This window comes from Benincasa hispida, chromosome 8, assembly GCF_027475165.1.
Source record: "Benincasa hispida cultivar pf3 chromosome 8, pf3_genome.v1.1, whole genome shotgun sequence".
Classification (NCBI taxonomy): Eukaryota; Viridiplantae; Streptophyta; class Magnoliopsida; order Cucurbitales; family Cucurbitaceae; genus Benincasa; species Benincasa hispida.
The window spans coordinates 64,071,109-64,140,687 of NC_143485.1; the positions used below are offsets into that span (position 1 = coordinate 64,071,109).

A 69,579-nucleotide genomic window follows, 5' to 3' on the forward strand; every position below is an offset into this window, starting at 1 on the left:
CTTATTTGTTGCTATGAGATGAGAACATATTTGATTATTTTAATGCTTTTGATCTCATAAATTGACATAGAACCATAAATTTTCAAATCATTGACACAGCCAGTAAGCAGAGAACCTGCGGCTTGGATTATACGGGGAAGCAATTATTGAAGGAAATAATCAAATTCTTCTGTGAGAAGATGAGATTTTACATCAAAACTCAAATATTTATCCACCCACCATGGACTGCTCATCTGGCAAAGCTACTGAGTGTTTGAACAAAAATGAAACAAAATGGTGGTTGAAGATAGGCAACCAGAGGGAGTTTGTGGAAATTTATGTTTGAAATAGAAGTTTTTACAGACACATATGGTTGCTTTATTTATTGTAGGTTCTTGGATTTATATATGGTTTTGTTTTGATTCTCTTGAAAATTGTTGGTTGTATTGTAGAAGTTAGGACTGACTATGCAAAATTGTAATAATGGTCGAAGTTCAGAAACAGAAGTTGTGATTAGATTTCTTGTTCTAGCATTACATTCCTTTTTTTGGGTAGAATTTGTTATACTATAAATTCATATTTCAGTAAATTATATTTGAATTTAGAACATGTAGCTTTTGAATTTATGAGGATTCCCCCCCCCCCCCCCCCCTCTTTCTTTGGCAAAGTCTCCAAAGATTTGGACTAATCATCAATGGTGAAAGCTAAGGTAAATCTCTCAAAGATGTGTTTTGAGTATGTGAATTTGTGAATTTAAGATGTGGAAGTGACCATTTTTTCTAATCCGTAGGGTGAAAAGATTTAACCTCAAATTTCAATGTTAATAATACAAGTTTATTCTTGGTGAGCTAATTAATAAGGGGAAATATTACTGTAGTATAATTTTTTTCTTGAACTATGAGAGTTACTCATTTCCTTTATTGTTTGTCGCGTAAAAATGAGTTTGGAACAAGTATTCTCTTTATCCTTAGATTATTTTTGTTTGACTGTATGATTTTTTTTTTTCATATTACATTTATTCATTGTTTATCACAATCCTAACAAAATGAAACAATATGTAACTTTATCGTAAATAGAAATGATGGATCTTATCATAGACTTGTGTATTAGAAATGCTCACACTTTTTGAGTGACTATATATATATATATATATTTCACTTCCATCAGTTGGTCGAGAATAAGAAAAATCTTCATCCATCTTAGGGATAAAGAATTAAAAGTTTTTTTTTTCAAATAATTCTAAATGATGTGGCATTTTAATTAATTTTATAATTGAGGTGATGAAAATAATTATTTTCACAACATAATATATATGTTGAGTTTCTTTCGTTAGCTATTTTGGAGTGAGATCAAATCAAAGAAATACTATGTAATTTTCTCCTCTTAGCATTTTGCCTCTTTGCCCTTTCTCTTCATCATCGGATCGTTGCTCTCTGCAACAAATAATTTGAACATAGTTTAATTGGTTAAAACATTATATTTTTTATTTGAAAGGTTGCAAGTCATTATCCATACATGTAATTGAATTAAAAAAAATATTACAACATATAAATTTAGATATACATTTTTTCATCTTTTTTTTCTTACTCTGGTCAGCTTAAGCTTAAAGTAAAGGAAAGGCCTTGTTCCAATATTGGAGGAACATGACATAGATGAAAGAGTTAACAACGTGCATGTGGAAGCAATTAGGATCTTAAGCATCCTAATTACATTAATTTTGAGGATCAAGCATGCATGTTCAAAGAAAAAAAATTAGGGTTTGAGGTTACAACCTTTGTAGAACTCAAAATTTCAGCAATTCCTTGCCAATTTCTGATCAGGAATTCGTCGTGGACCACTGCTAGAGTCTTCATCGCTATTCTCTGGTTTTAGAATGGATTGTGGAGTCCAAATTGCAGTGAAAATGAAAAGAATCTAGAGGGTTTAAGTGTTTTGGTGCAAAACATGTGAATAACAAATTCTGCTTCAAATAGGCAAGTTGCATGAATCCATTTCAGCCGAATTTTTCTCTATTTAAAAAGGATATTCATGCATGAAAAATTCACACCAAAACACGTTAATAAAATGAGTGGGATTGGAGGTGGATACTAAGTGCAAAAAGTGGGAAAACCCCATCTTCCAAATTTCTTTTCCTTTTAAATTAATTTCCATAAAATCAATTTAAAATGAATTTTGATTTTTAATTTTGAATTTCATAAATTCAGACTTAATTCTAAATAAAATTAAAATTAATTCAAATAATTAATTAAACAATTTAACTAGTTAAATTAATTTAATATCAATTATTAAATTAATAAAATATCTATTCTTAACATGAATCGTCATTCATGTGCATAATATTTAAATATATTTTCAACTCTTCAATTTGTTTAATTTGACAGTTTAACGTCAATTATATCGCATATAATTAACAATATTTCCCTAAACTAAAGTTGAACGTTTCAAATTCTCTCATCACATTGTTCTAAGGTTTAGTCCGTTATGAGTTAGCAATGGGACCTAATGAACCTACGGATCATGAGCTTCAATGATCCAAGATTAAACGGCTAAACTCTTTATCCTAATTAACTAACATCCGTTAACTACCAGAATACTACACTAAAGCCCACTAGTTGCACTCTCCTTACTGAGTCCCTCTCAGGTCAAAGAGGATGGGCTCCTTATTCAAGACCCAGAGAACAACCGATCTATTAACCCTAGAATCGGGTGGGAGTGAATTTCATCTTGCAGAACTATGTCCCCAGCTATCTACCCGGTCTTACCCCTAAAATGGAGGGCTTATTGAGTTGGCGATGTTGAGTCACTCTCACCCATGCAGATTAAAGGATAATCCCAAATAAACAGGAGTTCATAGTTAGCTCAGGATTAAGATCGAGTTACCTATGTCATCAAATCGAAATAGTCAGACTGATTAGTAAACGACGTTATAAAGTAAAAATGACTATTTAGTGGTATGATCTTATGCAAACTCATTGCATAAGATGCCTCCACTTGCATGTCTTCATATGAACAATTCAGGATCACACCGTTTGTATCAAATACAAAGTGGACCGCATCCGATAGTCTCCCCAAGTTAAGGTACCCATCCTTATGAAAGAACTCTTAAACAAGAGAACCGTTGAGTGGAAGCAAGATCGTTCCAAACCCATTGTGAAAGAACAAAGCATTTACAAACAAACAACCACAGTTATGCTGTTGGGATTGGTATCCAACTCTTCCGGAGACTCGTAGTTTGTAAACAGTTTTTACATATTGTTAATAATAAAATAAATATTATTTTATTTGCATTTATTCATATATCCATGGTTATTTCATGTAAACTTAAGCATGTATGTGAGACATACAAGTGGATCATGTCTTAAGTAATAACCTAAATGGTTTTTAGTATAAGGATAAAGAAGGGATACCTTATCCTGATGACACTACGGATACGACCCACTTTGTAGATATTTATAAGTGTTGTAAAGTACTACAAATGGTTTGATCTTGACCATTCATGTAGAGACATGCAAGCAGGGGAGTCCTATACAAAGAGTTTGTATAAGACCGGACCACGAGATGATTAGTCTCTTTATATAACACTGTTGATAATTGAGACTTACATTTCACTTAAATGACTATAGGTGACATGATCTTAATCCTAAGTGTTTTAGGAACTCTCGCCTATAAAGGCGGTCCTTTGATTAGTATGAGTGAGAGTGGCCAGATTGCCAACTCAACAAGCCTACCTTTTTGGGGATTTGTCTGATTGGGGAGCTGGGAACTCAATTATACAAGATGAAATTCACTCCTTCCCTGATGCAGGGCTAAGTAGATAAATTGCTCCCTTAAGGCCTGATTCCAGGTCTTGAACATAGTAGGCACACCCTCTCTTTGGAAGAGAGGACTCAGTCATAGTAGGACTATGACTTATTGTTCATTAGACGAATCAGTGGTACATAAGAAGTTAGATGTAACTACAGGGGTAAAACGGTAAATTGACCCAGCTGTACTTACGAGCGATTGCTACATGATCGAGTAGTAAAGTCTATGCGATAGGCTTCATTTTACTAGACAATCGAGTACATCGTCTATGTGATAGACAGTATTCTTATTTCCCACTTAAACGATCGTCTACTCGATCATAAACCTCCTCTCTTCCTCAAGCCAAGATCATATGAGCCCACAACTTCTAGATTCTCACATCGAGAATACCAAGGTAACACTTGTGATGGTGTCTTTACTCAGTTCGTGAATCGAGTTGGACTCGATTGGGTTCGAGGAGCATTCAGAAGTTTGTTGTGTTCGTGGTCGTGTTGTTCCGGTCGTTGCATTCGTGTGCTAGTTTTGGACGCATTGGACTTCGTTCGAGGGATTCTTGAAGAATGGTTCTTCAAAGGTACATATACTCTATCCCTTGAATCTATTATAGCATGCTGTAATTTCTATTGATGCATAACTTGTTAGTTTCCGGTTAGAATGTAATTGTTTGTATTCATTCGAGTGAAATTTGGAACGATCCACTTTTGCTGCTCACGGAGATCTCTGTTTATGATTTCCTTCATATGCATCATCGAGTAAATTACAGCATGCTTTCAAGTTAAATACAAATGGAATCGAGTGACATACCTTTGAAAAACTCTTCTTCGAGTATTCTTCCGATCAACACTAGTCCAGCGTCCAAGCAAACTCGATCAAGTGCAATGAACAACCAGTGAATCACACAAACTATCTGATACTCAAACACAATCGAGTAAAACTTGATCCTTGACCCTCGAACAGTAACTTGACACTACCAAAAGGCTACCTTGGTATTCTCGGTGTGAGAGTCCAGGACCAGGAGCTGTAGGCTCTATATGTATTTGGTTGGGGGAAGGAGGAATTGAACGATCGGTAAATGATCGAGTAAGTGGGAGAATGGCTAAATCCATTATATAGACTAGGTACTCAATCGTTGGGTAAGTAAGGAGTTGTCGTCTATCAAACTCGATGCTTGATGTTTGATCATACACTCTCTCAAAGGCTATCATATAGTTTTTCTTTTCTTCAACCAATCGATATATGTTGCAATAATGAAAAATGAAAACTATTTTCACTTTTATCCATCAGTAATTAAAACTAATAATAACTTCCCACTCTAAACAGTTAAAGGAGAAATTAACCACCAACAATTATCTTATAATTTTTTTATTATAAATAAATATAATAACTAATTTATCATATTATATTTATAACCTATAGTTTTAATATCACATCATATATAATACTTAAACCATAGTTCTTTTTCTCCTTTATGACATTTAATATAAATCATATTTATATTAATTCCTCCAATTGATGTATCTAATACATCGAATCAATTATATTATATATAATCAAATTCCCTCTCATTAATTTGAACACTTTATACTAACCCAAAAACTGATTCTCAACTTGAATCCATTGAGCTACCAAGGGAACCTTATAGACCTGTAGCTTGAAGCTCCAACAATATGTGAATAACTGACTAAACTCTTTAATCACAATATCCACCATCCGTTAACTGTCGAGCACTCTACTAAAGACCGACAGCTGCACTCTTCGCACTACAAATATATTTCTATGTCCATTGGATATAACCAATCAACAGAACGATGACCCTTCACAAATCACTTGTAAGTACACTTGGGCCAATTTACCGTTTTGCCTCTATAGTTACATCTAACTTCTTAAGTACCACTGATTCCTCTAATGAACAATACATCATAGTCCCACTTGAAGAAAATCAAGCACAAGGATTTCCATGAGCAGTGGAAGGGATCGTTCTAAATTCCATTCAAGTGAACACAATCAATTATAGTCTAAGAATGAAAACTAATAGGTCATGCAAAACTAGAAATTATAGCATGCTTAGATAGAACTCAAGGGATAGAGTATGCGTACCTTTGAAGAAACATTCTTCAAGAATCCCTTGGAACAGTCTCCAAGCGTCCAAGAACAGCAGTGCTCGAACGCAATGACCGGAACAACACGACCAACAACACGAACATAACGAACGACCAATAGCTCCTCAAAACCAATCGAGTCACACTCGATTCACGAATTGAGTGAGGACACTACCACAATAGTTACCTTGGTATTCTCGATGCGAGAATCTAGGAGTTGTGGGCTCTGTATGATCTTGGCTTGAGGAAGAGGCTAGAGGACTACGATTGAGTAGACGATCGAGCAAGTAAGAGATAAGCAACTTGTCTATCGTATAGACGATGTGCTTAATCGCTTAGTTAATGGCAGCCTATCGTATGGACTATGTCACTCGATAGCTTAGCTATAATCAATGGAATGACTATCGTATAATCAAAGCTGCACGATCGTTTAGTTTTTGTCAGCTATCGCTTAGTGAAACTCTCTCACTTGATAGCTTCTCTCTGTGAGTTCTTACCGAATGAGGCAACTTCTTAATTTTTACGAAAACCATTTTCCTTTTTATCTCATGGTTACTATAAAACCACCATTAACCTCCCACTCAATCGGTTATTAGAGAAAAAGAAATTAATTATCATATAATTAATATATTATAAATAAATATGATAACCAACTTACCATATTATATTTATAACTTAAAGTCTTAATATTTCATCTCATGAAACATACAAACCATAGTTCTTTTTCTATTTTATGGTACTTAATGTAAATCATATTTACATTAATTCCTCCACTTGATGTATCTCATACACCACACCAATTATATCATATACAATTGAATTTCCTCTTGTTAATTCGAACACTTTAAACTAACCCCAAAAACTGATTCTCAACTTGAATCCATTGAGCTACCAAGGGGACCTTATGGATCTGTAGCTAGAAGCTCCAACGGTACCTTTATAACTGACTAAATTCTTTAATCATGGGATCCACCATCCGTTAACTGTCGGACACTCCACTAAAGACCGATAGCTGCACTCTTCTCGCTATAGATATATTTCTGTGTTCATACTAATCAAAGGACCACCCTCATAGGCAAGAGTTCCCAAAACACTCAGGATTAAGGTCATGTCACCTATGGTAGTTTTAGTGAGATGTAAGTCTCAAGTGTCAATGACGTTATATAAAGAGACTAACCATCTCGTGGTCCGGTCTTATACAAACTCTTTGTATAAGACACCCCCGCTCGCATGTCTCCACATGAAAGGTCAGGATCAGACCATCTGTAGTAGTTCACAACACTTGAAAATCTCTACAAAGCGGTCCGTATCTGTAGTGTCACCAGGATAAGATATCCCTCCTTAATCCGTATACTACAGACCTTTTAGGTTATTACTTAAGGCATGATCCACTTGTATATCTCATATACATGCTTAAGTTGACATACAATAACCATGTATCTTTGTTTATTGGATTTGAGTAAATGCAAATAAAATAAATTTTATTTTATTAATAACAATATGTACAATGTTTACAAACTACGAGAGGACACCAATCCCAACAATCTCCCACTTGTTCTAATGCCTCGGGAGACTAACGTATAATACATGAAAAACAAGTACAATACACAATAAACTAGGGCATACTCTATACCCCAGTATCATCTCCCCTTTTCCCTAGACAAGATGCCACGTGTCCCGTAGACCCAGACTTTCCAGATGACCCTCGAACACTTTAGTCGTGAGAGTCTTTATAAAGGATCAGCAACGTTGTGCTCCGGCACGATCTTCGTGACTATCATATCATCACGATGCACAATCTCCCTGATCAAATGATATTTCTGTTCGATATGCTTGCCTCGACGATGACTCCAAGGTTCCTTTGAATTTGCCATAACCCCGCTGTTATCACAATAGAGTGTGATCGGCAAAGACATATTTGGAACAACTTCCAAATCTTTAAAGAACTTCCTAAGCCAAACAGCCTTCTTAGCAGCTTTATAAGCGGCTACGTATTTGGCTTCCATAGTGGAGTCTACGATGCATCCTTGCTTGATGTTTCGTTAAACTATAGCCCCTTCATTCAGAGTGAACACTGACCCTGATGTCGATTTCCGAGAATCTCTATCAGTCTGAAAGTTAGAGTCTATGTATCTTGTAAGGGTTAAATCCTTATGTCCATACACAAACATGTAGTCCCTCATTCTCCGAAGATACTTGAGGATCGTTTTGACCGTCGTCCAGTGATCTAATCCTGGATTGAACTGATAACGATTGATAATCCCTACTGCATAGCAAATGTCAGGTCTGGTACATAACATTGTATACATTAAGCTTCCAACAGTCGAAGCATAGGGAATCCGTCTCATCTCCTCAACTTCTTGAGGTGTCTTAGAACATTGCTTCTTAAACAAAACAATTCCATGCCTGAAGGGTAATAAACCCCTCTTGGAATCCTGCATCCTATACCTGATCAATATTTGATCAATGTATGATGCCTGATACAAGGCCAACCTCTTGTTCTTACGATCCCAAATAATTTGGATCCCTAGAACATACTGTGCCTCTCCCAAACCTTTCACTTAGAATTGGGAGGCTAGACAATTTTTAATGTCAGTCAGAAAGCCTATTCATTCCCAATGAGTAATATATCATCCACATATATTACCAGGAAAGCTACTGAGTTGTTAATGATTTTCTTGTAAACAAAAGGCTCATCAATGTTTTGATCAAAGCCAGACGATTTGATCGCATTGTCAAATCTAATGTTCCATGATCTAGACACTTGTTTCATCCTATAAATGGACCTATTAAGCTTGCAAACTCTTTGCTCTTGATCTGGAACTATGAACCCCTCTAGTTGAGCCATGTAGATGATCTTTTCAAGGTTACCATTAAAAAAGGCAATCTTGACGTCCATTTTCCATATCTCATAATCATAAAATGTGGCTATGGACAGGAGTATCCTGATAGACTTCAACATAACAACAAGTGAGAAAGTTTCCTCATGGTCCACTCCCTCGACCTGGGTATAATCCTTTGCCATGAGTCTAGCCTTAAAGGTCTGCACATTTCCATCTACACCTCGTTTTCGTTTGTAGATCCACTTACACCCTAAAGGTTTTACCCCATCAGGCTAATCCATAAGTTCATAGACATTATTGAAGTACATAGACTCCATTTCCTGGTTCATAGCTTTAATCCACTCATCTTTGTCAACATCCTCCATTGCTTACTTATAAGACAATGGATTCTCGACCCCATCATTAGATATGATGTTTTGGGCTTCAGGCAAACCCATGTAGCGATTCGATATGTTCATAACCCTCCCACTACGTCGAGGCAGTCTCAACTCTTGAGATGATTGACTAGATGAACCGATGACAACTACTCTTATCGATCTATCAGTCTGTTTAATAACTCTTGTTGAACCCTCAGTAAACTCACTAGAAATCTCATATAAAACAAGCTTGCTTTGTGGTTTATGATCCTGATGTGGTCTTCTTCCAAGAAGATAGCATTTGTCGACATAAACACCTTCTTCTCACTCGGATCATAGAAGTATCCACCCCTATTTTCCCTGGGATAGCCTACAAAGAGGAAAATTTTCAAACATGGTTCCAACTTCTTCGAGTTAGCCACAAGCACGTGGGCCAGACATCTCTAAATCTTTAAGTGGCGTAAACTACCTTTACGTCCTCTCCACAGCTCAAAAGGTGTTTCAGAAACACTTTTCGAGGGAACGTTGTTCAGAATGTAACATGCAGTCTCCACTGTAAATCCCTTAAACGAGTCTGGAAGATGAGCATAACTCATCATAGACCGAACCATGTCCAATAGAGTTCTGTTTCTCCTTTCTGATACACCATTCTGCTGAAGTGTATCTGGAGCCGAGAGTTGGGACGTGTTTCCATGTTCTATCATAGAGGTCTACAATTTTGAGGTTCACATACTCTCCACCACGATCAGATCGTAGTGTTTTTATCTTCTTACCTAACAAGTTTTCAATTTCAGCCTTATACTCCTTGAACTTGTCAACGGCTTCAGACTTACATTGCATTAGGTATAGATACCCGTATCTTGAATAATCATCTATGAAATAGATGAAATATTCATACCCACCTCGAGCTCTAACATTTATCAGACTACAGGGGTCTAAATGTATAAGCTCCAAGGTTTCTTTGGCTCTATAACCTTTTCCAGTAAAAGGCCGTTTGGTCATCTTGCCTTCAAGGCATGATTCACACACCGGCAAGGAGTTTTCTTCTAAACTTTTAGAAGTCCACATTTCACCTATTGCTCAATCCTATTGAGGTTGATGTGACCTAATCTTAGATGCCAAATATGGGTATTTTCCTTAGGAGAAACCTTTGGTCTTTTTGTTGTTGTCACCGTACTGAACATTTCAGTATTAAGAAAGGCTTTTATGACTAACAACCTTAGTACATATAAGTTATTTTCCATTGAACCAAAATCAATCTCCATACCATTCTTGAAAATAAACACTTTACTCTCAGAAAATGAGCTGGTATAACCTTGTTTAATGAGACAAGAAACTGAGATTAAGTTCCTCTTGATATAAGGAACTACAAAAACATTATCCAATAATAGATAAAGTTTCTTGTCCAAAAATAACTTCAGCCTGCCTATAACAACAGTTGAAACAACCTCACCAATACCGACTCGAAGAGTCAACTCTCCCTGTGGCAACGTTTTCCAGGAACTAAATCCTTGCTAAGAAGAACTAACGTGATTAATAGCATCCGAATCAAGGATCCAGGTGGAATCATCATTCTTTACCAAACACGTCTACAAGACAAATAAATCACATTTATTGTCTTTAGACTTCTTCCTCTTCTGCAGAGTAGTGGATCAGTATCAAAACTTAAATAAGCTCCAAGTTCTATTTCAGAGAACACTTCTCATCGATGAACTTCATCAGAGTCAGCAACACTTGCTTTCTCTAACTGGAGGTTATTTTGGGAACAGACATTACTGGTTTCTTTGTTATCCATTCATTTGTGCTTAAAAAGTGAGAACTGACGTTCAAACAGTTCTTGCAACAAGTCCATGATCTCATGTGCAATGACCATGTTCTTAACTTTTCTAGCCAAAGCATCAGGTATGCTAGCCAATATGTGAAGCCGGGCCAATGAATTAGCCTTTATCCACACCTCATATGCATTACGAACATTTCGTGGTGCATCAAGAGTCGGGACTTGAGGACACTCCTCAACCATGACAAATTCGAGGTCGTTTACCATGAAATATGTTTTAACGAACTCTTTCCACTATAAGTAATCAGTCAAACTAGAGACAACTAATGGAAAATCATTCATGTTGCTAAAAAAAACAAACACATTGACCTACATTAGGTTTTAGTAAATACTCGTTGAAAAAACAACATCCAATACGGTTTAGCAAAACTAAAATGAACCCTGTGTGACATCTAGTTTCGCAATGACACTTCAAAGGTTTAGGACAAAAGCCGCTGAAGGGTGGTCAATTTATCCCTCCTCTGAATTGAGACATTCTCAACCAGTCATTAATACCAGAACAACTCTTGCTCCTATAACGACTAGCCATCATTGATTTGGTCAAGAAATCATTAACTTAACAATTTCCCGTTAGTGTGACCCGTTATTTTAGGTCCTAGAGTTCTGCCCCAAGCAACCAATTCGAAGGGAAAAAATCCGATTGGGGAAAAAACTAAAGTGTCCCTATCCATTTCTGGAGTTCACCTTGATATTGGCCAACTGCACAAAATCCATTCGAAGGGGGACGCTTCTGAGCGCCACGATGCAGTGTAAGAAGATCTCACAGTACAAACCAATGAAGGAGACCGTAGGACGTGTTGACACACACCCTTCACCCACTTACTATAAATACTCTCTCCGTCCACCTTGATATTGACTCATGCAAACACCATTCGAAGGGAGATGCTCCCAAGGCACCACGAGGCCAAGCATGAATCTCACAGCGTGAACATTCAAAAAGAAACGTGAGTGGAATCATTGACATATCATATATATGTCTTCCTCCCACTGAGTATTTTATAACCTAGAGTTTAGTTTACTTAGAAAAAGCACAGTGAGAATTTTAACTAAGTGACTTTTTAGGTTTGCCCAAGAGTAACTTTTACCTTGGAAAGTTGAACAACTTTTGATCATCATTCATTAAAATCTTTAACGAAGTCTTTGATCAACTGTCGCATATTTGCAGAAATTCTATCTAATTCAACTTTCCAGGTAGGTTCCTAGGTAGGGGTGTTCCGTTTCCATCAACTTAAGTACCACAGCCTAGACAAAACCCACTTTAGACAAAAGGTCCCTTATAGATTTAATACAAATTTAATCTTTTATGTATATCAATTTAATCCTATTAAACCGATTCAAAAGATTAAACTTAGGTATCTAATCTCATTAGAACCTTGAACTTAGGTCTATCTCAATCCAATTTTAAAACCCTTTTAAAACATGAGTTTGCGTAAGTTCGCATGCAACTCTTTCTTATCAATTTTAGTTCTAATTTCTATTATAATGCTTATACAGGAAACAACTAAAACCAACACAATGCGAAGCAATACATACAAGGCATTCATAACGCTTAGAAACAAGCTTAAGTGTCATGCTCCATGCATTGTTCATTCATTGCTACTTTTATATAACACTTATATAATCAAGCAATGAACCAGGCACACATGCTTCCATACACCCTTATACTATAACTTTTATAATATAAAAATGATGCATGAATATGCCTACTACATGCATAAAAATAACTCTTATATTTTATGATGCATGCACATGCTTTCTTGTAATTTCATAATGCCAATAACTATATTATAACACTTATAATATATGATGCATGAATAATTGCATAACCTAAGGTGGGTTTCAAATCTATATGGCATATAAACCAACATACATCTCATGTACATTATATAAAATTTGATGAACCAAGATAATTAGCCTTAAATCCTCAAAAAAAAAAAAAAAAAAAAAAAAACAAAGCTAACTATTACAAAGCACAATGAGTCACTGGTTCAAACAAGCGAACAGGGTCTTAAACCATCTGAGCGAAGAAACACGTCTCCTTGATCGTGTACCAAATCTTTGTGATTTCCTACACGAGAGAGCAAACCCTTTACTCAATCGTGTACCTTTGACTATGCAATGAAGCATGAAGGCATGCGATCGTGCAGCACGCAACTCGCAACACAAGCCTTAAACGATCGACTAAACGACAATGATGCAGTGAAGCATAATCGTCTAAATGATCGCAAAGCAAGTGCAAGGTATCATATACCAGGTGATCGTGTAGTCTGTGACTATGTGATGAAGCATGCTAACTACACGATCGTTTAGTGCATGCGCCTTTTATTAAACGATGAGCATCAAATGATTTATATGATCGTTTACCTCCAGCGTCCACGCGATCGAGTAACCAACAATACCTGATAGAGTAAACACTTTACATCATCGTTTAGCATAGCTAAACGATCATTTAGTAAATTCTACACGATCGCGCAGAACTTTTCTACAAGATCGTTTAGCCAAATCTCAATAATCATTTACCTTAGGCTACATGATACAACCATCCTTTGGTCTTCTTCCTCGATGAGAACCGCATCTCCATGCTTCGAAACTTCATACGAATGACTCAACAAACTCAAACACATTGAATTATAGACTCGATTGCTTGTTAATTATGCCTAAAAACGCAGGGGCCTTTACAAACTAACACTTTGTAAACAAAAGAAAGCTTTAAATAGAGGCAACCATCCCATAAACATTCATCAACACATCCACATACGCATTTAACTCTTAAACACAATGCAAAAACCTTAAAACCCACCACGATTGTAAAATAAGTTAAAAAAACGAAATGGTATTTGGAATATCAGAACAACCTGGCTCTGATACCAATGGAAGGAAATCAAGTACGAGGATTTCCATGAGCAGCGGAAGGGATCGTTCCAAATTCTATTCAAGTGAACACAATCAATTACATTCTAATAACGGAAACTAACAGGTCATGCAAAACTAGAAATTAAAGCATGCTTAGATAGAACTCAAGGGATATAGTCTCCAAGCATCCAAGAACAGCAACGCTCGAACGCAACAACCAGAAAAACACGACCAACAGCACGAACACAATGAACAACCAACAAATTCTCGGAACCAATCGAGTCATACTTGATTCACGAACTAAGTGAGGACACCACCAGATTGGTTACCTTGGTATTCTCAGTGTGAGAATCCAGAAATTGTGGGCTCTGTATGATTTTGGCTTGAGGAAGAAACTGGAGGACTACGATTAGTAAACGATCGAGCAAGTGAGAGATAAGCAACTGATCTATCGTATAGACGAGGTGCTCGATTGTTTAGTAAATGGCAGCCTATCGTATAGACTATACCACTCGATCGTTTAGCTACGATCAGCTGAATGACTATCGTATAGTCAAAGTTACACGATCGTTTAGTCTCTGTCAGCTATCGCTTAGTGAAACTCTTTCACTTGATAGCTTTTCTCCGTGAGTTCTTACCAAATGAGGCAATTTTTTAATTTTTAGGAAAATCATTTTTCTTTTTATTTCACGGTTACCATAAAACCACCAATAACCTCCCACTCAATCAGTTATTAGAGAAAAATAAATTAATCATGATATATTAATATATTATAAATAAATATGATAACCAACTTACCATATTATATTTATAACATATAGTTTTAATATTTCATCTCATGAAACATACAAACCATAGTTCTTTTTCTATTTTATGGTACTTAATGTAAATCATATTTACATTAATTCCTCTACGTGATGTATCTCATACACCACACCAATTATATCATATACAATTGAATTTTCTCTTGTTAATTCGAACACTTCAAACTAACCCCAAGAATTGATTCTCAACTTAAATCTATTAAGATACCAAGGTGACCTTATGGACCTGTAGCTTGAAGCTCCAAAGTACATGAATAACTGACTAAACTCTTTAGTCACGAGATCCACCATCCATTAACTGCTTGACAGTCCACTAAAGATCGAAAACTACACTCTTCTCATTACAGATATATTTATGTATCCATATCATCCAATCAATAGTGCGATAACCCTTCACATATCGCTCGTAAGTACAGTTGGGCCAATTTACTGTTTTGCCCCTATAGTTACATCTAACTCCTTAAGTACCACTGATTCCTCTAATGAACAATAAGTCATAGTCCTATTATGACTGGGTCTTCTCTTCCAAAGAGAGGATGTGGCCACTATGTTCAAGACCAGGAATCAGCCCTTAAGGGAGCAATCTATCTACTTACCCCTACTTCGGGGAAGGAGTGAATTACGTCTTGTGTAATTGAGTTCCCAATCCCCAATCAGACAAATCCTCAAAAAGGAGGCTTTATTGAGTTGGCAATTTGGCCACTCTCACCCATATTAATCAAAGGACCGCCCTCATAGGCAAGAGTTTCCAAAATACTCAAGATTAAGGTCATGTCACTGATAACGGGCAGAAATGCACGTTATTACAACGCAAAGTTATAAAATAATGCAGGATTGCGATGGTAAAAATATACAATATTGCATTCAAAAGCATTAAGTTCACAACATTGCGATCGCATGCGTCCATCGTATTAAAACAGCTAACTTATGTATTTTATGCAGGAAAAAGTGTTGAAGCAAAGCGGAAATGCGATCCGAAGAAATTAACATCCGAATGCATAAGAGATTGTGACCGCAAGGCTATGTGATTATTTGTGCTCGTGAAAATCTGCTCAAGATTGCAACCACAAGGCTATACGATCGTTTGCGTTCGAAAATCTACTCGAAAAGGTGGCCGCATAGAGCTGGCGTATCAAGGTGGGCGTATCTGAGAGAAAGCGTAATAACTCACGATGGGACAGAAAGCTGATGACGGTCGATTCCGAATTAAGTTGACAAGCCGTTAACGACCTACTGTAGCAAGTACACTCAATTTTTCGGTGACAAATATTCGACACATCAGACAGAGAATTAATGTCATCCCATCAGTGCAATCATAAGAGAGAAGAAGCTTCTCACCCCAAAGCTCTATAAATACCAAAGGCCACCTTCAGTGAAGAATTTCGTAAAGTTTACAAAATTCTCCATAAAGATAGAAGTTAGCCTTGTTCATAGTTTTTCTTTTACTTAGAAGGCGGAAGTGAGTAAAGGGTGATTACACTAAGAGATCGTCCCAGTGAACTCGGAAGAGTGCCGTGAGCGTCGAAATCAGAGAGATGGCCAACTCTTGCAGAAGCAAGAACATCTTTTGAGCATAATAGAGATAACAGTGTAAAAGCCTTGGGAAGCAAGGAATTGCTACCAGGCTTTCTACCCTTATTTTCCACTGTCATTTTGTACTCTGAACTTATTTATAGAAATGGAAATTGCATCTTTATATCTGTTCACTCTCTGTACATTACATATGAGTAGCTAAATCTGTCGAATGGGTTGAGAAGCACTTAGCTAGCATAACTTGGGATTTTCATTCTATGCGATTATCTTGTATTATGTATACGTCATTCGTCCATTGGAGATGCTCGGGAGGGTAGTCTAAGGATAGAATCTAGGCTTGAAAAAGTCAGATTAGAATCTAGGCTCAGGAGAGAGTCAGATTAGAACCACATAATCAAGAGATAGAAGCTTAGGAATAAGCTCTGTTTGCTATTAACGCATCACATGCACTCTAGAGATAGGTTATGATTGTATGCGATCATCTTGTCCTTATGTGCATCTTCCATCATCACATAGACAAGAAGTAGAGGCTTGGGAATAAGCTCTATAGATATTATCGCATTCATCGCATGTGTCCTAAAATTAGGAGCCATCGCATTTGCATTGGAAAATGATTTGTTGTCGCATGAGTGTAGCATGATCGCATAGCTTGAACGCATTCTCGGGAAACGCTAGCTAAAGACCTTCTCAGCCCTTTCGTCGCATACTCAGTGTATCTGTCGCATAATTACTCTTTCCTCAAATCTGCCGCATACTTCTTATACCTTAAACAACAAACCAACCAAACCATTGATTTTATTGTTACCGCAAAGTGATCGAAAACTACCATTGCATATTGTCTTCCTTAGTCCCTGTGTTCGACCCTGGGTTTACTAGGCAATTCAGTAGAATTTATACTTGGATCTTACTAAGAAAACTTGTTTGCACAACGCATATTCCACCACCTCATTCTACTCCCCTATTTCATCGTATAACAATACGCATCAAGTTTTTGGCGTCGTTGCCGGGGACTTCAGTAATACATTATGCTAACGGAAATTTTTTTATTTTCTTTGCAGCTTTCAATCTCTAGAGAATTATGATCCAGAGATTGAAAGAACGTTCCGATGAAGATTGAGAGACAGCCGCCAACAATAACAACAAGAGAAAGATAACATGGCGAACAACCAGGAAATAGAGACCAAATGTGAATAATGTCATGGCGAATCCCATCCATTTGGCAAACGACCGCAATAGGCCCATTCGGGACTATACGATTTCTCCCCAGGAATCATGAGGCCCGCTCTTGACGGATTGAGATTCGAAATGAAATCGGTGATGCTGCAGGTGATCCAAACTGCAGGACAGTTTGGTGGTAAGCGTGGTGAGGATCCACACGCCCACCTCCGGAGTTTTATCGAGATCTACAACACTTTTTTATTCCCTAACATCTCCACTAAGAAGGTTTGACTAACTTTGTTTCCATTTTCGTTGTGTGACTAGACACGAAAATGGGCTTATTCTCTCGAGCTAGGGGAGATTACCTCATGGGAGCAAGTAGTAGAGAAGTTTATGAAGAAGTACTTCCCTCTAACGGAGAATGCCAAAAGAAGGAAGTTGATAACCAATTTTGAACAGGATATAGACGAATCGCCCAGCAATGCATGGGTGAGGTTTAAGAGGCTAGTAAGAGATTGCCCACATAACAGCTTACTAGACTGCTTACAGATGGAGATTTTTTTATCACGGATTAAACCCTGCATCCCAGACCGCTGCCAATGCGGCAGCAGCTAGAGGTCTAGTGGATAAAACTTATGATGAGGCCAAGAATATCCTTGATCGCATTTCTAAAAATCATGAAGACTGGAGAGAAAGCGATCAAAGATTGAGAATCAAGGACAGTGACGCGAACAATGGTGCCATCACATCCCTTCAGAGTCAAATGACTGCGATGATGAACTTGATATAGGGAATCACAATCAATAGCCTAGCAATGCATAGTGAGCAAGTGAACGCAATCAACCAGACGACCGCGCGTTGTGCTACTTGCGGTGAAGGACATTAAATGGAGGAATTCCCGCGAAACCCACAGTCAATCTATTTTGTGAAGAATAATCCGTTTTCTAACACGTACAACCCTGGATGGAGAAACCACCCCAACTTCGCATGGAAAAATCAACAACAAAATTTTCAATCAGTTGCGCAAAAAGAAGGGCCACCCGGATTTTTCCCGCGAACCAACTGTCAATCAAATAATCAAACCAACAATTTGTAGGTGCCGCAATCTTCTTTGGAGAGTTTGTTGAAGCAATATATTGCAAAGAATGAAACGGTGCTTCAAAACCAAGAAACGTCTATCCGTAACCTGGAAATTCAGATAGGCCAGATTGTTGGCGAACTCAAGAACAGACTGCAAGAGGCCCTGCCGGGTTCAACGGAACTCCCACGCAACCCAGGGGGTACGGGTAAAGAGCAATGTCAATTCGTGACGTTGCGGAGTGGAAAGATTGTGGTAGGGGAAAAGAAGGAGCCTAGCCGGACTACTCCAATTATGCTGGAACTAGAGATTGCGTTGACTCGAGGAGAAACAAAAGAAAAAGAGGCGATGAAACCAGAAATTGCATCCACTTCAGAGTCAAAAGAACAGGGGACGGTAAGAATACATCTGCCACCATTCCCACAAAGACTCAAAAAGAAGAAAAATGATAAGGTACAGTATCAACGCTTCATGAATATGTTAAAATAGTTGCATATTAATATTCTGTTCACTGAAGCAATTGAGAAGATGCTCGCATATACAAAGTTTCTAAAGGATATGGTGACAAAGAAGAGAGGCACTGATAAGTTCACAACAACAGCTTTGACAAAGAGTTCAAAATCTATAATCCCACAGAAAATGCGCGACCCTAGGAGTTTCACTATACCTTGCTCTATTGGAGGATTATACATCGGTCAAGCGCTATGCGATCTCGGGGCCAACATTAACTTGATGCCCCAGTCAATATTCAAGCAGTTGAATGTGGGGCAACTTGCGCCCACGACGGTGACTCTCCAATTAGCGGATAGATCTCTTGTGCATCCAGAGGGGAAGGTGAAGGATGTTCTAGTTACAATCGACAAATTTATATTACCAGAAGACTTCATCATCCTGGACTATGAAACTGACAAATATGTGCCCATCATTCTGGGGCGACCATTTTTATCTACCGGTCGTGCTCAGATTGATAAGTACAAATGAGAGATCACGCTGAGTGTGAATGGACAGAAGCTCAGGTTTAACATTATCCGAGCCATGAAATATTCTGATGAAGAAGACCTTAATGAATCCGATGATGAACAAAGTTTGAATGACGAAGAGAAACCTGACGATGAAAATGAAGATGAGGATGCGATTGCATCCATTGTAGCATGCAATGCGATCACAGGAAAAACAACCAAAGAAGATGAGGTGATCGCATCCCAAGAAGTTAAGCCGACAGTGAATAAAGAAAGGAAAACAACAAAATCGTCCTTAGAACAACCACTAACAATAGAGCTAAAGACCCTTCCTAACCACCTGAAGTATGCGTTTTTGGGGCAGAATGAAAAGCTATCGGTAATAATTTCCTCTGCACTTAATGAGGACCAAGAAAATGCGCTGTTGAGCATTTTGAGAAGGTATGTAAAAGCAATTGTCTGGACACTCGCAGACATCAGAGGAATCAACCTCACATACTGTATACATAAAATTCATCTTGAAGAGGATCACAAAGGATCGATCGAACATCAGCGCAGACTCAACCCTGCGATGAAGGAGGTTCTAAAGAAGGAAATAATCAAGTGGTTAGATGCTGGCATCATCTATCCAATAGCCGACAACACGTGGGTCAGCCCCGTACAATGCGTGTCGAAGAAAGGAGGGATGATGGTAGTCCCTAATGCAAATAACGAATTGATACAGCAAAGAACCATCACGGGATGGCGGATTTACATGGACTACCGCAAATTAAATGCGACAACAAAGAATGATCATTTCCCTTTACCTTTTATTGACCAAATGCTAGATCGCCTATCTGAAAATGACTTCTATTGCTTCTTGGATGGGTATGTCAGCTATAACCAAATCATGATTGCTCCGGAAGATCAAGAAACAACCATATTCACCTGCCTATGGAACATTTTCATTTTGACACATGTCGTTCGGCCTCTGCAATGTGCCGAGCACTTTCCAAAGATGCATGATGACCATCTTTTCGTAATATCTTGAAGACTGTAGAAATATTCATGGACAACTTCTCTATGTATGGACAAACATACGAAGTCTGTCTTAACAACCTGGAGAAGATATTTAAAAGATGTGAAGAGACGAACCTCGTGCTTAATTGGGAGAAATGCCACTTCATGGTGAAGGAAGTCATAGTGCTTGGGCATAAGGTCTCCAAGGATGGGTTGGAGGTGGACAAAGAAAAAATTGAGGCGATTGAAAAGCTCCCACCTCTAGCGAGCGTAAAGGTTGTCAAGAGCTTTTTGGGGCATGCTGGATTTTATAGATGTTTTGTCAAAGACTTCTTAAAGATTACATGACCACTAAGTGCGTTGTTGGAGGCAGAAAGTTTGACTTCGATGACCAATGCCTCAACGCATTCATGATTTTGAAGAACGCATTAACGACCGCACCTGTGTTGATCGCACCAGACTGGACACAACCCTTTGAATTAATGTGTGACGTAAGTGGTTATGCGATGGGAGCAGGGCTGGCACAGAAGAAAAAAATAATACTACATCCCATCGCATATGCGAGTAAAACCTTGAATCCTGCTCAAACAAACTACACCACCACAGAAAAAGAGTTGCTTGCAGTGATATTTGCATTGGAGAAATTCAAAGCTTATTTGCTGGGAACTAAAGTATTTATTCAAACTGACCACTCGGCGATAAAATATTTGATGACAAAGATAGATGCGAAGCCGAGATTGATTAGATGGGTTCTCCTCCTCCTCCAGAAATTCGATATGGAAATCATTGATTGCAAGAGGACGGAGAACCAGGTTATGGGCCATTTATCCAGACTAGAAAATCCAGAAGTTAACCATAATCAGTCAGAGGTGAGCGCAACGTTCCTAGACGAGCAACTATTTCAGATTGAAGAATTGCCATGGTACGTAGACGTGGTAAATTATCTAGTTTGCGAGTAATTTTCCAAAGATTATACCGACCACCAAAAGAGGCAGTTCAGACATGAATGCAGATCATATTATTGGGATAAGCCAAATCTTTATAAGAGAAGGTCAGACCAGATTTTGCGCTTGTGTGTACCGGATGCTGCTCACAGACCAGATTTTGCGCCTGTGTGTACCGGATGCTGCTCACCAATGCATATTATCACAATGTCATGACTTGCCATATGAAGGGCACTTTGGAGGCCAGCGCACAGTAGCGAAAGTATTACAAAGTCGGTATTATTCGCCAACACTATTCAAAGATGCAAGAGACTACACGATGAAGCGTGACCGGTGCCAACGCACGGGTAATATTTCATGGAAGCTTGCGATGCCCATGAACATCATTTTAGAACTGGAATTGTTCAACGTATGGGGTATTGACTTGATGGGACCATTTCCACCATCAAATAGTCATAAATATATTTTGTTAGCCGTCGGCTATGTTTCCAAGTGAGTAGAAGCAGTAGCATGCGCCGCAAGCGATATGGCGGTAGTCTCCAAATTCCTGAAGAAAAATATTTTCACTCGTTTTGGCACTCCACGTGCCATAATAAGTGATGAAGGCTCCCACTTTGTCAATTACCTCGTCAAAAATTTGTTGCTCAAATATAATATCCTCTATAAAGTGGCTACCGCATACCATCCATAGACGAATGGTCAAGCTGAAGTGTCCAACCGGGAAATCAAACTGATATTAGAAAAGGTGGTAAAGCCTTCACGAAAAGATTGGGCAACAAAGCTGGACGATGTGTTGTGGGCATACAGGACCGCTTATAAGACACCTATAGGCATGTCTCCGTATGCATTGGTGTTTGGTAAAGCATGTCATTTACCACTGGAGTTGGAGCACAAAGCGCGGTGGGCGGTGAAAAAGCTTAACTTTGACTTAAAGGCAGCAGGGGATGCAAGGAAACTCCAATTGGTCGAGCTTGATGAATGGAGAACGCAAGCTTATGAAAATGCCAAAATTTACAAAGAACAAGCAAAACGTTGGCATGACAAACAGATATGCGGGAAAAATCTCCACGTTAGACAAAAGGTCTTACTTTTCAATTCAAGGCTACGGCTCTTTTCCGGCAAATTAAAGTCATGCTGGTCTGGACCCTTTATAATCAAAGAAGTATTCCCGCATGGCGCGGTAGAGTTGATTAATGAAGAAGGGACCTGCACGTTCAAGGTTAACGGGCAAAGAGTCAAGATATATTGCAGAGGTGATTTTCATCGGGAAAAGACCTCTGTAGACCTGAGAAATCTGAAATGAAGAACAATCGAGTGGCCCCTGCGATAGCATGGAAATTCATCAAGGGCGCAAGTCTTTTGGAATATCGTTTTCTTACCAATGATTCATGAACTCTCACTACTCTTATGTTATTTTGATTATCGTTTATTTATCTTCTTTAAAAAAAATGTGAGAGAAAATTTTTGTTAACTTTGTTTTTTTATTTGACCCTCTCAATGTTTTCTTTGCAACGATCATGGTAAACGATTGCGGAGTGCTACACGAAAGACACAACTACTTTATTCTATTCTGTCACCGCAATCAAAGAAAACAGTTCGCCGCAAAGAAGGATGTGTTCACCAATAATGCGGGCGACAACACAAATTTGGGGGTTGTATCTCTCCTTGACTTTATTTATTCCAAATTTTGCAATAGCGCATCGCATTTTAACTTTGATCATTTTAGCACCGTATCCTTTTTGGTCGACGCAATCATTTAACATAGATTAATTTAGTAAGTCAGCACATTATTTCTCTCTGCCAATATGAATTCAATGATGAAATGCATGCTTCTATTTTTTTTCATATATGCTAGAGTCAACTTAATTTTAGGACAGTCAACTCATGAAATATTTCTAGAAGTTCATGGTCTGCTAGCTTTCTTTCAAACTGACTTTTTACGAAACTTCCTAAGAGCATCACATGACATCTTTCAATCTTTCAGCAATAGGGACATTGCTGCGTTTTAAATTTGGGGGTGCGGTATTCATTCTCAACCTTGCTATTTTTAGGTTAAAAAAAACTCATAATGTTGCGATCGGATCCTACTCATAGTTGGATGTCCGCATGACACACATGGGGGCAAGCCAAAACGAAGGTAGGAATTGTGATCAACGCATAAATAAATGATCGCAACTCCACTGCCAAATGGACATGAGTTTAGATTGAATAAGAGTGCCTTGCTCGTAGTTAGATGTCTGCATGACACACGTGGGGGCAAGCCAAAACAAAGGCTAGGCACTTGGATCAGCGCAAGGTCATAGAAAAAATAAATATGTCTAAAATACGCAAGGATAAAATTCATTTGAAATTACCCCAGGGAAAAAGTTTTTTTAATGAAATAAATCATGCGATGCCCTGAAATCTGGTAAAGTATTTTTGAAGGTTAAACTTCGGTCACTAAATTTTAGAAATATTTTAAGAAGAGACCTAGATAAAAATTAAGGAGATTCTAGTGCATAGGATTTGAATAAGGCATCCTTGAGAAATCTAAGAAAGAGAAGGCGATCAATTTTCTAAAGAAAATCTTTAGCTTATGCTTGAGGACAAGCATTGTTTAAATTTGGGGGTGTGATAACTGGCAGAAATGCATGTTATTACAGTGCAAAGTTATAAAACAATGCAGGATTGCGATGGTAAAAATATACAATATTGCATTCAAAAGCATTAAGTTCACAACATTGCGATCGCATGCATCCATCGCATTAAAACAGCTAACTTATGTATTTTATGCAGGAAAATGCGTTGACGCAAGGCAGAAATGCGATCCGAAGAAATTAACATTCGAATGAATAAGAGATTGTGACCGCAAGACTATGTGATCGCTTGTGCTCGCAAAAATCTACTCAAGATTGCGACCACAAGGCTATGCAATCGTTTGCATTCGAAAATCTGCTCGAGAAGGTGGCCGCATAGAGCCGGCGCATCAAGATGGGCGCATCTGGGTGAAAGCGTAATAACTCCGATGGGACAGAAAGCTAATGACGGTCGATTCTAAATTAAGTTGACAAGCCGTTAACGACCTACTGTAGCAAGTACACTCAACTTTTTGGTGACAAATATTCGGCACATTAGACAAAGAATTAATGCCATCCCATCAGTGCAATCATAAGAGAGAAGAAGCTTCTCATCCTGAAGCTTTATAAATACCGAAGGCCACCTTCAGTGAAGGAGTTCGCAAAGTTTACAAAATTCTCCATATAGATAGAAGTTAGCCTTGTTCATAGTTTTTCTTTTACTTAGAAGGCGTGGAAAGGGAGACTACAACGAGAGATTGTCCCGGTGAACTCGGAAGAGTGCCGGGAGCGTCAAAATCAGGGAGAGGGCCAACTTTTGCAGAAGCAAAAACATCTTTTGAGCTGAATAGAGATAACAGTGTAAAAGCCTTGGGAAGCAAGGAATTGCTACCAGGCTCTCTACCCTTATTTTCCATTGTCATTTTGTACTCTGAACTTTTTTATAGAAATGGAAATTGCATCTTTATATTTGTTCACTCTCTGTACATTACGCATGAGTAGCTAAATCTGTCGAATGGGTTGAGAAGCACTTAGCTAGCATAACTTGGGATCTTTATTCTATGCGATTATCTTGTATTATGTATACGTCATTCGTCCATAGAGATACTCGGGAGGGTAGTCTAAGGATAGAATTTAGGCTTGGAAAAGTCAAATTAGAATCTAGGCTTAGGAGAGTCGGATTAGAATCGCATAATCAAGAGATATAAGCTTAGGAATAAGCTCTGTTTGCTATTAACGCATCGCATGCACCCTAGAGATAGGTCATGATTGTATGCGGTCACCTTGTCCTTGTGTGCATCTTGCATCATTGCATAGGCAAGAAGTAGAGACTTAGGAATAAGCTCTATAGACATTATCACATTCATCGCATGCGTCCTAAAATTAGGAGCCATCACATTTGCATTGGAAAATGATTTCTTGTCGCATGAGTGTAGCATGATCGCATAGCTTGAACGCATTCTCAGGAAATGCTAGCTAAAGACCTTCTCAACCCGTTCCGCCGCATACTCAGTGTATCTGTCGCATAATTACTCTTTCCTCAAATCCGCCGCATACTTTTTATAGCTTAAACAACAAACCAACCAAACCATTGATTTAATTGTTACCACAAAGTGATCGAAAACTACCATCGCATATTGTCTTCCTTAGTCCCTGTGTTCGACCCTGGGCTTACCAGGCAACTCAGTAGGATTTATACTTGGGTCTTACTGAGAAAACTTGTTTGCACAACGCATATTCCACCACCGCATTCTACTCCACTATTTCATCGCATAACAATATGCATCAGGCACCTATGGTAGTTTTAGTTAGATGTAAGTCTCAAGTATCAACGACGTTATATAAAGAGACTAACCATCTCGTGGTCTGGTCTTATACAAACTTTTTGTATAGGAAACCCCTGCTCGCATGTCTCCACATGAATGGTCAGGATCAGACCATCAGTAGTAGTTCCCAACACTTGCAAATCTCTACAAAGCGGGTCGTATCTGTAGTATCACCAAGATAAGATATCTCTCCTTAATCCGTTTACTACAGACCTTTTAGGTTACTACTTAAGGCATGATCCACTTGTATATCGCATATACATGCTTAAGTTACATACAATAACCATGGATCTTTGTTTATTGGATATGAGTAAATGCAAATAAAATAACTCTTATTTTATTAATAACAATGTGTACAATGTTTACAAACTACGAGACTCGGGTAAATTAGGACACCAATCTCAACACCACTATGAGTGAACACTTCTCGGGCCATGAGAAGGTGTGGTACCACATTGTTCAAGCCTCGGAATCAACCTTTAAGGGAGCAATTTATCTACTTACCCTGCTTCGAGAAATAAGTGAATTCCATCTTGTGTAGCTGAGTTCCCAGCTCCCCAATCAGACGAATCCCCAAAGTGGTAGATTTGAGTCGATGATCTGGCCATTTGATGCAAATCAAAGGACCGCCCTCATAGGCAGAAGTTCCCAACTCACTCAGGATTAAGGTCATGTTACCTATGGTCATCATAGTGAAATGAAAGTCTTTGTCATGAACAGCGTTATATAACGAGACTAAACATTTCATGGTCCGGTCTTATACAAACTCCTTTGTATAAGATGGCCCTACTCGCATGTCTCCACATGAATAACCAAGATTGGATCATTTGTAGCACTTTACAACACTTGTAATATCTACAAAGCGGACCGTATCTATATTGTCACCAGGATAAGGTTTCCCTCTTTTATCTATACACTACAGACCATTTAGGTTATCACTTAAGGCACAATCCACTTATATATCTCCACATATATACTTAAGTTACAACGATAACCAGAAATCTTAATTTATTGGTTTGTGGTTAATGCAACTAAAATATCTTATATTTCATAGACAATAGTGAATAAAATGTCTCGTATTATTACATCACAAATTTTTGTTACGTGCATTTACAAGCTACAGGACCCAATGAGATTTAAGGCATCAACCCCAACACCTTATTCCTATACTATAGACCATTTTGGCAGACCATTTTGGCTTTTACTCAAACTTGATCCACTTTTATATCTCCACATAAAGTTCAAGTATTCATGCTATAGCCAAGGGTTCTTAGTTTATTAAATTTAGGATTAAAAAGGTGCAATTCACATATTCAATAACATTTTTATTGAATAACCTTAATAACAACTTTATTGTCAAATAGAATATGTTTAATATTTACAAACCACGAGTTTTAGAATATATAACACAAAAAACTCCCACTTGGACTAAAACTCTAGTGAGATTATATATATATACTATGTTGAGTGTGAGAGAAAAAAAACATAAATACAATAAACTAGGGTATCACATACTCATGATTTCTCCCATTTGCCCTAGATTTACATAACTCGTAGTCCTAGACTCACTAGGTGACCCTCAAACACTTTAGTCATCAGGGCCTTAGTAAACAGATCAGCAATGTTGTCTTCTGGGGCTATCTGCATGGTAATCACGTCTCCTTGATACATTATTTCCCCGATGAGATGGTATTAGCACACAATATGCTTTCTGCGTTATGGCTTCTAGGTTATTTGGAATTTGCAACTGCTCCACTGTTATCATAATAGAGAGTGATAGGCAGATGCATATTTAGAACCACTTCTAAATCCTTCAAGAACTTTCTAAGCCATATTGCTTCCTTTGCCGCTTTGCATGTAGCCACGTACTGTGCTTCCATGGTGGAGTCAACAATACAACTTTGTTTTATACTTCTTCAAACTATAGCTCCTCCATTTAGAGTGAACATTGATTCCGAAGTAGATTTCCTTGAATCTATATCGATCTGAAAATCAGAACCAGTGTATCCTGTAAGGATCAGATCCTTATGCCATACACGACCATATAGTCCGTCGTTCTCTGAAGATACTTGAGTATATTTTTATCGACAGTCTAATGATCTTATCCTGGATTGGACTGAAACCTGCTGATGATTCCTATTGCATAGCATATGTCAGGTCATGTACACAACATGGCATACATCAACTGCTGATGCATATGGAATACATTTCATATCCTCAAATTCTTGAGGTGTCTTAGGACACTGTTCCTTAGACAGATGAATTCCATACCTGAAAAGTAATAAACCTTTCTTAGAATTTTGCATCTTATATCTAGACAACATCTTGTCCATATATGATACTTGAGATATGGCTAATGTTCTATTCTTGCGATTCCGAACAATTTAGATTCCAAGAACAAACTAAGCCTCTCCCATATATTTCATTTGGAATTACGTTGATAGCCAATACTTAATGTCAGTCAGGTATCCTACATCACTCCCAATGAGTAGGATGTCATCAACATACAACACCAAGAACGTTACAGTTTTGTTGACAATCTTTTTGTAGACACAAGGTTCATCAACATTCTATTCAAAGCCATAAGATTTGATCACAATGTCAAATCTTATATTCCAGGATCTAGATGCTTGTTTCAACCCATAAATTGATCGTTTTAGTTTGAAAACATTTTCCACTTGACCCTATTCAATGAACCCCTCTGGTTGAGCCATATGGATACTCTCTTCGAGATTGCTATTCAAAAAGGTTGTCTTGACATCTATTTGCCAAATTTCATAATCATAAAAGGTAGTTATAGATAAGAGTATTCTAATCGACTTTTATCATGGCCATAGGAGAGAAAATTTCTTCATAGTAAACCCTATTTCTTCATAGTCCACCCTTTCTTTTTTAGTATAACTTTTTGCCACTAATCGAGCCTTAAAGGTCGGTACCTTACTGGCTTGGTCTCGTTTCATTTTATAGATCCATTTACAACCAATAGGTTTCACCCCATTTGGCTATCTATTTGTTTCTAAATTGAATTGAAGTACATAGACTCCATTTTGAGGTCCATGGCTTTAATCCACTGGTCTCGGTCTGCATCATTCATTGCCTGTTTAAAGGTCAATGGATCCTCTATGCCATTATCAGGTGTGACGACTTGAGTTTCTATTAAACCCATATACCAATCGGGTTGTTCTCCTACTACATTGGGGCATTTCAACTATTGAGAGGGATGTGACTGATTAGAAGTACCGACTATATCAACAACTCTTATTGAAGGACCGATCTGATCAACAACTCTTATTGGTTTATTTATAGCTTCTTTGGAAATTTTATTTAATACTAGTTTGCTGCGAGGTTAATGATCTCTCATGTGGTCTTCCTCTAAGAATGTAGTGTCTGTGATACAAACACTTTGTCATCTTGATGATCATAAAATATACCACCTTTTGTTTCTTTGGGGTATCCTATGAATAGACACAATTTTGAACGATGTTTCAACTTCTTTTGATTTTGCACCAACACATACGTCGCGAATCCCGAAATTCTGAAGTGACGTAAACTACCTTCATGCCCTTTCTATAATTCATAAAGTGTTTCAGAAACATTTTTTGAATGAACCATGTACAAAATGTATACGATAGTCTGTACTGTATATTCCTAAAAAAAAAAACTAGGCAATTGAGCATAGCTCATCATTGAACGAACCATGTCTAATAGGGCTCTATTTCTCCTCTCCAATAAACCATTCTACTGAGGTGTATCGGTTGCTGTGATTTGGGACTGGATTCCATGTCCTATCAAGTAGTTTTTAAAATTCAAGTTTATATAGTCACCACCTTAATCTAGTCGAAATGTTTAAATTTTTTTACCTAACAGGTTCTCTACGTCAACCTTATATTCCTTGAACTTTTCAAGAGCTTCTGACTTATGATGCGTTAGGCAAATATAGCCATACCTCGAATAATCATCAATAAAACTGATGAAATATTCATACCCTCCTCGTGCTTTAACATTTATCAAACCACGGAGGTCTGAATGTATGAGTTCTAAGGATTCTTTGGCTCTAAAACCTTTTCCTATAAAAGATCTTTTGGTCATTTTACTCTCAAGACAAGAGTAAAATTCATTTCTCTTGAAAATGTATTTTATGTTCCCGATATGAGAATGAATTTAATGTCTATCTCTTGTTTATTAGAACAATTGTATAAAGTATCTTTTGATATTAATGAAGTGTTCATAGAGAAAGAGTTGTCTTCTAACTGACATAGGAGTCTGCTCTTAACCAATCTCCCAATTGTATTGAGATTAATGTGTCCAAGTCTCAAGTGCCAAAAATAGGCATTGGGAGAAACCTTTTGACTTTTATTATGAATCTTAGCTATTTTAAATATCGCAGTATTCAAAATAACTTTAGCCTCAGTTGGTTTTAATACATATAAGTTGTTTTCAAGTTTTGTAGAACATATTCGAACACCTTTTGAGCTAATGAACACTTCATTAATATCAAAAGATACTTTATACAATTGTTCTAATAAACAAGAGATAGACATTAAATTCATTTTCATATCAGGAACATAAAATACATTTTCAAGAGAAATGAATTTATCTCCAAAAAACAACTTTAGATCTCTCACTGCTTTAGCTGAGACAAATTCTCTTGTTTCTGTTGGGGTTGATGTTCTAAAGTCTCGTGTCCTGTAGTTTGTAAACAATTTTGTACGAACACTTGTGTTGTATAATATATGATATTTTATTTCACATCTTGATTTTGCTTAATTAATTGTTTTATTTGCTAACCAATAAACATAAAATCCCTGGTTATCTATATGTAACTTAAGCATGTATGTGGTGACATATAAATGGATCATGTCTTAAGTGATAACCAAAATGATCTGTAGTATATGGATATAGGAGGGAAACCTTATCCTAGTAACGCTATAGATGCAGCCCGCTTTGTGGAATTGTCACAAGTGTTGTGGCTTATCACAGATGGCCTAATCCTGATCATTCATGTAGAGGACATGTGAGCGAGGGCGTCCTATATAAAGAGTTTGTATAAGACCTGACCACGAAGTGTTAATGTCTCGTTATATAACACCGTTCATGACAGAGACTTCACTTCACTAGGATGACCATAGGTAACATGACCCCAATCTTGAGTGAGTTAGAAACTTCTGCCATTGTGGGCAGCCTTTGATTTGATGGGTGTGAGTGGCTAGGTCGCCGATTCAAACCTACCATTTTGGGGATTCGTCTGATTTGAGAGCTGGGAACTCAGCTACACAAGATGGAATTCACTCTTTCCCTGAAGTAGGGGTAAGTAGATAGATAGCTCCCTTAAGGGCTGATTTCAGAGTTTGAACGATGTGGCACCACACACATTCTCTTGGTCCGAGAAGTGTTCACACATAGTTCAACTATGTTGTATTATTCATTAGATGAATCAGCGGTACTTAAATAGTGAGATGTAACTACAGGGGCAAAAGGATAAATTGGCTCAGCTGTACTTACGAGCATCTGTGAAAGGTCATCGTACTCATGATTGGTTATATCTGATGGACACTAAAATATATTTGTGGTAAGAAGAGTTCAGCTATTGGTCTTTAGTGGAATGTCTGGTAGATCTCGTGACTAAAGAGTTTAATCAACTATTCACGTACCATTGGAGCTTCGAGCTATAGGTCCATAAGGTCCCCTAGGTAGCTTGGATAAAGTCGAGAATTAGTTTTTGGGTCAGTTTGAAATGTTCAAATTGATAAGAGGGAGTTCAATTATATTGATATAATCGAACTCGTTAAGTATATATGATATAATTCCTAAATGTATGAGATATATTACTTTGGAGGAAATTAGATATAAATATGATTTATATCAAGTGAAGGAGAAATTACTATAGTAGATATATGATATCAAACTATAGATTAAGAATATAATATGATTATATTCATTTATTAATTAATTGGTTAATTATGTGATAATTGGCTGGAAACTTCTCTTTAATCATGCGTTAGTGGGAAAATCAGTATTCGGTTATTGTAACTGAAGAATAAAATGAAAATTGGTTTCATTTTGCAAAGGGTTTGAAAAAATCGCTCAAGGTATGGAAACGTATCGATCGCTTAGCTGAGAGCCTATACGATAGCGCCCTATCGCTTAAACGATCGCACACATTCTCTAAACAATCGCTCAGCTTTTCTAAACGATCGCTTAGCATGCCAAGTTTTATAAATGATTGCTTACTAATTACTAGACGATCGCTTAGTAAAACCTACACGATCGTGTAGCTTTCTCTAAACGATAAGCATCCACTATATGATAGCCTTCTCCCACTTACTTATCGTTCTACACGATCATTCCGTACCTCTTTCCTCTACCAATTTCAATAAAGACCACTCTTTGGATTCTCACTCCAAGAATACCAAGAGCTCTAAGTGGTGGTGTCGTCCCCGCTCCTATTTGTTCGTTTGTTGTCGTTCGTGTAGATGATCGTGTTGCTAGTAGCCGACTGTTTGTTGGGTGATAAAGAACGTAGAGGTTTGCTTCCGCTGGGTTGAGTTCGAAGTGAAGAGAGTCTTCAATTGGTGCGTAAACTCAAATCTCTTGTATTTTATTTATCAAAGCATGTCGTTAATTAATGTTAAATTGAATACTTGTTTGTTAGAATGTATGTGTGGTAATTCGGTCACAATGAAATAGAAAAGATCCAAACACGCTCATGGATACTCTTGTTATAGAGTTCCTTCAGTTCCAACCTTGAAAGTCGTCTCGTCTTATGCAAGCTGTCTCCAAGAACTAGTTTTCTGAATAAAAGTACAAATATGGTTAGTGACCCCTGAATCAAGTATTCAGGTAGAGTTATCATTTTTCACTAATCATGTTTCAAAAACGAGTAAATCATATTTACCTTTTTTTGCCTTTTCATCTTTCTTGTCAATAAGGTATTTTGGGTAGTTTCTTTTCCAGTGTCCGTCTTCGTTATAGTGGAAACATTTTCCTTTATCTGCAACTTTTCCCTTGCCTTTGCATTTTTTGTGAACCTTTCTTTTCCCTTTATCCTTCTTCTTCATTGGAATACTTTTGTTTTGTAGAGTGGAAGGTCCAAACTTTGTTCCAAAGGATGAACCCTTTTGGAACTTCTTGGAGGTAATAACATTTGCTTCTCATTCATGTCTCTTACTCTTCATAAGAGATTGGTAAGTTTGAAGTTTGTTTAAAAGAGTGGTTAGATTGTAATCAATCTTATTCCTTATTGCATTAGTTCGAAATTGTAAAAAACCCTTCAGAAGAGATTCCATGATGAAACTAACATGACTCTTTTCGTCTATGACAATATCGTTTGCTTCCGCTATATTGAAGTGGACCATCATATCTAGAACATGTCTCTAATAGAGGTTCTTTCCTTCATGCGACAGTTGTAAACATACTTTAAAGCATCATGTCGGACAAATATGAACAGTTTTCCAAACATCACCTGTAACAAATCCATGATCGCATTAACGGTGACCATGCTCTTGTATTTTCTAATCAAGACATCATATATGCTTGCTAAAACATAGGCTCAGGATTTTTCATTTGCCCTTACCCATTTTTTATAGGCATCCCGAACATTTCAGTTTGCTGATGAGCCGGAAACCAGAGAACATTCCTTTGTTAAAACGAACCTCGAATTATCAATTACTAGTATCGTATTTATATTTGATTTCTATATTGAGTAATTGTCACCATTAAACTTATCCAAATCGGGTAGTTGAATTATTGAGTTTGACATGCTAAAAATATAAACAAATTCTATTAGTGAAATTCTATTAAATCCAATCAAGTTTTAGTTAAAGTAATAAGGTACCTATATCTCATTAATTTTCAACAATACTTTAGTGAGTCAGAATAACCACTACCGAGGGCAGTCAATTATTCCTTCACTGAAACAAGACATTCTTGACTATAACATTTAGTTATTGCACTTTGGTCAATAACTTACTAACATTTAGTATTCTTATAAGTGTAACCTGCCATTTTCAAATCCTAGAGATCAGTATCAACAAGCTATCGAAGGGCAGACAATGTCGAAGAGGGACCTAAGAGACCCTATCCATTTTTGGAGTTTGTGTTGTTCTGATCCTCAAGTCATAACCTTCTAAATGGGTGGTCGCCAAAAAACGGCATGCAGGCGGAACATGGGAATCTCACGGTGAAACCTAATGAAGGAGACCATAGGATGTGTTGAGACACTTCCTTCTCCCACTTACTATGAACAACTTTCCTTATTCACTTTTCTATTGACCCATGCAAACACTTTCCGGATTGAGCGGTTGCTTAAAAGCGACACGAAGCCGAGCATGAATCTCACGGTGTGAAATCTTGGGGATGTGAGAGCTATAAATTATATATCATATATATCATTAATCTCCTACTTAAGTGTGTTAGATGGTTTGTGTATACTTACTTAAGTATATTTTGGCTAATTAAGACAACCTAAGTCTAGGTACTTATCCAAGTATAATTTTTATACTGGATTTAACCTACGATGTCTAAGTGATAAACCATTTATTACCTCACATCGCTCACGCATACTCGTAAAATCGGATTAACAAAATTTAAGAACCGATTCAATCCCCAGGTAGCAGGTATTCTGTAAACCGTCAACTTAAGTACCTCCAGCCTTAGACAAGATCTTGTCGGATGAGTTTGTAGTCGAAGTTTTAAAAGAAAATGACCTATGTTAACTATTAAAACAAGTTGTTATTTGTCAACCCTAGGTGAGTATGCATTTATTTTTGTTATAGATTTTAAATGTCTAATTCATTTTATAACATTTATAACTTAAACATTCTCCATAACATACATCATACATTTCATAATTTAATATAACGACTTATATTAAAACTCATGAAATCCTACACATGCATACTATATATATTATAACATTTATAACATACTTTCAATTCATGCAACATGTTTTCCTATGATGGGATTTTAAATCTATATAACATACTTTACGCACATACAAGATTTAATTTAATTAAAACATACATTCATAATGCATAATTAATTAAACACACATTGAAATGGACTAGTTTTCGCATCCTGAGCAAGCAAACAGCTAAATTATTATATTAATAACTTAGCTTCAGTTTCGAGCTACTCCCGAACTAGTTGAACCCTTGAATCAGACCTCCAAGGCACCAAACCAGACTGAACTAGACAAAAAAAAGGTTGAATCGGCACCATTTGATAGAAGTAGTTTCCAACTTCAATTTCTACTGTGTCTTGCTCAAACAACTTAAAAAATACAACCTAATTGGAACTCTATTAACTCTGAGAAATTTACATACCTTTATTCACACATTAAAGCCCATTAACAAAGGGCCAAATACAATAATTGCAACTGAATTGAAAGAAAATTTTGATGCCAAAACTGTAATATTTCTATGTCAACCACCACAACATTCATCACATGAACTAACACCCACCAAACCAAAATTAATGCAAATTGAGTACTTAAAATTGCTTTGATACCAACTGAAAGAGTTAACAACGTACAGTGGATGCAAGTAGGATCTCAAGCATTCTAACTACATTAATTTTGAGGATCAACCATGCATGTTCAAAGAAGAAAAATTAGGGTTCAAGGTTACCACCTTTGCAGAACTCAAAATTTCAACTTCTTGCCATTGAGCACAAACTCTCGTGGACCACCGCTAGAGTTTTGCCGCTATGCTCCAAACTTAGAATGGAATGTGGGGTCCAAATTATGGTGAAAATGAAGGGAATTAGAGAGTTTTAAGTGTTTTGGTGCAAAACATGTGAAGAACAAATTCTTCTTCAAATAGGCAAGTTGCATGAACCAATTTTCAGCCAAATTTTTCTCTATTCAAAGAGGATATTCATGCATGAAAAATGCATAAAAAATTGACACCAAAACACATTAAAATGAGTGGGATTGGACGTGGATAACTAAGTGCAAAAAGTGGAAAAAACCCACTTTCCAAAATTGTTTTCCTTTTAAATTAATTTTCATAAAATCAATTTAAAATAAATTTTTTAATTTTTAATTTCATAAATTTAAACTTAATTTTTTAAATAAAATTAAAATTAATTCAAATAATTAATTTTAAATAATTAATTAATTAATTAATTTAGTATCAAATATTAAATTAATAAAACACCTATCCCGAATATGAGTTCTCATTCATGTATACAATATTTAAATCATACTTAAATATTTTTAACTCTCCAATTTGTTTAATTTGACTGTTAAACATCAATTATATCGTATATAATTAACAATAATTTCCTAAATTGAATTTGAACGTTGTAGTGTTACACTATTACAATCATACCTTCAAAATTTCACTTTCATCTATCCCTATACTTAATAAAATTGTTGCGATTAAATTCTTGAAGGTTGCAATATACACACATCACACTTAAATTAAGATGGCAACTCAAACCAACCAAATCCTTTTTAATGGTTATTATTATATATTTCAAGTTTTATAAGGTAACAAAAGGATTAAATTGTAACAAGGATTTGATTGTAACAAAATTAATAATTTTGAGATGGTTCTTGGATTTTGCTATATTTAAGGGCTTAATCATAAAATTTTGTAAATTGGAAGAGGTAATGGATCAAATTATTGAGAATGTGATTCTAACAACTAGTTAAGATATATATCATCAACAAGAAGTCTAAGGATTGAATCTCAACCTCATCTCACATGTTGAACTAAAAAACAGGAAAAAAAAAATGTCAAACTATTTACATAAATAGCAAAAAAAACTGATAGACCAGGGGTGTTCAAATGTCCGATATCCTGAACAATCCAGAATACCCAACCCAAACTATAAGGGTCGGATTGGGTTAATTTTATTTTTGGGTTGGATTGAATTTTTTATATTTTTCTTGGGTTGGGTTGGTTTAGGGTTGAATTAAAAAATTTGAGTTGAATCAACCCAACCTGAATTACACATACATACATACATATATACATATTTCTTTTAGAATTGATAAATTTGTTTTTGTATAAAATTTGTAATAGATATTATAGATATTTGGTAGGTAAGAATTTAGTTTTATAAGATTTTAGTTATTAGATATGTGTTGTAGATAAATTTAAGCATTTTAAATTTAAAAAAATCATAATAACCTAACAACCCAACCTAAATTTTAAGGGTTGGGTTGGGATGGGTTAGAGAGCATGTTTGCATCATTTGGGTTGCCAACTTGACCAACCCGAATTTTTGGATTGGTCTAAAAAAATGGCATAACCTGTAACGACCCGACCCCCTAGGACTTAAGTTAGGTCGTTACTAAATATATGCATGCATGGAACTTAAAACGACACTCTATTATGGTGAAATAAATGCTAATTAAATAAGGTATGTTCAAAAGACTTTCATTAAATTCAAACATTAAAAACAACAGTAGGGAACCCATAAATTATAAATGATAATAAATAAGTCTGAAAACGATTCTTAATAGTAAGTTTTAAATATCAAAACTGAAAGTTAAGAAAAACATGAAAAGAAATCTAAATCTCATGAGCGGAAGCATAAAACTAGTTCCAGTGGCTCGATCACGAATTCCGTTTGTCCGTCGCCAGTGCATCTCTACCTTTACCCAAAACAACAATATGAGAAAGAATGAGTATAAAATACTCAGTAAGTAACCCCACTACTAAAGTCAGGTTAGGCATCTATGTCCTCTAGATGCCTACCTCTGGTGGAACATATAAACTGTCCTAGTCATGGGACACATACATACATGAAAAACTGAGTTTTATCCTACTGTAGCTAAATGTGCCCACTACCTCTAGTGAATCCCGAAGGAAACACAAATTGGTGAATCCCGAAGGAAACACAATATCTGGTGAATCCCGAAGGAAACACAATATCTAGTGGGCATTCTAACTAATCAGTAAAATCACTATCACAATCTCGACATCACAATCTCAACATGGTTCTATATCATACATATACATCTCATCATCATGATTCTACAATATACATATAAATTTCTTCATCATAGCTTTACAACATATGTACGCATCTCATCCTCCTCAAATTCAGCAAGATCTCCAATAAAAATAATATACTCAAATCATACTAGTATTCAAACATCTCTATGCGCAACTAGCCTTTTAAACTCTCATATCAACAAGGCATACATAAACATCAAACTATCAATATATCCTCCGAAAATCATATTTGTCAATTCCTGACTTTAGTCATTTCAAACCTCAGCCAATGAAGACAGATATAAATATCATGCTAACTAATAATCCTCAATAAATCATAACTATTATTGTCGGGCACTAAGGCAGTTCCAGTAGTAAAATTACTTACCTCAACTTGGTAAAAAAACGCAAAACAAAATCTCCTTATAACTGCTTTAGCACACTTGAATCAACCCAAAGTTGTGACTTGGTCCAAGACAAATTCCAATACTCGATTTAATTAGCCAATTTGATCATGAATTAAATTCAAAATCAATAACTTAATTTTCCCACTATTACTCTCAGTCCAAAAGAATAACCATCCAACAACTTACAAAACTTATCGATCTTCACCAATTTTCTATAAAACAAAATGGTATCTAGCTTGATGGTCAATGCCTCAAAACTTCCAAACTTTTAATCTAAGTTTCAAACCAAAGAGAGGTTACTAATTTAACCCAAAATCAAAGGGATGAACTTCGCCTCCCAAATTATAAAGAAAAATAACTTTATTAAAGAAAATTACAATTTTGTTATTTTGTATAAATAGTTTCCCTTATTTTTGTATTTTTGAAAACCCCCTTTCTCAGTTTTGGATCTCGTTTTCGTTTAGTTCTAGATTTCAAAATATTACACTTTTACCCATGAATTTTAAGCTTAACTTTCACTTTTTTAGTCGCGAGCATAATTTTCATTTATTCCTTAAGTTTTAGAATATTATATTTTTACCTTTGAGTTTTGAGTTTTGTTTTCATGTGGTCCATAGGTTTTAGTTTTTACACATTTAATCTAAACTTTTTTTTACTAAATACTCTCTTCTCGTTCTTAGTATTAATGTATATTGATTAATTTAAAATACTTATAATTAATTTTTTTTTTAATTTTTCATCATTATTAAAATTAATTCTAAAATTTTACTCGATAATAATTTTAGATTGATTCATTGAAAATTAATGTCAAAGACAAGTGTAAACATCAGTGAAAATTTAGGGGTGAAAGTATAAAATATTGAAATTTAAGGATCAAATGAAAACTAAACTTAAACTCAAAAGTAAAAGTATAACATTTTGAAATTTAGGAATCAAACAGAAGTTAAATTTGAAACTTAGACATAAATATATAACATTTTGAAACTTATGAACTAAATGAAAACTAGACTCAAAATTTCAAGATAATTAGACTTTTTTTTTCCCAAAAAAAAAAAAGAAAAAACAGCAAACAAACAATCAAAATTACAAAGTGATCCATAACATAAATATGTAATGAAACAAGGTCAAATTTTAATTATGGAAAAGTAATGGCCTCGTTTTGAAATTTAGTTAAACTTTGGGGACCGGCCGGAGTCGACGAATTATTTGGAACAGAGTCTCCTATTTTCGATTTTCGTTCTGTGGCCTCTCAATAACGCGAGAGAGATCCGACGGCGTTCGAATTCCCGAAGAATAATTTCCCGGGAAGATTTTCCACAAACCAAATGGTCAGTTCCATTCTTCTTTTTCAACTGTTGATTTCTTTGTTCATACTTCTATTACTTATTCGTTGGATTCAGCATTTGGACTTGTTTGTAGTAACTATCCATGGATTTTGGGGCATGAAGATTGATGTTAGGATTATGGAGTTATCAGTTATGCTCGACAGTTTTTGACATTTGATTGGTTGACGCCTTAGTAGATCTGATTCCTGAGCTCATTTTAACAATGTGTCCGTTGGCATAGATCGATCTCTGAACTTTGTTAAGTTGATTCGGATTTTAGTCTTTGCTTGGAAGGATCTTGTTAAATTCTTCGGAAGATTTGAATAGTCTCTGCATTATTTCCTTTGTATCGAGTTTGTGATTTGTCTACGAATCTAGCTTATGACTTTTAAGATTTTTATCTTTCGCTTAGATAAATCTTAATTTAAAAGTAATCGCACGTTATGAGACTCATCTTCTCGGTTCATTACATGTCGATTCAAGAAATGTAGTGGAAAAGCTTGAAGCAGGTAGAAAGATCTTGATTTGTATAGCATCTGCTCTATACGAATCTTTGTGAAGCTCTTTCGGAAGGCTACTTAATCTAGAATTCCGATGTCGCTGCTAGTTTCTGAATGTGCTTCGTGACTTAGCCTTTTATGTTTATCAGACAAGATTGCTTTGACAACAATTATATAGGGAAAAAACCATCCGGTTCACCAAAAAGGTTATTTACCTCCTCAATCCGAACATGTTTGCTTTATTATATGCAGGAATCTTGCCCTTCCATTAAAAACATTCTTCTTTTGGATTCCGAAGGGAAGCGTGTAGCTGTCAAGTATTATTCTGATGACTGGCCTACAAATAGTGCAAAGGAAGCTTTTGAGAAAGCCGTTTACATCAAAACTCAGAAGACAAATGCTCGAACAGAGGGTAGATACATTTTTACGTATTGGTTTTTAACTGTTATTTTGTGAAAGTCTATATCCCTAATCATGTTAGCTTCTCCTATTTAATTCAATTTCAATGTCATTTTAGTTACCGTAAGGAAACTTCTGAATCTTTTGGTAGTCAAATTATTAGTTGGTTTATCCATGATCATTGCTTTTTGCCATGAGATTAAGAATTATTTTTTCGACCACATTCTCGTGAGGATCAGTTGCTGGTTTAGTCATTATCTATTTTGATCTTTTTATTTTTAATTTAAAAAATTAAAAAAAATAATAATAATAAAATAAATCTGTTAGACCATCTCTCAGTCACACACCATTTTGTAGAATACAACACTTTGTTTTTTTATGACTTACATGGATGATGAGTTCCTTTTCTACATTCTAACTTGAAATTCACTTTAACAGCGGAGATAGCAATGTTTGAGAACAATATAGTGGTTTACAAGTTTGCTCAAGACCTTCATTTTTTTGTCACGGGTGGAGAAGATGAAAATGAGCTCATTTTAGCATCCGTTCTTCAGGGATTTTTTGATGCTGTGGGCATTCTTCTTAGGTCTTGACACTATGCATATATATTTTTTAAATTTTGGATCCTTGTGCACTGCCCCAATGTTACTGTTCTCGATCATAGTATTGTTAGATGTTTGTTTTTTTTTCTTGTACTCCAGGGGTAATGTAGAAAAGAAGGAGGCACTTGAGAACTTGGACCTCATTTTACTGTGTCTTGATGAAATTATCGACGGAGGGTATCTCTCATTATGCTCTTTCCTTATTACCTATTCTCTGCATTTCAATTGTGTGGCCTGTTTTTTCATTTCTGTCTATTGATAATCAATCTTCTGTATCTTGATTGTGTCATTTTTTAGGGTTTAGGGTAAGTTGATTATTACCCTCTTTAAGTTGATGGCCTTGTTGATCCTTGATAGACCAATTGTGAACATGAAAATCGAAGTATGAGTTGTAAATGATTAGATATCAAGAATTTAAGGTAGTAATAATGTCATTACTCGTCAGGAAAGTAGTAACAGTTTCATGAATATATGTGAAAAACAATTTGTTGATGAATGAGTAATATGCTTTAATTGTAGTTGCATAATTCCTATAGGATACCCTAAGTTATTGTCTCCTGTTGAAGTTCTGGCTAATTTTGACTTTTTGGTTTGTTGCTGGATGAGGGATTTGGCTGTCCACATCTCCATTTTGATTTGCCGCTACTGAATTGTTTACATCAATTGATGGATAAATTTCTTGCGATTTTGTTGATTGTGGAGATGACATTATGTAATGCGAAGCATAAATTCCTGGAAACTAGAACGATAGAGCATTGCTTTTTTGAGCTACTGACTAAGCTGGCCAGCTCTTCATTTGTAGGCTACAATCTGTTTGTTTACCGTCATTGATAAATGTAGCAGAAAATTAATTACACAAAACTCTGTTCCAGTAGCACCCATTTGTAATTGTAATATTGCTATAGTAACATCCATGTTATGATATTAATCCTCTGGAGCAGAACGTCTAGATTAAACTATCAATTTTTCTTTATTTCTTTTTAAAGTGGAAATAACTAGACAACAGAGGCCTTGCCTGGTCAACTCAAACAGATTATTCTACCTATAGTTGTTTTAATCATAAGATAAGAAAGTTGCTGATTGCTTTTTCTAATTATTTAAAACTCCCATCTCTTGATATGCGTACTGGTAACCATCTTTTGATGGAAGGAAGACTACTAACCATTTAAATTTGATTGATTTATTTTCTCGCAAGGTTGTTCAGAAATAAATTCCTTTTCATCTGAATATATAAGGTTTGATGTTTTCATTGCCTCTCGTGATGGGTTATAATCACTATGCTTTTTGTGAAATTGCAATTTAATAGTTCTTAACCTTCTTTTCACAAACGATCTTGGCATTATGGAACGTGTTAATTGTAGGAGAAAGTGGTAACTAGAGAGTGTTTTAACTGTTTGTATATTTATCAGCATTATTCTCGAGACGGATGCAAATGTAATTGCAGGGAAGGTCGCAAGTCACAGTATTGACAGTGGTGCTCCTTTGTCTGAGCAGGTACCGTACAATATTTCAGATTCTTATTTGGTTACATTTTGGATTCTTTTCTATGTCTTGGGCAGACAATATAGATAGATTATGTTGTTGAGAACTATGGGTTGTGTGATCTAAAAAATGCAAATTCTGAAAACATCAGTTCATCTAGATTTTGCATTTTAAATTTTTAAATACAAAATTATCTTAAAATAAAATTAGAAATATAGTATTTCAAGTTATAAACTCATTTTTTAAAATTAAATATGTATTATGTAATTATTATAAATTATATAATAATACAAAAAGAAAAACTTATATAAAACATGTTCATAAATTAAGTAATGATAGTTTATATTCAACTTAATATTGAATAGGTAACTACAACTAGTTTTATGGTTTATTAATATATTATCAAACACATTTAAAATAATGGTTTAAACTAGAATCCAATTTCTAAATCTGCTACCAAGTTCATATATGAAAACATATTAAATACAACTCTGTTTTTATGGAATCACTTGTTCTTAAATTCTTAGTTTTGATTGCCTACCAAACATGCATTTATATTTTTAGTTTTTCTCCCTCTCATTTTCCAGTACCTTGAAAAATGTCTCTCTCTCTCTTGCAGACAATAAGTCAAGCATTGGCCACAGCTCGCGAACATCTAGCAAGATCTCTTCTCAAGTAATATGTTTTCTCGATAAAAATGAGTGGCAAGAACAATCCCCCACACCAAAAAGGGAAAAAAAATCAGGTTGAGTTAGCCTGGTGTTTTGGTAAAAGATGATTAATGTTGAGTTATCAATGGCATCATCTCATGTTTGTATATTCAGCTCATACTCTGCTGCTTGCCTTATGGTAAACCTGATTTTGGATTTGAGCAGATGTGGTACATTGCGGGACTGTGTTAAATGTTATTATATGTGGAGTTACCAAATTTTCTAAAACAGTGTTTTCTTTTTTGGCCTTTTGATTTTTGTGGTCATTAGTTAAATGAGGACCTGAGTAGGTTTTTGTGCCTGATTTCTTGGATAGAACTTGGGATTTTTGCTTGAATGGCTTTTGGATGAACATAGTTTGAGTTATAATGCGATTACCACTGCATCAGTTGTAAAATTGGTATAATAGTAAACCTCATTTCTTTCTTATTTTATTATTTTTTTTATTTTTTATTTTGCTTTACAAACTGATGCTGATAAAGATCGAACAATTGGTTCAATCTTGTAAATTGGCGTACCTTTAAGAAATAGTAAAATAGTATTGTTTAAATAGCCTAGTACACAAGTTATATCACCATTTGTCTCATTCAAAAAAAGCATCAATTATCATCTCAAGAAAAATTTCTAAGTAGTAATAAGAGTAGATTACCTATAATAATTACAAAAATGAGCTGAACTTCATTTCTTATTTGAAAAGATTCCATCATTCTTCTCTAGCCATAAATTCCAAAACAATGGCTGAAAATGGTCACAAAAGGGAGCTTTTTTTTTTTCCCAACTTTCAACGGATGGCCCGTATAAGAGAGACAGCGAGTATGAATATGTACAAGTTGATCATCTCCATCCAAAGGATGTTTGAATAACATTTTAAAAACTGGGAAATTACACAAGAGATGATAACTAGAAGAGATAATAAGATTCCAACTTTCATCCTTGAGTATTGATACAAGAGGATTTCTATGAGAATATCCCCATCTTTGTCTAATTTCCAGCACCATTAATCTACTTAGTTAATGGGAGAAAAAGGTCCGTGGGAAAACTAAGTTGAGATATCAAATTTGTAGATTTGTGTATAATATAATTAAGCATTTGAACTAGTCATTTGAACTTTTTTTAATTATTTTTTTAGATGCCATTTCCTTTTATAATGAGTTCCCTGTGTGAGAAATGTAGTATATTTACTCATTATTGGATCCTTTTTATAGTACTAAGAAAAAATTATTATTTCTCCAAAAATAACAAAATGTATGTTTTAACCTAAAATAATTTTAGATGTCAACAATAGGCAATAGGATAGGGCCACCCTAGTACTTGAAAGCTCAAAATTTAAGGCTATCAGCAGCTCCCAAATTGCAACCAGAAGAACGTTCTTCGTAAGCAACAGAACGATTCTAGTCTCAATAAATCAACATAAAACCTGTGCCATACTTTCTCAAGAGAAAAAGAGACAATGAGCCATTGGATTATATTTGATTATTTATGTTTACATTTACTACAGAAAATTTATGCTTATACTCTAATAATGTATTTATGCTTCAACTGACCAATAGCTTTCATGGGCTGTTACCCTCTTCTTTATAGCCAAGAAATAAGCAAATAATGTCACCCTTGAGCATTCTCTAATAGTCAAGTTCCAGTTGTTGGACAATCTACCACTGTCAAGTTGAGCTCCATCTTTACCATTTACGGAGTCGCCATCTTCATTCGATGAGCACATAATCGGCATCAGCTGGGAAAATATCTCTTGCAGTAGGAGGCATATTATTACGAGTAATAGATTTTCGTACCTGTGCATGAGTTTCTGCCTCATGCTGAAACATTTTAACCAACTCTTGCAGTTCTAACTTCCTGACTTCAACCATTTGGTCTGCCATGGGCTTCTTCAATCCGAGGTAAACCAGGCCCCCTGCCATCAGTGCAATTCCTAAGAAGAATAGGATAGCCGTAAATATTCCAAATGCATATGGTGTATCTTGTGCTCCAGGGATCCCGTCTACGTTGATTCCGAACAGCCCGGTTATAATGGAAAGAACAAGGCCACAGCCACCAAAAACAGCTAAGTTATGAGTTACTCGGAGGCTTTTATCCTGAATAATTGTTGTAAGAAAGAAAGTGAAATGAAACCTATCAGAATTCCATAAGAATATTCAGACAGACCATTTGCTTGATTCATAGACTAAGGTTATGGCTCCATTGGTTTCATGATTTAAAAAGAAGAAATAAAAAGAATTAATTTCAATAAATCTTATAAGGACTCCTTTTCCTTACAGTTAGATTGAAATTAATTTTATTTCAAATAGCAAGGAACTAATAATAATATTCATTCAAGAAAAAACACAATGTGAAAATGTTTTCACATCTATAGAGGAAGACAAATGGAGACTAGATCTTTTTGAAAAAAAGGTTAACCATAAACTAAGCAAGGAGTACCTTTAAGATTTATTGAAAGCACACAAATAATATTTATTATTTATTATTTAAAAGTCATTTTAAATAATAAATTTGGTTAAGTTTAAACATTTTTATAAAATGTGTATAAATGAAATGACTAGGGACTATAATAGAATAAGTCCCAAAAGTATATTTTAACCAAACTTTATTATTTAAACCCAAAACTGATTTTGATAGCGCCATAGTGGCAACTCAGCACCAAAACAATATTCCAGCCACAACTTCCAATTAATCGGATTAAAATTAAGAACAGCCAATCAGTTGAACCATCCTTCAACTTCCTGCCTAAATCATAAAGATAAAGAATTATAGAACTAGAACTTGTAAGATCAACAACTTCTAGATTTGTATTTGGAGATTGCGGATCTGAAGACCCATCAGCTTGAGATTTCTCATATTTGTTTAGGAATTTGTTATGCAGCAGAAAAGGTATTAGATCAAATTCATAGCCAAACAAGAGAAATTCATCCCTAAAGAGAGAACTCTGTCAAAAGAACCAAAGTTCTATATTAAAATAGAGATTCAAAAGCTTTCTATTATAACCTTAAATTGGCTATTTATAGCCTTTCAAGGAAATCAAACAATTGACTAATTAATTCTAATTAAACATTAATTAATCTAAATTAATAACTAAACTAAATTTTAACTAAAAATACTAATTATCCTAATTCTCCTCATCAATTTGGAGAGGGAAGGAGGGTGAATATATAATTTACAAGTACACAAAGTTCCAAAAACGAATCTCACTTCATTTGTCATAAGTTTGAAATGATGGATTCGAGATAAAGAAGATGTTGAGAGGATGTTCTCACATAAATTACTATTTTTAAAATTCATTTTTAGAAATTTAGTTTGACAACCACAAATTCAGTGCATTGCTAGTGTCCCTTATATTCAAAAAAATAAAATCGTGAACAGATTAAATACCAAATGGTCGTTAAATTATCATTGAATCAAATACCTGTAACCATGCACGAACATTACTCTGCATGACATCTTGAATGGTGAATAAACGACCACGAACTGCTTCTTGCTCTTCAATCATTTGCCTAGTACTCTTTCTTATGCTCTCCAATAAGCCTTTCGTGACATACCCTCGTAGATGTTGAAGAAGCTCATATACAATCTCCTCCCTCGCATGCAGTGACCACTTTACTCTAATAACCTGAAATTGACAATCTTTGTTTCAGAAGACTGCAGAGAATTACAGGCACACGATCACGCCTTCATCCTTTTATCAACCAAACAAAAGAAAGAAAATAAAACTAAAATTCTCCATCACCCAAGTACTACTATGAACAGGAGAAAGGAGTGCTAGGGTGAGACTTTTTTTACTTCACCTTATGAAACAGACTAAAGCTAGAAGAATGTGCTTGTGTGTGCTTGTGAATTAGAGGTATACACCTGAACGACAGTAGGAACTGGAGTGCAAGTAGCTTATCCTTGACTCGTGGTCCCAAAGTTGTAAGATCACTGTAAAACCTCAATAAATATGAATCCTCCTCTTCCCTACTCAATCCCTCTCCCAGGTTGGACTTCTTGACTACTACAACATTTGTTCTAATTTGTTTAGGTTCTTATAGAATTGGGAAGGGGACTCATTATATATAAGAAAGATCCAAATTGATAAATGAGACATATGGGAGAATGAAGATAAGCAAGATCCAAAAACATTTCCAAGGACTTTGAATCTTTTAATTCTTGTGTTACTTATACTGAGCTTAATTGGTCTAAACTGGTTTCTCCAATTTGTAAATATGGCTAAAGCTCTCTCTTATATCCCATTTGAAATGGTTTTTTTAATCCATTGGATAGGAAGCTCATTTTGTAGTTTCATTTAATTAACTTTGTTTTTTTAAAAAAAAAAATAATAAATATGGGAAAACAAATATACATGAATGAAATTTTGGGGGATGAGTAACAAGTTCAGCAACTGAACACATTCGAAAAAGTGAATATAATTATCAAACAAACTAAATATACGAGAAACCGGTGTTGGCTTGAGGTGAGGGATACTGATTGACAGCTATACACTCATAGGAAACAAAACTACATTTAAAATGAAAAGGATCAAATGATTAGGAGGTAGAGGTACCCTCAAAGGGGCAAATGATAACCAACAAAATAAACGTTCACCAAACAAACTTAGAGGAAGACGAAGTATAAAAAAAGAAATCAACAGATTTAAATGTTTAGAATAGAAAGTAAATGCCTTGACTCTATTTTGAACTAACATAATCATTATCTGGTTCCTCTCCTGACCAAAACACAATTAGTGGGGAAAAAATGAAATGACACAATCCAAAAACACTATTCTTTAATCGCAGGCAACCGCTGGTTAAACTCCAACCAAGAATTGAATCGATGGGAATACTATTAAGAAAAACCGACATCAAGGAAAACTTTCCATAGCCATTGAGTGTAGTGATGAGACAGCATACCTGTCTTGATAATTTTCTGATTTCTTGATTCAAGATTATACTGAAAAGATGCATATCTTCATGGTTTCTCCTATATTTATTAGGGAGGGGAATCAAGGAGAGTCTTCATGAGAAATATGAACATACAAAAGATAAACCGATATGATATCACTTCAATAGATGACATACAAGATAAGAACCTGTCCATAAATTTCAATTCAATCTCATCTGCTGCTCCGAATATGGATTTTCGAAATAACCTGTAAGAAAATAAATAATTGAATTCAATATATCAGTCATAGTATGGTCAAATATTTGACTGCAGAAATAAGATTCAGCTTCACAAAGATGCTAATTGGTCATGGACCTTTTTCTTTAAAAAAAAAAAAAAAAAAAAAAATGAAGGAATGAAAAGAGACTAATGCTCAAGATACAAATTCCAAAAGAAGCAAAAAAGGAAGGAACATCACCAAGGAAAAATGGAAGTATTCCAATTCGAATTAATATCCTATAAAGAAAGACCATTAAAACTATGTGAAAAATAATACCATGAAGAAGCTTTAAGGTGAGTTGAATCAAAGCGATCTATCCGTGAGCAACCTAAAAACCCTCTTGGGCCTATTGGCATACAACTATCCTTTTCTGGATGAATTGGCATATAACTATCATAACCTTTATTTTGAGACATAGTATAAAGGAGAGGGCACATATTTCGAATAAATCATCACGGTATCTTTTGTCAACCATACAGGTTAAATTATTACTACACACAGCAAAAGTAGTTGGACCATTTATGCACTTGCGGCTCAATAAGAAAGGAGACTAGACCACTAGTCAAAAACAAGATGAAAATGGAATATTATGAATCCATCTAATTATTCCATGGTTAACTACCCAACTGCAATTTTTAACTTATTGAAGTAAGTTATTACCTATCATCCCATCTTGTAAGACGGCAAGCTAGATGTGCTACAACTTCATGCACTGTTCTTGGTGCATTATAACCTCCTATTATCAGAAGTTCCTAAAAAGAGGTTGAACAAAAAATCAGAAAACTAATTTTTTAAAGAAAATGTCCAACTTTTCCAGCAAAGAGGCAAAATGAATTATTCTTTCATGGAAAATAACCTGAACTTCTGTGATGCCTAAAATGTTTATATTTGATATTGATCCTTTAACATGTAATGATGTTATCAGGAAGTTCTGAGCTTGCCAAGAACGAAGTACAATGGGAATGTCATCCTCATCACTGAATGGATCACCAGCAGATTGTCCTAGTAGTTCAAATAGCAGTCCTCCAGCCACCCTTACTGGAACCTGCGTGGAAGTTAAAAAAAAAAAAAAAAATACAAAAAAGAGCATATCCATGAAAATCTGAAACCACCATTAATAGAAATAATTAGTTGTTTCGGGACAGTACTCTTGACTATTCAGGCACGACTGTCCGTTAATTGTAGTTTAGTTATTCACAGATTTATTATGATAACTATAGAAACTTAAAAGACATTTGAATTGAATCATAACATCAATGAACATAAATAAAAAGCCAACAAATAATTTTGGGTTTAAGGATGGAGGCTTTTAGTCGAGTGATACTAGCGATTTCATTTCAGCCAAAAGATTGTGTGCATCAGTATTTGTGTTTTTATTTGCAATTGAGAACAAGTGCTTTTAATCGAGATATTTAGAACAAATTGATTTTCATCGGTTGAGCTATCCTTACAGATTAGCTCCACATACCAAGGCTTTAACTTTTATGGTATAACTAGAGATCTTGGTTTTATATCCAGAAATTGTAAAAAGACTAGGGACTTGTAGGCAAACTTTTTTTCAAAATAACTACATATTTTTAGAATCAAACCCTGATTAGCTGACCTACAAATATAAATGTTATGTCACATTTACTATTTGCAAACCATGATTTAGAAAAAAACGACTTTATCTGTTCACAGCTAGGTCAACCATGAGAACAAACTAAAGAAAAATAAGAAAACCAACTTTTAGAAAACAGCAATCTGAACATATTTTCTTTGAACCTTTATTTTAAAAAAATGAAAAGTGCTTTAAAATAGCTTCAAGACAAGCCCTAAAGCCTAAGTTTGAGTTGGTTTGTCTTTTAAATGACATGGGGGTTCTTGTTAGAGATAAAGTTGGTCCAACCACATTCAATAGAGAATGTATAACCTATAAACCAAGAGAAAATTGCACCAGACTGACATGGCTACATCATGTGATAAAGATGATGTTGAAATACGTTAAATTAGCCCTAAGGGCATTTTTGTCTTTTTACTATATTTGCTAAATTAGGGTTTCATCTTATTCTATTTATATCTGAGGTTGGGTCTATTGTAAACATGACATAAAATAATAAGTTCTTTTCTACCGTGGTTTTTCTTCCTTGAATTAGGGTTTTCCACGTAAACTCCTTGTGTCGTCTTCTTTTCCTATTTCAATATGGTATCAAAGCAAGGTGATGAAACCCTAGCCCCGGTAGAAGAAACTCAGTCATCAAACTTGATAGGTGAAGGTACGCTGACTAATGAGGCTGTGATTCAAGCAGCGGTTGACCGCTATCTCCGAACCATCATCCCAGGTGGCTCAGCCGAACAGATCCAGCTGGCGAGCCGAACAGTAGGTGGTGGGATTGCTCCAGCTGGCGCGCCGATTAGCTTCCAGTCTCAGCCGTTCCAACTAAACACCATCGATCGGACCTTTCCAGCCGAACAGCAGGTGGTGGTGGAAGGTCATGCTTTCCAGCCGGCGCACGCGAACGGGTCACAACCGATCGGACCCTCAACTTCGCACACAACCGTCTCAGCCTCGCACGTTCTCCAGCCGGCGCACGCGATCGATCTACAGCCGGTAGGTATCTCGGCGTCACACACAATCGGATCTACACCAGACGGTCATGGGTTTGCTCCAGCTGCCGGGTCGGGTCAGATCGGCGCGATTTCTTCAGCCTCGCAGCCGATCGCCGAGCCGTTTGTCCGTTACCCACCATCACAGCCGTCTGGGAGCAGCACCGGTCACGGGCTGCCGAACTTTGCCGCTGGTGGACTTCCGACAGTAGCTTCTTCACAATACCATGGTGGACAGCCTCTTCCTCATGTATATCCAATTCAGCCCCAATTTCGAATGGGTGATTCCATTGAAGAAAATCCCATGGTGTTTAGACAGAAAAATTCCAGATCTGAATCTCATGGGGAACTCCAACAACAATTAGTTAGTCTTCAGCAACAGATGGTCGCCCTGGGAGCCAGATTGAATGGCCATGATTCTTCCCCGATGTATTCAGAAAATCCAGTATCAATGTTTCCTACTCCTCCAACTTCTAATCTTTTATCTGGAACAATTGGAAATTCTGCAGGAATGATCACGGGAGAGAAGTTGAATGGGCAAAATTACTTCTCTTGGTCCCAAACAATTAAAATGGTTCTTGAGGGACGCCATAAGTTTGGATATTTAACTGGAGAGATACCACAACCGAGTCCTGGGGATCCTCAAGAGCGTGTCTGGAAGGCAGAGGATTCTTTGCTCCGCTCAATGTTAATCAGTAGTATGGAACCACAAATCGGGAAACCCTTACTCTATTCAGCTACTGCCCGAGATATTTGGGATGCAGTCCGAAGGTTATATTCGAGGCGTCAGAACACATCCCGCTTGTATACTCTACGTAAACAGGTTCACGAATGCAAACAAGGGAGCATGGATGTAACGTCATACTTCAGCAAGATGCCATTGTTATGGCAAGAAATGGATCTATGTCGGGAGATCATCTGGACCTGCCCACAAGATGGAATTCAATACTCCAAGATAGAAGAGGTTGAGCGTGTGTATGATTTTCTTGCCGGGCTGCACCCCAAATTTGATACAGTTCGCAGTAGAATACTAGGGCAGAAACCAATTCCGTCTCTCATGGAGGTCTGTTCAGAAGTTAGATTGGAAGAAGATAGATCGAGTGCAATGAACGGGCCAGGTGTTACCACTGTAGAGTCAGCTGCCTTCGGGGTGAAGTCCGCTGGAGCTGATAGTGACAAGCAGAATAGTAAAACACCCTCAGTTTGTGAGCATTGTAAAAAACAATGGCACACGAAGGATCAGTGCTGGAAATTACATGGTCGCCCTCCAAATGGTAAACGTCGCCCTCCGAATGACAAGTCGAAATCTGGGCGTGCTCTAGTGGGTGAATCAGTTGAGGGGGCTGCACAACCTCAGACACAACCTCCAGTGACTAATCCTGGTGATTCGAGTACCATAGGAATCGAAACAGTTGCTCAATCAGGTAACCCACAATCTTTTAGTTTCCTTGCTGAAGGGAATGAGTTATGGATTTTAGATTCAGGAGCAACCGATCACTTGACTGGCTCATCCGACCAGTTTCTCTCATACTATCCAAGTGTTGGAAATGAGAGGATTCGAATTGCGGATGGGTCCTTCGCTCCTGTTGCTGGAAAAGGCAGACTGTCACCATTTCAGGGATTAACTTTGCAAAATGTCTTACATGTGCCCAAAATTTCTTACAACTTATTATCAATAAGCAAAATAACAAAAGATCTGAACTGTAAAGTTTCAGGACTTGAGCTCGGGGAGGACGATTGGCACTGCCCGATATGACAGAGGCCTATATTTCCTTTCTACAGATGCTTCCTCCAGAAGCTTGTTTAGGACTAGTCTTTTATCTTCGTTTACTATATCTGAAACAAATTATTTATTGTGGCATTTTCGTCTTGGACATCCTAGTTTTCAATATATGCGATATTTGTTTCCTCATTTATTCCATAATGTGAATGTTTCTTCATTATCTTGTGATGTCTGTATACGTGCTAAACAACCTCGCGTGTCATTTGTTTCTCAGCCCTATAAGCCTACCCAACCTTTCCACCTGGTCCATAGTGATGTTTGGGGTCCCTCGAGCATCGCTACCCTGTCTGGTAAACAGTGGTTTGTAACTTTCATTGATGACCATACCCGACTTACATGGGTATATCTCCTTGCTGATAAGTCCGAGGTTTTATCTACCTTCAAACAGTTCTATACCACTGTATTAACACAGTTTAACACAAAGATTGTCATCCTTCGAAGTGACAATGGTCGTGAGTTTGTCAACCACACCTTCCAGGAATTCCTAGTGTCAAAAGGGATCATCCATCAAAACTCGTGTGCATATACTCCACAACAAAATGGGGTAGCTGAACGGAAAAATCGCCATCTCATTGAAGTTGCTCGTTCCTTGATAATTCCAGCGTCTCTTCCTTCGTACCCGTGGGGAGATGCGGTTCTTACCGCAGCTCATCTAATTAATAGAATGCCTTCACGAGTTCTAAAGTTTCAAACCCCTCTTGAGTGCTTCAAAGAGTCCTATCAGTCTACCCATCTTATTCCTGAAGTTCCTCTTCGTGTGTTTGGGTGTACAGCCTTTGTTCATACTCATGGTCCACACCGGACTAAGTTTGTTCCACAAGCTAAAACATGTGTGTTTGTCGGGTATCCCCTTCATCAGCGAGGCTATAAATGCTTTCATCCATCTTCCAGAAAATATTTTGTCACTATGGATGTCACGTTCCTTGAAGACAAACCGTTCTTTCCCATTAGTCATCTTTAGGGGGAGACCACGAATGAAGAGACTAACAATTCCACGTACTCCATACCCATTAGCCTCAACCACCTTGAGCTTAGTCCCAATATTCCTAGACCTAGTCTACCTAGTCTTGAACCTAATTCTGCTCCTGTTGTTCCCGTGTTGGTTCTTCCTACTAAACAAGTGCCCTGGATAACATATTATAGGAGGAATCTCAGAAAGGAAATTCAGGAAACCTCTGGTGTTCCATCGGAAAGTGTCAAAGCGTCGAAACCAGCTCAAGTTCAAGATCCCATTATTTCAAAGGAGAGTCTTGAAGAAAAGTCTGGGAACATAGAAAATGACGAAATGAGCTCAGAGAAGGTTGAAACTTCAGGAAGAGATGAGATGCTAAAAGATCATCAAGAGGATGCAGAATTGTCTCAAAAGTCTGTGCTGAAGAGGGACAGACGAAAACTGACAACTATGATACCACTCTGGATATGCCAATTGCTCTGAGAAAGGGAACCAGGTCATGTACAAAATACCCTTTGCATAGCTTTCTGACCTATGGTAACTTATCTCCTGTTTTTAAGGCTTTTACTACTCAGCTAGATGCTCTAACAATATCTACCAGTGTACATGCGGCCATGGAAGTTCCCGAGTGGAAAGCAGCAGTAATGGAGGAAATGAGAGCTCTTGAGGCAAATAAGACTTGGGAGTTAGTAGCTCTCCCTAGAGGTCACAAAACAGTTGGTTGCAAATGGGTGTTCACAGTGAAGTATAAGTCTGACGGAACACTCGAGAGGTATAAAGCCAGGTTAGTTACTAAAGGATTCACTCAGACGTATGGGATTGATTATTCAGAAACTTTTTCCCCAGTGGCTAAGTTAACACGATTCGTGTTCTTCTGTCTGTCGCCGTGAATAAAGATTGGCCCCTACATCAACTAGATGTAAAGAACGCATTCCTAAATGGTGAGTTGGAAGAGGAAGTTTATATGAGTCCACCTCCAGGTTTCGAAGCTAAGTTTGGGAATCATGTTTGCAAACTCAGGAAGTCTTTATATGGGTTGAAGCAGTCTCCTAGGGCCTGGTTTGACAGGTTCACCGTGTTTGTTAAGTCCCAAGGGTTTGTTCAGGGGCATTCTGATCATACCTTGTTTACCAAAAAATCACCCTTAGAAAAGATTGCTGTGTTGGTAGTGTATGTTGATGACATCATCCTATCAGGGGATGATACGGCAGAAATTGCTAAGCTAAAACAAAGGATGGCAAGTGAATTTGAAATTAAGGATCTTGGTAGTTTAAGGTATTTTCTAGGGATGGAAGTGGCAAGATCAAAAGCAGGAATATCTGTTTCTCAGCGGAAGTACACTCTGGACTTGTTAAAGAAAACAGGAATGACCGGATGCAAACCTATTGACACTCCTATTGAGGTCAATAGCAAACTGAAAAGTGTTTCGGAAGGAGTTCCTGTGAATAAGGAGAGGTATCAACGCCTAGTAGGAAAACTGATTTACTTGTCTCATATTAGGCCCGACATCTCCTATGCTGTGAGTGTAGTAAGTCAGTTCATGCAGAGTCCATATGAGGAGCACATGGAAGCTGTGACTCGAATTTTGAGATATTTAAAGTCCACCCCTGGGAAGGGCTTGGTATTCAGGAAACATGACACACGAAGCATCGAGGCATATACTGACTCAGATTGGGCCGTGACTGATAGAAGGTCAACCTCAGGGTACTGTACCTTTGTATGGGGAAATTTGGTAACTTGGCGGAGTAAAAAGCAGGGTGTAGTGGCCAAAAGTAGTGCAATCTGGGAGTGTGTGAAGAAATCTGGTTGCAGAAAGTTTTATTTGATCTTCACGAGAGTAGTCCAGGGCCTATGAAGCTGTATTGTGATAATAAGGCTGCCATCAGTATTGCGAATAATCCCGTGCAACACGATAGAACCAAACATGTGAAAATTGACAGGCACTTTATTAAAGAAAAGTTAGACCGCGGAGCTATTTGTATTCCCTATGTACCTTCAGTCCAACAGATTGCCGATGTTTTTACGAAAGGGTTATCGAGACAGACGTTTGAAGCTTGTATTAGCAAGTTGGGTCTTGCCGATATCTATGCCCCAACTTGAGGGGGAGTGTTGAAATACGTTAAATTAGCCCTAAGGGCATTTTTGTCTTTTTACTATATTTGCTAAATTAGGGTTTCATCTTATTCTATTTATATCTGAGGTTGGGTCTATTGTAAACATGACATAAAATAATAAGTTCTTTTCTACCGTGGTTTTTCTTCCCTGAATTAGGGTTTTCCACGTAAACTCCTTGTGTCGTCTTCTTTTCCTATTTCAATAGATGACAATTTCACAAGGTAATATATTAATATGCAATGTAACACCCGAATTGTTTCCCCTTGCATAAAAAACTGAACCACTGATAGTTTTACAATCAGAAGGACAATTATCATGTATCTTATGTTATTTAATATTGACAATGGAATTTCATTTTGTAACTACTTCTCTGTTAGTAAGAAATGCTTCTTATTATTATGTATATGAGCATTCAAACAGCTTCAAAACAAAACGAGGGAGAATTCCACCTCATAGAAAAGATGCTTCATGCGGTCGCTTATCAGTCGACTTTCATCTCTTAAAGCCAAACTGATGGCAGGATGCAACCAGTGAGCAGTTCTGAGCCATGCCTCCACAGAAGGGTGGTTTGCAGAGACATGGCACCACCATATAGGTCCAGCTGGTCGCTTCCAATAAGGTGCTACAAGATCTGCAACTGTAAGGTCGTCTTCTTCATCCATAAAATCACATGACATTGAGGCCCATTCCGCATCTACTTGTATCGTTTGAACCAGCTCTGATATTCTGTCCCATCCTATAGGTAACCAACTATTGCTCTCAACTTTTTCTCTTTCACAAAACTGGCCACATGGGCTCTTCAGATCCTCCGAGGATGTAGGTTCGAATAATATTTTCCTCTCGTGTGTATTGGCATTGCCATTATTCAGTTCAGTCGTAGGCAACAGCATGGTTGGAAATTCACTATTCATTTGTCGCCTATCTGTCATCTTGGATTTGGATTTTGAATCAATTGATTTTTTTGGTCTCCCAATATATTCAAAAGCACAAATAAGCCCATCTGTCCAAAGATCACATCCAAGTGCGGCATCCTTGTTAAAAGGTTTGTGGGCTTCTGGTTTCTCCACACTATTTCTATGAGAGCTATGGTGGACATTCATTTCCTTAAATTTGTATCCTGATAAGCAGATCAGGGAGATGACATATCAGCAGCAAAGCAAGAATATTCTCATTCTAGAAATGCACAGGCAATATCATTCCAATCCTGGAGCCACCTACTCCGGCATGAACACACCATGGAGAACGACAGAAACAAGTATCTCTTTTATAGGCTCCTTTTTCGTTTGAAGTTTAAATTCACTCCCATGAATAGTCATTAACAGTGTTCAATTCAGCTCAAATCACCAATACCGCACCAAAAAGTAGACACAGTCAGCAGAATCAACCATCCAGATAATTGAAATAACAAGTTTTTAAAAGCAAAATCCCCTCGTTACACCGTTTCGAGAACTTGTACAATTCAATTATCAACCAGCATGCTAATTTCAGACTAAAGTGCCTATCAAACCGATCTAGATGCAAGAAAATCGAAAAAAAAAAAAAAAAAAAAGTAGCAAAATTTGAACTCACCGGAAAATTCAGGCGATGCGTCGAACTAAAGCAGTAAATATACGAAGGTAACGATCACGACGAGAGTGAGAGGTGAACTGCACAACTGCGATGAGGAACTTCAACACTGCTTGAGATTCCACGGTTAGTGGATAAAATGCTTCTGTAGCTATGCGTTGAAGCTCCGCTACTCCTAACCGGAGCCGCAAGCGTTATCCATGGAGACGCATGAGCTATTAACTGGTAAGCGGCAAGGCTTCAATCGTCGCCGTCCGGCTTACTTCTTTCAATTCCATTTTGTTTGTCATTGAGCAATTGTCACATGCGATTAAAGTGTTTCAGATTTTGAACAAAATGGGGTTAATTGGATAAAGGATGTACTTCTGAGGAAAAATTAAGGAAAAAGGGTCCTTTTTAAAAAAGAAATTAGCTAAATAGGGTGGTTTTTTTTTTTGTTTTGATTGGACGCACCCTTGGTTTAAAAAAAAAAAAAAAAAATTGTTTCACGGATATCTTAAATTCTCATAAGGTGGAGATCTAGATTATTGTGTTTATTTTGTAGTATTGTGAAATGTTCGACTGAAAATTCTCAAACATTCTTGAATGCTCAGACGAATAACATCTGGAGAGTTTTGGATGTCCATACATGTGTTTTTCATGATCCTGAATTGAGGGCGTCCCCATTTTATTTTTTTATCCTTCATTTTTATTTTATTTTACATATAAATTATTCTTTATATGCATTATATAATTAAAATAAATACTGGCAACCATGTATATCATATATTTTAGTTATATCATATTTCTTATTGTTTTTTTAGCAATATATTCAAATTTAGATTTAAATTAATACTTATTTTATAAAAATCTTAAATTATGATGTATTATTTGGTTGAGAAACATAACATAAAAAATAATATAAATTGTATTAATTCTAAAAGAATTTCATATTAATAAAAACAAATATGTTATATAAGTTCAAATTATATCAAATTAATTATAAAGTAATAAATAGTCGTAAGAGCATTCTTGAAACTTTATATAAATTTAAAACATTTTTTAGTAGAAATCCTACGAAATAAACACAGTTATCAAAATATTCTCAAATATTTACAAAAATATTCCTACAAAACAAACATGGTAATCTAAGATGTTGGACATCTATAATTCCTAATATATATAATTATGGGTATCTATGATTGCAGTTATCTACATTCCCAACAAACGACCCTCAAAGGAGTTTTACAAATTCTCTCTTTTTCTTTTTCTTTTTTCTTTTTTTAATTTGTTTGTCTTATGTACATTCTTGCTTTTAACATTTTTTTTCTGTTTTAGTCTTTTGAAAAATTGTCGATTTTGACCTAAAAAGTTTTTTCCCATTCAAAAGTAACCTCATTTTGAAAATCCATTTTTTTAACCTCTTTTACAAACTTTTCAGACTTAAGTGGTTCCACGTAAAAATACAATTTTGCCCCTCAATAGAATTCAAAAAGACAAATCTTATTGTAAAGACTTCATCTTCCCATGGAAGTTAAGGTTTTTTACTTCTTCTTTTCGTTGAGTTTTCAACCATTGTTGAACTCTCTTCTCGCAAAGATTTCCCTACCTCTATAAAAAAAAAGATACATCTTTTGTGGTTGTTGAACGTCTTCGTTTCCCCTTCACCTTATTCAGATTTTGACAAAAGGTACACAAGTACCTTTTCCGGTACCTTTTCCATTTTCTTTCTTTCTAAATGATTAATCGATTCTATTGTTTATAGGGGGAGTCTGTATGATTTCTGGTAGGAATGTGTAGTGAAAAACCCAAACCCCCTTTTTTATCAACGACATATTCGTCGTGAAGTTACTTGAAGATACAAAAGATGGAAATCAATGCAACTTTACAAGACAAAACTTTTTGTCTCATAAAGTTGAGTTGATTTCTGTCTTTTGTCTCGTTAAGTAATTTTACAAGACATATATATATAACTTTACGAGTCAAACGACGGACTATCTCGTTTGTCTCGTAATGTTGTAAGTTTGTCTTGTGAAGTTACTTTACGAGACAAAAGTCTTACTTACAAACTCAACTTTACGAGACAAAAGACAGTCTGTAGTCTCGTAAAATTGAGTTGATTTATGTATTTTGTCTCGTGAAATAACTTCACAAAACGTTTAAAACATTACGAGACAAACAACAGAGAGCACAACTCAAAATATTTTACAAACGTTACATCGTGAAGGTGAAACAGGAGGCAGTTGAGATACTGGATAACCCAAGCTATTGTATGTTTGCTTACAGTTTCTTTAATGCGCCTGTAGGGAAAAGATGTTGTGCATTCTGTTGATGCGGATGTATAATCCAAAACGATTTCCCTTATATCATGACTAAGGATGTTAGTGGCCCATCTGGAGCTGGAGGGATGAGGGATATTGCATCGGATCCCTATGGAGGAGAAGCTGAGGGAAAAAAGGATAACTCAGTTGTCCTCGCTCTCCAAATCATTCCTAACATCGTCGAGGATATTCGTAGTCCTTAAAAAACGGCACTTGAAGGACAGAAGTTAATTACAATTGACTCATAGGACATTAGTGTCATGGAAACTATGCCTCAGGTGCCATTGGCACAAGTAAGGATGAGTCTAATGATGATAAATCAAATTACTCTCTCGCAAATTCGTATTTAAGCTAATTTACGTTTTATTAAAATAGGAATCATATGTTCATCCTGACAGCGTGGCGAAACAGATGAAGACTGCTGCTTCGATCGACATACATAGTTCGCGTAAACAAGGCCCGAGAACAAAACACAGACGCAAGACATACAGTACATTTGTTACCAAGACCCAACCAGTTGATCCTTTACACATTTTACATACATTGTTATATCAAGTTTATTCATTTCTGTCATTCTAGTTTTGTAATTTAGATGGTACAACCAATGGACGATCGAGGAAGACAACCAGTCGCAAGGGCAAAACATCCATAACCTCAATTACCGAAGTTGTTGAGGTTAGTATATTACGATGTCGATGTGTGCTTTTGAATGTTGTACTACGTTCCTAATAGTTATTTGGCAGGATATATCCACGAGAACACAAGATCGTTCAAAAATAGATGAGGAATTCCAAAAGTACCTTAGGGCCTAGGAGGAACAGTGGGAAGCTAATCGATTGATGGTGAAACATGAGGCAGTTGATGAAGGAACTCCGTTTATATAGGACCTTTGAGCGGAAGCGGATTGTCCAAATCCTATTGTGAATGAACTCATGCATTTACAGTGATACAGAACAGATTATGCAATATAAACTAAATTACAGCGTGCTTTTGAAAATAAAACCAAAGGTTGAGTTATTATACCTTTGAAGAACCCTTCTTCAAGATAATCTCTCGATCGTTCACGAACGCAGCGAACAACACGACCTCCCTCGAACAGCAACGAGCTGCAACTCGATCATCGAGCAAACCGGACACTGCCACTAGATTACCTTGGTATTCTCGGTGTAAGAATCCAGGAGTGGTGGACTCTGACTTATTTTGGTTTAAGGGAAGGTTTAGAGTTTAGGAGAAAGACGATCGAGTAAAGGAAAACAAGGTCGTGTAGAAGATGAAGTCTATCGCATAGACAATGTACTCGATCGTGTAGACTCTCAAGTGATCGTATAGTAAGACTTTCTTACTTGATTGCTTATCACGTCGGTTTATCACTTGTCTCTTGGAATAATTAAAACCATTTCTTTTATCCCACTTTCTCCATAAAACTTAGTGACAAAAGAATTTAATTATCAAATAATTAATAAATATAAATAAATATGATAACTAGCTTATCATATTATATTTATAATCTATAGTTTTAATATTACATCATATACAATATATAAACCATAATTTTTTTTCTTTATTTTATGGCATTTAATATAGATAATATTTATATTAAATTTAATAACTATGAATCTTATTCATAGAAAATATATTTGAATCATATTCAAATATTAGTTCCTTCAATCAAACAATAATGTATCAAATACATTATATCAATTATATCATATATAATTGAATTAATTTAATTATATCATATATAATCAAATTCCCTCTTATTAATTTGAACATTTCAAATTAATCCCAAAAACTGATTCTCAACTTAAATCCATTGAGCTACCAAGGGGACCTTATAGACTTGTAGCTTGAAGCTCCAACGGTATGTGAATAACTGACTAAACTCTTTAATCACATTATCCACCATTTGTTAACTCTCGGCAGTCCACTAAAGACCGACACCTGCATTCTTCGCACTATAGATATATTTATGTGTCCATTGGATATAACCAATCAACAGTACAATAACCATTCACAAATCGCTCGTAAGTATAGCTGAGCCAAATTACCATTTTGTCCTTGTAGTTACATCCAACTTCTTAAGTACCACTGACCTCTCTAATGAACGATATATCATAGTCCCACTATGGCTAAACCCCTCTTGGGTCAAAAGAGGGTGTGGCACCACATTGTTCAAAACCCGGAATCAACCTTTAAGGGAGCAATTTATTTACTTATCCCTGCTTCGAGGAAGGAGTGAATTCTATCTTGTGTAGCTGAGTTCACAGCTCCCCAATCAGGCGAATCATCAAAATGGTAGGCTTGTTGAGTCGGCGATCTGGCCACTCTCACCCATGCAAATCAAAGGACCGCCCTCATAGGTAGAAGTTCACAACTCACTCAGGATTAAGGTCATGTTACCTATGGTTATCCTAGTGAAATGAAAGTATCAATTATGAACAACGTTATATAACAAGACTAAAAATTTTGTGGTCCAGTTTTATACAAAATCCTTTGTATAGAATATCCTCACTCTCATGTCTAATACATGAATGATTAGGATCAGATCATTTGTAGCACTTTACAACATTTGTAATACCTACAAAGTGGGTCATCTCGTAGTGTTACCAGGATAAGGTACCTAGTCTTATCCATATATTACAGATCATTTAGGTTATCACTTAAAGCACGATCCATTTGTATGTCTCTACATACGTGTTTAAGTTACAACGATAACTATGGATCTTAGTTTATTGATTTGTGGTTAATGCAACTAAAATATCAAATATTTCATAGACAATGTGAATAAAATATCATATATTATAAATCACAGAATGTTTGTTCATACAAGTGTTTCATACAAGTATTTACAAACTACAACACCCTACGAGATTTAGGGCATCAACCCTAATAGTTAACATACTGGATGACCCAAATCCAGTTCCAGTTATGTCACACATTTCAGTTGTTGGGATTGATGCCCTAATTCCGAGGCTTGAACAATGTGGCACCACACCCTTGTTGGGATTGGTGTCCTAATTCTTTTGGAGTCTCATTTTTTTGTAAAGATACACATTGTTCAATAAATAAAATAATTGTTATTTAATTCTGACATTTACTCATATCCAATAAACAAAGATCCTTGGTTATCTTATGTGAACTTAAGCATGTATATGTGATATACAAGTGGATCATGCCTTAAGTGATAACCTAAATTGGTCTGTAGTATAAGGATTAAGGTGGGATACCTGATCCTGGTGACAGTACGGATACGGCCTGCTTTATAGAGATTTGCAAGTGTTATAAACTACTACAAATGGTAGATCCTAACCATTCATATGGAGACGTGGATCGGGGTGTCCTATACAAAGAGTTTGTATAAGACCTGGACTACGAGATGACTAAACTCTATATATAACGTCGTTGATACTAGAGACTTGCATCTCACCTAAACAACCATAGGTGACATGACCTCAATCCTGAGTGTGTTGTGAACTCCTGCCTTTGAGGGCGGTCCTTTAATTAGTATGGGTGAGAATGGCCAGATTGCCAACTCAACATGCCTACCTTTTTGGGGGCTTGTCTGATCTGGGAACTGGGAACTTAATCCACAATATGGAATTCACTCCTTTCCCGAAGCATGGATAAGTAGAGAGATTGCTCCCCTAATGGCTGATTCCGAGGCTTGAACATAGTGGCCACAGCTTTTCTTTGGAAGAGAAGACTCAGTCATAGTAAGACTATGATTTATGTTCATTAGAGGGATCAGTGGTACTTAAGGAGACAGATGTAACTATAGGGCATAACAGTTATTAGCCCAACTATACTTATGAGCGATTTGTGAAGGGTTGTCGCACTACTGATTGGTTAAGATGAACACATAATATATCTGTAGTGAGGAGAGTTCAGCTGTCGGTCTTCAATGGAGTGCCTGGCAGTTGGTGGATCCCGTGACTAAAGAGTTTAGTCAATTATTCACGTACCGTTAGAGATTCGGATCTACAGGTCCATGAGGTCCCCTTGGTAGCTTGGATTCATGTTGAAGGATCAGTTCTTGGTGTTGATTTGAAATGTTCAAATTGACAAGAGGTATTTTGATTATATGTGATATAATAAGTATGATGTATGAGATACATCTAGTGGAGGATTGATGTAAATGAGATTTACATTAAGTACCATGGAATAGGAAAAGAACTATGGTTTATATGTTTCATGAATATAGTATGATAAGTTGGTTATCATTTATGTTTATAATAATATTAATTGTTAGATAATTAATACTTTTTCTTTTAAATAACCAAAGTAGTGGGTGGTTATTGATCATGGTAACCGTGAGTTTAAAAGAAAATCGGTTTCCTATTTTGAAAAAGAGTTTTTACAGAAGTTTTCACAAAAGTTTGAAAAGAATTTGAGTTTTCTCTCCGGCGAAAAGAAACTCGCAGAAGTCATCAAGTAAATACAAATTTACTAAACGACGGCTGGGCTAGGTAAACGATCGTGCAAGTGCTAGCTAAACGATCGTGCAGTGTTTACTAAACGATCGCATAGCTTTGCTAGACGATCGCTGGCCCAAGGTAAACGATCATGTAGAATCGACCGAGCTAAACGATAGAGCTAAATGATTGGGCATCGACGACCTATACGATAGGTCTCCGACTTCTCCCATTTGCCCAGTCGTGTATGGGATCGTTGTTTTCTCTGCTCATCTGCCTCACACCAAGTCCGAATAGAGCCCACCCTCTGGATTCTCACATCGAGAATACTAATATTGCCTTGTTGGTGGTGTCAGACTCAACTCGACACCGTCGAGGTTTTCCGGAGGCCGTTCATTGTGCTATGGAGGCCATTCGCTGTTGCGGAGGAGATCGTGACCGAGGAGATTGTTGAGGATGAGTGCGAAGTGTTTGTGCGGTGTTGCGGTCGTGTAGATCGAGTGTTCGTGGTTGCTGTTGTTTGATCAGAGTGCGCATCGGAGCGTGGAGATGCTTCTGCCATTATTAGTAGATTTTTTCCTTCTGTACATTTGATGTTCATGCTGTAATTTCTCTATACATTGTATAACCGTTTGTTTTGAAGTCAACTATAAATGATTTGTTGATTCATGATTGTAATTTGGAATGGTCTTACTTTCGCTGCTTATAGAAATCTCGTTTCCAATTTCCTACAATTGGTATCAAAGCTAAATTCTCTAATATTCCAAATTATAGATCTGAATCGAACGATTTTTACAGTCGCGGTGGGTTTCTGCATTTGTAATTAACCATTTTCTGCATTTATGGATGAATGTGATGAATGTTTCGGGTTTAAATTATCTTTTTGTTAAAGTTTTCGGTATTACAAAGTGTTAATTGTAAAGGCCCCTGCGTTTTGGGCAAAATTAACTTTGCAATCGAGTCTGTAATTCAAAAAGTTCGAGTTCGTCGAGTCGTTCGTTATGAAGCTTCGGTGCATGGCGATGCAGTTCTCAACAAAGAAGAAGATCAAGCATTGATCGGATCATATAGCCTCAGGTAAACGATCGTAGGGATTTTACTAAGTGATCGTTTAGTTTTTTTAGACGATTGTGTAGTATTTTCTAATCGATCGTTTAGCTAATGCTAAGCGATGGGGTAAATCGTTTACCATATCGCGTGGTGTTAGTTGCGCGATCACGTAGGTGCTGGAGGTAGGCGATCATAGTGGGAGCATGTGATGCTGGTCGTTTAGTTGAAGGCACGTGCTAGACGATCGCATAGTGATGACATGCAGAAATACATGTCATCTTAGGCCTTTTACTTAGTATTGTGAAGGTTGTTAGGCAAAATATGCGTTAATCAGGATAGGAATTCATGAGAAAATGAGCTTGCGTCGATCAGCATGTTGAATCTTAGTTAACCCGTTATTTTGCGTTATTATGCGTTCAATGTTCTATTTTTGTAACTAAAATAGGAAATGGATGCAAACGCGGAAACCAGACCACTGCATAGACGACTGCATGCAGAGAAACACTCCATCGCAAAGGCAAACACATCAATCGACGTATGGATGGATGTTGCAGTAATCAGCCATATGCGTCCATCACATGGGAGTTGCGCTCGTCAAGCGATTGTGGTCATCATGTAGAGTTGCGGTATTAAGCAAATGCAGTCATTGAATGATTGTGGCTATGCGACAACGCATATTAATGAGATCAACGCAAGGTTGGTGGAATGGACGTATCAATGCATCTACCTCGAGAAAAATCAAAAGATGATGCTGACATTCACCTACCACGCCGTCAGTGGCAGAGGTTCAGAAAGGACTAACGCATCGAATGTCAAACTCAGAGCAGTCCAATTAATGCTGTCGGTAACCCAAGCTCTATAAATAGAAGCCGATGAGCAGAAATTCAAGTTATCCAAGGTTTTCACCTGAGGTTTGCCTAGGGCGGATCCTTGCAATCCAGACAAACGCATGAGAAGAAATTTGAGAGTATTTCACCTTCTTCATCCATTCCGAGTGATGATCGGAGCTAGATCTCGAGAGAGTCAGTTCCTCTGCCCATTTATGGCACCACCGGCAACCTTGACACACATCTGCTGGGAGCAAGTCTTTGCTTCCAGCCGATCATTTCCTTTTCCTTTCTTTCTTATATTTTATTGTATGACATTTTGTAATTAAGGAATTAATACAATTTATTTCCAATGCATTTCTCTGTTCCTTCGACTCCATCTCCATCTTCTTTGCTTAGCATCTTTACTTTCATTGCAACACTTAGTGGGATTGCTTGGGTATCACATACTGAGTCATGTGGATTAGGGATATGAAGCATGTAGCAACCCACCGAGAGGTGTGCGTTGCGCGAGTGTGCGAGTAATCTTATTTGTTCAGTATGAAGCTGCTGCAACACTTGTCTATAGGCTAACGCATTGCTTATCTATAAGTGAAGTCAACAACAATCAACTGCTCGGGAGGGTAAATGGTTGGCCGCATTAAGCAATGTATGCATTGTTCACTAGGGATAGTAACAATCTTGCGTCAACCAAGTTCATGCGATTGTCTTGTATTATGTATGTTTCATTCGTTCATTAAGGATACTCGGGAGGGTAGTCTAAGGACAGGATCTAGGCTTGGGAAGGTCAGGTCAGAATCTAGGCTCGGGAGAGTCAGATTAGAACACATAATACGAGAGATAGGAGATTAGGAATAAGCACGGTTTGCTATTAACCCATTGCATGCATCCTAGAGATAGGATACGATTGTATGCAGTCACCGTAACATTGTGTGCATTTTGCATCATCGCATAGGAAAAGAGTAGAGACTTAGGAATAAACTCTATGGACACTTTTGCATTCAACACATGCGTCCTAGGCTTAAGAGCACCGCATTTGCATTGGAAAATGATTTGCCGTGCATGAGTGTAGCATGATCGCATTAGCTTGCGTTGACTAAGGTTGCCCTTGCGGTCACTCTTAAGGGTTACAATGAAATCATCTCCGCATTTTATCTATTTTCCCGCACATTTATTTCATATCAAGGTTTGTCGTATCTTTACCTTTCATGCATATTCTCATTGTGTTGTCTATTAGATAGGAGTAGGAGTAGGATTAACTTAGCAACATCCCTTCCATTATTTTATTTAAACAGTCGCATGCACATCACCGCATACATATAATTACGAGTCCCTGTGTTCGACCTTGGATTACTCGAGAAACTTGCGTTCACGTTATACTTGGCGTGAGTGCAAGAAAACTTGTGGCAGAACGCATGGTCATCGCATATATTCATTAACGCATTATTAGTCCAACGCATGACCATCAATGCATGACTATCAACGCATATCTTAGGAACATGCATTGCATACCGCGTCCACGGGATTTTGGTTGTCGAGTAAAGTTGACTTCTAATTTCCCGCCATCACGTAGTTAGCAAGCTTCATTGCTTAATTACTACCTATGCGATTGCATGTATGAGATACGGTGATGATAGCTAAGCGATCGCTTAGGCAATGGTGCTTCACGACATCGTAGTCGCTTAAACGATCGCGGAAGGCGGGCGGTGTGGAGCGCGCTAAGCAATCGTGTACTTCAGGCTTCATCGCTTAGTAAAGGTAAACGATCATGTTGTAATGGCTAAACAATCGTTTGGATTTTTCTAGACGATCGTATAGTAATGCTAAACGATCGTTTAACTCTGGGAGCACTGGTAAGCGATAGAACGAAGGGTTTGTTTTATTGTGTAGACGATCACGGGGTGCTTTGTACACGATGGATGGTTGAAGAAGCGATGCTTTGCCGAGCGGTTCAAGACCCAGTTCGCCTGTTTGAACCGGAGACTCCTTGTCTTTGTAATAGTTAGCTTTCCCTTTTGTGTTTTAAGGCAATTTTACCCGATTCATCAACTTTTATTTCTTATACATGTGATGTATGGTTCTTATATGTCAAAGTGTTTGTCATATAATTAAAAAACCACCTTAGGTTGTGCAATTACTCATGCATCATGTATTATAAATGTTATAATATTGCATGAAGAAATTACTTGAAAGCATGTGCATGCATCATGAAGTATAAGAGTTATATTTTGCATGCATTGAGCATTATCATGCATCATCTCTTTATTATAAATGTTATAGTCTGGTGAATGGAAGCATGTCTTGCTTGTTTCATTAAGATTTTCTATAAGTGTTATATAAAAGAAGTAGCAATGAATGGACAATACATTGAGCATGACACTTAGGCCATTTATAAGCGTTATGAATGCCTTGCATGTGTTAGCTTCGCGTTGTGGTTGTTTCCGTTTATAAGTACTATAAAGGAAATTATACCTAAAATCAATAGTTCAGAGTTGCATGCGGACTTAGGGTGAACTCAAATTTTTTTTTAAAAGAATTTTAAAATTGGATTGAGATAAACCTAAGTTCAAATGGTTCTAAAGAGTTTACTAACATAGATTAATATTTTAAAATCGGTGTAATAGGATTAAATTGGTTGGAATAAAAGATTAAATTTGTTGTAAACCTATCTATAAGGGATTTTTTGTCTAAGGTGGGTTCTGGCTAGGCTGAGGTTCTTAAGTTGACAGAAACGTAACACCCCTACCTGGGAACCTACCTAGAAAGGTGAATTAGATAGATTTTCAACAAACATGCGACGATTTGGTCAAATACTCCATTAAAGAGTTTAATGGATGATGATCAAAAGTTGTTCAACTATCAAAAGTAAAAGTTACTCTTGGGAAAACCTAAAAGTCACTTAGTTAAAATCCTTAGCCGTGTTTTTTCTAAGTAAACTAAACCCTAGGTTAAAAATACTCAGTGGGAGGAGGAGGCGTATCAAATATGTCTATGATTCCACTCACGTTTCTCCCTGTATGTTCACACCGTGAGATTCAAGCTTGGCCTCAAGATGCCCCAAGATGCATCCCCCTTCGGATGGTGTTTGCATGAGTCAATATCAAGGTGGACGGAGAGAGTATTCATAGTAAGTGGATGAAGGGTGTGTGTCAACACGTCCTATGGTCTCTATCATTGGTTCTCAGCGTGAGATCATTATGTACGCCCTCGTGCCGCCTTCGATGCGGCCCCCTTCGGATGGGTTTTGTGCAGTTGGTCAATATCAAGGTGAACTCCAGAAATGGATATGGTCGCTTTAGGTTTTGCCTCAATCAGACTTTTTCCCTTCAGATTGGCCTTTTAGGACGGACCTCTAGAGCTTAAAATGGCAGGTCACACTTACGGGAGATTGTTAAGTAAGTTAATGATCTCTTAGCCAAATCAATGATGGCTAGTCGTTATAGGATCAAGAGTTGTTCTAGTATTAATGACTGGTTGAGAACTCCTCAATTCAGAGGAGGGATAAGTGACCTCTCTTCGACGGCTTTTGTCCTAAACCTTTGAAGCATCATTGCGAAACTAGATGTCACACGGGGTTTATGTTAGTTTTGCTAAAACCTTATTGGATGTTATTTTGTTTTACAACGGGTATTTGCTTAAAACCTAACGTAGGTCAATGTGTTTTTCTTTTTAGCAACTCGTTAGTATTTCCATTTAAAGCTTTTAAAAATGACCGATTTATTACAGCGGAAAGAATCGTGTGAAACGAATTTCGTGGCAAACGACCTCCATCCCACTACTCTCCAAAAGAGGAGACAAGACAGTAAATATGATTTATTTGTCTTG

The 69,579-nt window shown here is 36.7% G+C and overlaps 3 protein-coding genes across 7 annotated transcripts in view; 2 read left to right on the forward strand and 1 right to left on the reverse strand.

Moving 5' to 3' along the window:
- The window catches only part of LOC120083747 (S-adenosyl-L-methionine-dependent methyltransferases superfamily protein), a 3,644-nt gene extending 3,058 nt beyond the window's left edge, over positions 1-586 (forward strand). The window contains exon 2 of one of the 2 annotated variants that reach the window (XM_039039603.2): positions 100-586. The gene's annotated coding sequence lies outside the window, so the exon portion shown is untranslated. The remainder of the gene's footprint in view (positions 1-99) is intronic. The other variant, XM_039039604.2, reaches the window with a different exon arrangement.
- A 38,549-nt stretch (positions 587-39,135) lies between these two features.
- Positions 39,136-43,248, forward strand: LOC120083822 (coatomer subunit zeta-1-like). Its single transcript, XM_039039708.2, has 6 exons — positions 39,136-39,330; positions 40,080-40,239; positions 40,665-40,812; positions 40,928-41,005; positions 42,238-42,322; positions 42,930-43,248. Exons 1-6 carry the CDS (start codon positions 39,328-39,330, stop codon positions 42,987-42,989), a joined length of 534 nt encoding a protein of 177 aa, XP_038895636.2. The 5' UTR covers positions 39,136-39,327; the 3' UTR covers positions 42,990-43,248.
- A 1,200-nt stretch (positions 43,249-44,448) lies between these two features.
- LOC120083181 (uncharacterized) lies at positions 44,449-57,553 on the reverse strand. Of its 4 annotated transcripts, none has more exons than XM_039038818.2 (9): positions 57,169-57,553; positions 56,049-56,716; positions 49,020-49,208; positions 48,824-48,915; positions 48,092-48,151; positions 47,913-47,982; positions 46,433-46,636; positions 44,808-45,107; positions 44,449-44,718 (listed from the first exon to the last, which is right to left on the reverse strand). In XM_039038818.2, exons 2-9 carry the CDS (start codon positions 56,697-56,699, stop codon positions 44,704-44,706), a joined length of 1,581 nt encoding a protein of 526 aa, XP_038894746.1. In that variant the 5' UTR covers positions 56,700-56,716; positions 57,169-57,553; the 3' UTR covers positions 44,449-44,703. The 4 variants fall into 4 exon arrangements, with proteins under 4 accessions (XP_038894746.1, XP_090172789.1, XP_038894745.1 ...); XM_090316663.1 differs by having other exon boundaries at positions 56,049-56,933; positions 57,169-57,498; XM_039038817.2 differs by having other exon boundaries at positions 44,703-45,107; positions 57,169-57,535.
- Between the last annotated feature and the right edge of the window lie 12,026 nt (positions 57,554-69,579).

Excerpts from the sequence above, each read along its gene's own strand:
- LOC120083822 (XM_039039708.2), top strand. Across the intron at positions 40,813-40,927 it reads GCTGTGGGCATTCTTCTTAG|GGGTAATGTAGAAAAGAAGG; the intron begins GTCTTGACACTA and ends CTTGTACTCCAG. Across the intron at positions 42,323-42,929 it reads GTGCTCCTTTGTCTGAGCAG|ACAATAAGTCAAGCATTGGC; the intron begins GTACCGTACAAT and ends TCTCTCTTGCAG.
- LOC120083181 (XM_039038817.2), bottom strand. The coding sequence starts at position 56,699 with ATGAATGTCCACCATAGCTCTCATAGAAATAGTGTGGAGAAACCAGAA. Across the intron at positions 49,209-56,048 it reads TGAAGCATCTTTTCTATGAG|GTTCCAGTAAGGGTGGCTGG; the intron begins GTGGAATTCTCC and ends ACTTCCACGCAG. Across the intron at positions 47,983-48,091 it reads GAATTGAAATTTATGGACAG|GAGAAACCATGAAGATATGC; the intron begins GTTCTTATCTTG and ends TAATAAATATAG.